At 39.6% G+C, this 65851-nt stretch overlaps 1 pseudogene; it reads right to left on the bottom strand.

Annotated features, from left to right (window-relative positions):
• Nucleotides 1-13523: 13523 nt before the first annotated feature.
• On the bottom strand, nt 13524-53671 carry LOC120765808 (coiled-coil domain-containing protein 171-like; annotated as a pseudogene).
• Between the last annotated feature and the right edge of the window lie 12180 nt (nt 53672-65851).

Genomic DNA, 65851 nt, shown 5'->3' with positions numbered 1-65851 from the left:
TGTGGCCAGCAGCCCTCCTCACCTCACACTGAGTAAACAGTGTGGTGGCACTTGCCTTTTGTGTACTTTGGGAGGGTTTATGAGAGGGTCCCTGAGAGGAATCAAGGACAGAAATTGAGAAGATGTGCAAACAAATGCCCAGTTGCTTCTCTTTCAGACAGAAACCTCACTGATATTTTCTCTATCAAAAATCTTTGCATGGAACAAAGAAAGGGGGAAAAAAGCCCAAACTAGTCTCTTTATTTCAGTTAGAGATTTTAAGGAGGATTCAGTTAATCACAGCTGCAGAAAATCCCTTTTCAGAATACAGCAAAGTGGTAAGGATATTTTTACTTCAGTTCTCTCCTCTGGTTCCTTAATGTTAAAGCTCCTTGGAGGCAGAAAGAGATAGAACTCTGCTGAGATAGCACTAATGCAGAGCTGGCCAGTTACAAGAATTTCTCATTCCTCATCCCATGCTGATTCTTTGATGCAGAAAAGCTGAGTTAACATGAAATTCAGTACCATACATGATGTTTATTTTGGGTTTGGTTCTTCTTTTATATTTTGGGTGTTCACAAAACAGTGTCTTCCTCACTGCTGGGTCTTTCAAAACGCACTGCACATGCTCCCATCAGTGATGAGTGGTTAAAATACGACAGCCTTAAATCATTGATTATTACTTTGCTGAAGAACAGGCATTATCAGAAGAAACATCAAAGAAAACTTGGCTTAATCCACTAAGTAAAGCTCATAATTTTGCCAGAATAGACAAGTTTAAAGACAACCTGCTGTCACATTCTATATGAGTACATAAGTTACTGTACTGAAGAGATTGTTAATAAAGAAATGTAAGTTGGAGTATTCAACATAATTTCTCCCAAGAATTTGTCTATGAAAGCCAGTGGAAGTAGAGCTACAGAAACTAGAAATCATCAAAGGATCTTGTGATGTGTTATTCAATTTATTTCTTGTGATTAAATTCAAACACTACTTACAAAAGTTCTCATTTAGGATATATTTAATAAATTGTTTACTATTTAAACCTATGAGATATTGAAAACACATAGTGTTAGGACTTAAGGCTGTGTTCTAAAGTTTTCTAGTACTTTCCAAGGTCCAGCCCTGTTCAGAGAAACGGCTTAAATCACGTAGCGAGACAACTTCCCTGGACATGCCTTGTAAAATAAAAGGTTTAATAACAAGGAAAACAATAAACATATACAGGTAAAGAAAAAGCAGGTCGAACATAGTGCAGAGACCATTCTGATGCTGTTACGGCAGTCCCAAAAAGCTCTGGTTTCTTTCTGTAGTCCCTTTAGTACTTAATAGTCAAGGTGGGTTCCACAGGCAAATTGCGAATACGGAAAGGTGCAGACTGTGAAGGACACTGACAAGTTCCAACAGGTGCTTCTCTCTTGGCATTGAGCCAATTACAAAGAGAAAGACACAGAGCTTTCTAGTTTGGTTTCCTTATATGCTTCAGGTAAGCTGAAATTCTTTTCCTTACACAGAAATACCCACTCGGGAGTGGGGGGGTGCATGACAACAGTGCTGGACCTAGTCACAGTTTTAAGCCCTCAAATAAAATGTTTATATTTTGTTCTATTATTTCCCTCTCTTGATTTCCATTTAATTTTTAAGTGTGAAATAAAACTAGGCATAACATGGCTATGAATTTCTGTATTTATTGTAATCAACAGAAAATTGGAAAAAGAAGTTTCTTTTAAAAACCTAAATTTGCCTTCCAACAAAGACTCAGACTATAAACCCATATTTCTATAGGGCTTACTGAAGGGCTTTTAAAGAGTAGGAAGGGTTGTCTTCTCAATTTGATGGAATGAGTGTGCATCAGATTTCACTGCAATACAAATAGCTGTACATTGCAGAGTTTGTTCTGAAAAGCTAAAAGCATCCAGAGGAAAAAGGAGGAAGAAAACAAGAAAAGGAAGCAAGAAACTAGAAACATCACTTGTCAGTGATGCAGGGGAAGAGAAGGAGAAAATAAGATTAATTGAGAAGAGAAAGGAGAGGTGCCCTTCCCTATGTCTTTACTTTTTGTAGTTCTAACAGCATAAAACACAGGAACTGCATTTTGTAGGAAAGCACTGGACAAAGGGCTGGGATCACCAAGCACAGAGAAGAATAGCTTGCCCAAATCAGGGTTGAATGCAGAGGGCTGTCTTGATCCTTGTCTAAGAATACTTTCAGTGAGTAATGCTTGCCCAAAAAAACATTTTTGCCACCCCCAAAATGCATTGTCTTCCCTGCAGACTTTTCAGGAAAGTGATTAGGCCAACATCTAGGAAGCAGTGATGGGAACAGGGATTATGTCAGAGGTAGACAGTGGTTTATTGCTGTTGCCAGAGGGACGTCTTGCAAAGGGTGTAAGGCCTTGGTGTGGTTGGGTGTGACTAATGGAAGTCTTTTTTCAAGCTTCATGCCAAGAATTATGGTCAGATTCCCTCACGATGCTTTGGGAACCAGGGCCAGACATCTGGTTAGGATTTGGGAGTACCAGGTTACTGGGATGCATGCAGCATTATACCAGTAGGTACCCAGAATGGATTTCTTAATAAATGGAAGCAGGTTCAGGCACAGGGACTTTGGGATTGGAGCTTTGGACATTAACAACTGTTGTTTGCTTCTGGTCTGGCCCTGAAAGACTCCACATTTTCCCCAAAACCCTGTCAGTCAGCCAAATTGGTTCTCACCACCACAAGGAAAGGGTGTGCAGATGGTGGAGTAGCAAGAGAATTGGGAGAAGGATTTAAGCTTGAGTAGGCAGCACTGATAGATGATTCATTTATTAACGGAGTCACACTCAAGCAAAGCTGCTGATTCAAGGGGCTCCGCATCAGTGTGACTCAGAAGTCCACAGCCTGGCCCCAAGTGCCTTGCAGCTGTCACAGCAAGCTGATTGCTCTTGGTAATTATGGACAGGTCCATGAAGGCATATCACAGCCACTGTAATATTACATGCTGCCCTTGTGGGGCATTGCAACCAAAAGGTTGTGTGCAGCTGGCCTTGAGACTGGGATTTGGCTTCAGATGGAGTTCCAGGCATCTCTCTGTTCATGCTTGATGTTCACCCCTTAGACCTGACCTCTGTATGTCATTTCCCTGCAGTGTAGGTCCATGCAGCCACTGATGAGCATCTTGCATCCCTGGAGCACAGGAACACCCTGTTGGTATGAGCAGAAAGCAGATGCCACCCCCATGCCAGGCAGCCACCCCTGTGCCTCTGTGAGATCTGAGTGCCTTGTCAGTGAGTGGGCAGGTGATGGTGAACCTCTCGGATGCTCCCTGCTGCAGGAATGGCGAGCTGGGAGAGCCCTCAGAAGCTGATGGGAAGGTTTCCAGTTGGCAGCAGTTTGGAAGGGTCTGGTGTACAGTGTTAGTGCTGGATAATTAACTTTTATCTGAAATGTTTTGTCCTGGGTGGCTGCAGGCTGTAGATGGGGGGTTGAGGAGTGGAGGAGTGGAGGAGTGGAGGTGGGCACAGGTGCACCAGCAGCTGTGAATTACAGTACTGTAATTACTGAACCACAGTAAATCGGGAAATTCAATTCTTATTATTATACAGGAAAATTCAAATGTTGGGGAGCTCAAAAGAAGCAGCCACCATTTTTTCCTCTTCTTTCTACAATATTTTTATTACTCTTCCTTCACCTGCTTTTATCTGTGATGATAAAAGCCTGCTTTACAATGTGACGAGTATTTGAGTGGATTATAAAAATCTACGAATGTTCAGCACAGGCATATTTTAAACTCTTAAGAATTTCCCTGAAGGCATGCTATTGCACTTCCAGCTTCTTTAAGACTGTGAAGGAAACAATTGCCCATGCTGTTCATACAACATTTTACAAGACTTTATAACTTGAGACAGAATTAAAAGACAAGACAGATCTCCAAGCATCAACTGAGATTTTATAAATGAAGTTTTGCATTTGTTGCAAAGAAAGAGCTATTAGGCATAGCAAATAATAATTAGAAAGAGCAGCTGAATTATGCACCAGCCTCTCCCAGTGACGCTACTGGTAAAGCAGTTGCATTACACTCATTTTAATAGTGTACTCACTCAAACTGGCTTAAAAAAATCTTTTAATTTTGCAAATCAAATGAAAAGTCAGTATCATTGAGTTCACAGTTAGATAATTTTCCCATGCTATTTTAGGTGAAAGCATAATTAATTATTGCTTTCTGAGGCTGTAGACTCCCTCATGTAACTGCTTTCTGTAAGACAGCAGTTGTTTTTAAGAATATTCTGTACTCAATATAAGTATCAAAAGTGGGAAAAACAGATCTGACCTTTACTTGAAGCTGCCCTCCTTTGGGAGTGTACTGAAAAAGTTTTAGGTGTGATTTACATTGTTATAGTGTGCTAACACCATAAGAGAGGATTTTACCTCTACCTTGGAAGGGCAACAAGATGAAGTTTGTGTGCCTGGGTTTCCTCTGCTTAAATTCTGTGTGTAATAGGTGATAAACTACAGAGCTCCGAGGCGACATACATACCCACTGACAGCCTTGAGGCAAACACAGGTAGTTACAGTGGAAAGCATTGGTATTTGTTGTTTTAACTTCAAAGCATGACAATTTCATATGTCTCATCTTCTGTCCCTGGGAGTGTTGAAGGCCACGTTGGATGGAGCTCTGAGCAACCTGGTCTGGTGGAAGGTGTCCCTGCCCATGGCAGAGGATTGGAATGCAATGGTCTTCAAGGTCACTTCCCACCCAGTTCATCCTGTGATTTTATGATCTGTGAAAAGTGTCTGCTGCTGAGCTCATTACCAGGGAAATGGTAAAACATGGCATAAGTGTTTCTTCCTCAGAGATAATGGGGAGAGAAAAAACACCCATTAATCACCTCTATACAAGTTCCTATCACAATGTATCAATATAGGAATATCCTGGGTAGGCTGGTATGGTTAAGAATACTCCTGTGGCATCTGATTAGGAATCTTGGATCAGCAGTCAACATGAGGAAGCCAAAATTATGATTATTCAGTCATTCTTATGATCATATTTTTATACACATGAATTATTTACATAGTACAGAGTGCTCACAAGCTTGTTAATTAAAACCTCCTTTTTCCCTTCAGTTATACCCCTAAGATTTCTTCAGAGCTGGTCATCCTTCTAATGACTTTTATTTCATGTTCATTAAGCCATATTTTGTTTAATGTTTTCTTCTGTTGTCTAAGTTGAAAATCCTTTAGTGTGGAATACTCTTGGGAAAGGGTTCCTTCACAACGGAGAGTTTGTTTTTAGAGAGAGAGGTGGATGGTGAGTCTGTTTTGGATATTCATGTCCAGAATCCCCAGGAATGATCAAATATTTTTTTCAGATGCTCTGTTGTCAATCTACTCTTGCATTTTCTGTGTGGCATGCTCATTTCATCCTCTCTTTATCCTGCCCACTGGTCTTTGTTCTGAGGTCCTGTCTTCCATTGTAGGATAGTACAGATCCTGAACTTACACTGCAGAAAAAGACTGCAAGGTTCTATTGTGATACAAATGATCTGCAACATAGATTGCTCATCACTCACTGTTCATCTGCACTGAGCACCAAAAATAAGGCACTTACTTATGAATAGCTCAGCCTGCTGGATTCCAGTGAAACATAGTTTTGTATCTTCCCACCATTTTGACAGTGCATATAAATATGCAACATGCAGTTATGTGGAAGTGAGCTGTGCCACGGTGTCCTCCTGGGGTGTTCACAACGCTTACAGGTTTGTAAGTGGCAAATTTAGACCCTTGGTGGGATGCAGCAGTGCCACATGATTAGCATAAGATGCTCTGTTTGACAGGGATTGGGAGCTGGTTGAGCCTCTCATACTGCCCTTGTATTCCTCCCTAGAACTGGACTTTAAGAGGAAAGTGAAGTGAGAATTCCAAGTGAATAATACATCTGATGATCACAGGCACTTTTTTTCTCTGCCTGAAAACCACCTGAAATTTATGGAGCGAGCGAGAACAAAGGAATTGCAGCATCCCATAGTCTTCAAAAACTTCTGTGGGAGTACTTCCTTTTACTTCACTGCTTTGAGTAAGGACCAGTCTGAGATACTGCTTTTGCTGGTTAACTAAGCTCATGATTCTTTTTTTTTTCCCCCCCAGTCAAATAAACACAGGAACTGGAGATATACAGGGTACCTGGAACTTGAAAATACTCCAAGTGTTTGGTTTTGCTGTGCATTTTCTATGAGCATTTGTCCTAATGTAATTTGATTACTGAAGTGCTCATGAAGAGGGGAGAATGTTCATGTGAGGAGAAAAAGAACAGCTGAAGTAAATCTTTTCAGTTGTATAAGTGCCTGCATGTTGTTTCTGATGCAACTGATATAATAATAATAATAAAAAAAATAATAATTCAGACTTCATTTAAGTGTGGTATTGTTTTGCTTTGAATGAGGAACTAGTCCAATAGGATCTGTGGTTTTTTGCTGTGATGCTAAAAATATATTCATAAGCAAATTTCAGACTTCCGTCAACTCTAACCTTTAATTTTACCTGAATTTGACTTATTTTCACCAGAGTGTTCCCACTTTGCCTAAAAACCTATAGAAAGCAATTCAATAACTGTGATTGAGAATAATTTAGGTAATTCATCTTTTTGTGGATCCATATTATGCCAGCACTATGAGAGCAAATGCGTGTCTTCTGAGAGTCATACAAAATTACTACAATTTCATTGGGAAGTAATGAGCAGCAAAATAGCTTATTATGATCAGTAAAAGCAGAAGAAACGAGTCTGCAGTCTGACCACTGAACAAGGGCCTCAAATGGGAAATTCAGTCCTCTTCAATACAGTTAAAATCACAGCAAAATACACTGGGCTGAGTACTGGAATAGTTGCTGGTCTACCAGTCCAGGCATGAGAAAGTCCAGATGTACTTTTGTGCTTTGTCAGAAGTCTCCTCTGGAAGATGAAAAGTTGTCAGGGGGTGTCAGAATTACCCATGACATATTGCCTGTCTGTAAACAATGACTGCCTGATGTGGCTGCCACTGAAAATGCGTGGTGCTGTGACATCCTTTAGCAGAAGCTTCTGGTTTCTTTGAGTCTCCTTTCTTGCTTTTCTTCTCACTGCTGCTGACTGTTTCCAGGTATACCTCAAAGAGCACTTCTGGGATATCAGAGCTTTATTGCAACAAAATTCAATCCAGCTTATAATTTTCCACCTTCTTTAGTTCCATCCCAGGTCACTGAAGTGTGTGGAACTATAATTCTGCACATTGTTGTAATAACTCTAATACATCCCCCATCCCTGGAAGTGTTCAAGGACAGGCTTGGATGGGCATTGTAGCAAGCTGGTGTAGTGGATGTACCCCTGCCCTTGGCAAGGGGGTAAGGTCCCTTCCAACCCAAACCATTCTAGGATTCTGTATCTTTGACCAAGACTTGCATTCAAGTGTTAACATCATGTAAACAATGAAAACTGAAAGGTGGAAAGAAATAAAATTCCAATATTCCTGTGTCTTCAGGGAATATACTTTCTTTTTGACTGTTTTTGCTGGAGGTTCTCTCTCCCTGAAGCAGTACAGCTTCCTGCAGAGAGAGACAGCAATTTGCATGCTCTTGCCAAACTCTTAGGAGCAGTGATCTATCATCCCTTCCTCTCAGGTTGTCTGGGGGAATTAGATACTCCTCTGCAACACTCCCCCTTGTTTGGAGTGTTAAAAAGAATTGCGGTGCCAGAAATAGTCAACGCAAATTCCTTGTCCCCAGGCTTTGGTTCACCAGACTCTGCAGAGTCATTGTGGATTATTTGCATGGGGATGGAGAGACACAAGCATCTTGCAGAAATTAGCGAGATGTGACGCTTGCGTATTTTATTGAAGGCACTTACCTGTGTTAAACTCCTAGGGCACGTCTCATTTTCATTGGTCCTTACCCTCTCCTTCAGGAGGATACAATCACCCGCTCAAAGAGCAGAAATAGTGCGTGATGAACTATGTCACAGAACAAATGATTAATGCTTAGTAGTTTGTGCAAGCTATTTGCAAACAATCCACGTGCCGACAATTACGCTGGAGCAATTTTGTGAATACCTAACTCAGTGTGTTTTGTACAACTCAAGACTTGCTCCCAGATCTTTAAATTCATAACTTCGGTCTCATTTGCTAAATTCATGAGTGTCATTATTTCTTCTAGCCTGGTAGTGTTAGACTTGACTGTGTTAATTAATCTCAGTTAACACTGGACTGGCGAAGCTGTCGGAGAGATGGCGGGTCTGATGACTGAAGAGCTGTTTAAGAGGAGTCACAGCTGCTTTGTTTTTAGACTTTCTATGTCACTTGCAAGGTAACTTACAAGTTTTTAAGTGCAGAGTGGGACAGGCTACACAGGCAGGTCCATTAATATATCTGATGCTCCCAGATTCTCAGCAATGCAAATAAAGACGCTGTTTGCCCCAGCTGCACCCAGAAGACCCACAGACTCAACCACTGGCTGCTCAAGTGCATCAAAACATTTTTAGGGTTCATGTCTGAGAGCTGAGAGCTGAGAGCCTCTTTGTCAGCTGGAATAGCTCATTAGCTGTCTTCAGGGTCAGAAAGCTGACCTGTAGAGAGCATAGCATCTGTAGGCATCATCCCATGGACCAGGGTGGGGAGAGCTGAGCCATGAGGAAGAAAGATCTTGTGCATCTGTAGGAAGCTCAAGCACAGACAAGAGTTTATTGATTCATTTGGTTAAGAATATTCAGGAGCCTTTTGACTAACAGAAATGTACAGCCCAAGCAGATGCTAAAGCTCTTAATAAATTAACTAAATGCGCAATGTGCTTCGGTAAATAGTGCTCTGCAATCAATGTAGTGGCTTTTCAAACCCTACATAATACTAAGGAGGAGGTTCATTAATTTTTAATAGAGATTATAAGATATTATTACATAATATGTGGATATGGAGGAAGAGGATATTTAAAGGAATTGCAACAGAGAAGATACAACCAGTATCAAAACTAGATTTTGTAGGTCTTTTTCATAATTGCCATGCTGCAAAGCATTCTTCCCAGCACTAACGTCCAGGCTATTAAATTGTTGCTGTTACTTTTATTATTTTCACGTAAACAAGGCCAGCCCTTATTGACCTGCCACAACGGATTTTTTTTCCCTTTCCTCTCAAGCAATGTAAGGTATCCGTACACATGAGATTTTACATAAACAGGTAGGATGAAGAACTTTGTTTACAAAGAAGTTAAATTGGTATTTAATTGTGTCTCAACAATTTGTCCATCTCCTTTTGACTATCTTTTTCCTACAAGTGTATTGAACTTCCCTACCATGAAAGATCTTTCCTGTTAAGAGCAGTATGCTGAGTTATTTATGGATGGACACATTGCATAAAGCCTCAGTTACCACTGCTCCACTGACTCTAAACATGATTCAAAGGAGGGATTAATATGTATGATTCATATTTCATTGTGACTTACAAATGTTGTGCAATCACTTCATTCTCAGTCTAAATGACTACGATAGGTGCAGAGTTAAACCACTGGTAGCAGTAGTCGTGCGAGTATTTGTGCGTAATAGGGAGATGAAGGGGTTGTGTATTTTCTGTCAGGCATTTAGATGAGTCCAGAAGACTGAGTTGTTGAGAGCTTATCAGAGCAGTGGCTCGCAGAAAAGGGACATGACATGATTAAACTAGTAAGAATTTAGGCCTCAAGGATATGCTATCCTTGAAGGAAGGCTTATGTGAAGAACAGGATGTAAGCCGGATGTGAAATTAGTCAAGTATGGGAAAACTAAAGATATGATGTACTGACTTTAGCTGTTTTGCAATTATTAAGGTCGATGCTAAGTAATGCTTGCGTTAATTAGTTATGTCCAATGATGAGCTTGGCTTTTGCAATATGTATGAGCTAATTATGAAAAGTATAAAAATGTAATGCAACCTTAATAAAGTGAGATCTGCTGACCATGACAGCATGAGGCATTTCTCCCGCGGCTCCGGTAACCCGACCCCGACACTGAGTCACAAGTAGAAGCTGTAAATGCTCGTTTGATGATCTTGTACATTATAAATCCAAGAGTGAGACAGGGATGGGTGATGATTTTTGACACATTCTCCCAAACCTCCCAATAATACTGACTGTGAACCACTTTCTGCCCTCTGAGATACCTCCTACAGCAAGGTCTTGTTTCATGGCTGTCTCCAGGACACTTTTGGAATACAGTGGACCATTAGCGACTTGCTCATTCTCTTAAAACTTATGAGGAAATCACAGTACCAAAATGCATCTAGACATGGGGTCATGATGAGGAGATTTTCAGTGGGATGTTGGAAGGACAAACCAGTGCACCAGAGCAGTGTAATGGTACAAATACAGAAATTATTTAACAACATATAAAACAAATGGCTGTCACTTTCCATGGTTTTTATATATTGAGGCAGTTGTGTCTAGCACAGTAAAGAAGTGGAGATTTGGGCTTTAGATTCTGCTTCTGGCAAAGGCTTGATGTATTACTTAATCCCTCCCCCCTTTTTTTTTCCTTTTTGTCCCTGATCCGTGCCTGTGTAAAAGGCTGTGAAGTATTTATCTTTCTGTAAGCCTTACGCTGGGTGAGAATCCTGGTGGTAATGCATCCCCCTGGGGCATTGTGGAGGGGGTTTCCCCATTTTGCAGTGGGGTTTGCACACTGAGATGAGGCAGGAATCTCAAATTGGATTGCTCAGTTTCTATATTCAACAGCCAGCTGGTGCCCCTTCTTTCTCCACCTCCTCTTCTCCTCCTCCTCCTCCTCCTCCTCTCTTGTGTGCCTGGTAACAGGCTCTGTGTAGTCACACTTTTTTGGGTTGTTGCTGTAACGCTTTATTGGAAACTTCTGCCTTTGGGGGTGGGGGGTGGGTGCCTCCTGATTATAAGGATCTTGCCTGATTTTGTAGTTTGCATGCTCAGAAAAAAGCAACTTCAAAGTACAGCCACAAAACTACACAGTGGCTCGTCTTTCAGGTTTTTGTTTGTGTGTTAATGGCAATGTTTTAAGACAGTATTGGGAATTAAAAGTAAGGAGCAGTGGTGAAAGCATTTGCAGTGGATAGAAGCCACTAGGCTTTGGTGCATTTTCAAAAGTTCAGATTCCTGCCTTGCGTTGAAAAGTAGTAAGTTGCAGTTGAGGACCTTACAAACCTTACAGCTCCCAGTTTATTTCGGTTTGCCCCGTGCTGAGGAAGGGAGCATCACTGTCTGATTAGTGAAAGGTACCCAGCGCGCTGAGGATGCCCATGCAAGATGAGACCCTCTGACCCTGGCCAGCATTGTGGGCTTCAGGTGAGCAGCAAGAGGCTTTTCAAATCCCCTCAGGACAGCACATTCCAGTGGCCCATCCCCTTTGTCACCTGCCTGCAGACTGTATTTGTTTGATTTTTTTTTCCCACTCATCCTGTGCCCTGAAAGCCAATTTTAACTATTTTTTCCCTAATTTCCCATCTTTCTAATTAAATCCTTGGTATATTAAATAAGATACCTGAAGCTGTATAAATTCTGATCGTGGTTTTCAGCCAAGCCACCCAAGTACACCCAAGAATTCACCTTAGACCCATGTTTTTAATACCTAGCCTCAGAAACATGAACTATTAACTACTAACTTTATCTACCCTGACCTCATTTAATAGAGTTAAAAGATCAGGATTTGCAAGCTTAATTCTCATCTTTCTTTCATACAACAAAATCAATATAGAGCAAAATGCCCTTGTAGCTAAAATTAATCTTGTGAAACATGCCTGGAGCAAGGCCCAGCTGAAGAGGATGCGATGATGAGCTGGTGCTGGCTTTCTGAGGAATGGGGCGTGGGTCAAGATTAATTTCCCCTGCTATATATTGCCATACACATCTATCATTTCAGGGGTGCCCTGCGGGTATTTCTTTGACAGGCAGAAGGAGAAGGAAACTGTAGAGAAGAAGAAGGAAACTTCTTCTTGGGGACAGAGCTGCTGAGGGTATGGGGAATGCAAATGCTCAGGAAGGTTAAAAACACTCTCAAGTCATGCTGTAATTGCACTGGTGAGTGAAAATAGTGCCGCATCATATTTTATTCCTTGCTGCAGGTGTTAATGGGGAATATAATATAATGGGATTAAGTGCTGTGTGCATACACCAGGTACATCTCAAAAAGGACAATAGCTGCTTTTGTAAAATGTGATCATACTCCTTTTACCAACACAGCATGAATCAGTCTTCTCCATACCCTCTCCTTTTATTCTACATTTCCTTCCAGAATTAATTTCTTCTTGTTCAGTCACTGTTTTGCTTGTGCCAAAAAAGTTAAATCATACAGAAAAAGTACTCACAGCCTGCCTTGCCTCTGAAAAAGCAGGATTTTCCAGCAATATGCTGCAGCATGTCCATCTTATTGATGGGAAGGTGGAAGCTGCTGAAACAGAACAAAGATGGGAGTGCTGTTTCAAGAACCCTTTATGCTGAGGAGCCTGGCAGGGTTGCCAAGGAGCCCTCAGTGTAGAGCAATGCTTGGCAATATATATAATTATCGCCCTGGTTGACAAAATCCCTGTCAGCTCTTGTGCTGTGTTAGCAGTGGTCCTCAAGAGCAAGGCATCTGAGCAAATATTGCACTCAGTTAATGTGAACTTTAGAAACCCTTTCTATGTGCAAATTCATTGTTAGCCTAATCGAGGTCTTAGCATTTTTAGAAAAATTATATTGTTGGTCCCAGTGATGCAGGGGAATTAAGCAAGTGCCACTGCTTGTTCTCAGTAACCCAGTTCAAAATGTAGTCAGAGTCCCTGGGATCGTCCTCTGGGTTCACAGATCTTTAGAGAGACAGAGCATGTGTGCCTGTGTGTTTTTGGGGGCTGGGGGTTGTGACTGGCAAGTAATCTGTGTTCCAGGATTTTTCAAGGCAGGAACATTATACTGATTTCGGGAGTTTCTCCCACTTTTGGTCTCTTCTATTTATTTGTTATTGCTGCCTGCATGCCTACTATATTTACTTGCCCATTCCTCATTTTTTTGCAGTTGTACCTTATGTCTGCATTTGTGCTGTGTGGTACGTTTTACACACTGGGTAGTTGTCCTTTGTTCTGTGTAAATCCTGTTATACTCAAGGTTGTACCTCCTGGTGACCAGTAGATGACCAATGGTGAGTGGTAATTTTTAGCCCTGGCACTTCCTGGTGCCATTCTGTGCTGGCAGAATTGTTTTTTGCTGTTATTATCTTGTGATGCCACTTCCAGGGATTTTCCATATAATCCTGTTTGGTGGATTTTTGGTGGGTTTTTATGTTTGTGGTTTTGTTGTTGTTTTGTTTTTTGATTTGTTTTGTTTTTTAAAATCAGCCTTCATATTCATATTTCTCAATGACCCAACTCACACTTTATTTCTGCAGCCCGGTCAGAACCAAACTTCTATCTTTGATCTGGGGTTGTTGGTAATCACTCTAAAAGGCTAATGAGAGTTATTCCATTAGCAGACACACACGGAGTGCCCTTGTATCTACATAAATAGTTTTCTTCAAGTTAAACTAGCCGCACTGGTGTGTTACCAAAATTTCTATACAACAACAGTCTTCCTCTATCACACCTCAGATGTGAGGAGGAAGGAGACAAATTTCAGCAAGCCCAGAGTACTTGTAATATCTGCTTCAATGTGCCGCTGCTGCTTTTTTGGCTCTGCTGCTGTCAAAATTTGAACTGCCTGAACCAAAAATTGGGGAGAAAAAGCTTCTCACCTGTGCATCACCTAAATAAAACTGGGTAAACTCAAGACTACCTGCTTCAGAACTCCCATGAAATGGATCCATTTGGACTGATAGTCAGGATGTGCAAAGCACTGGTGCTTGTGAGGTGCTTCTCTACAGAAAAACACTCAGAGATGTTGTTAAGGCAGACATGACACACATCTTCAGAAGGCTCAGAACACTCTTTATTATGGCCACATGCTGTCTTATATATAGTTTTTACAAACCTCAAGGGCAACATCTAATTGGTTAATAGCTTTCTTGTTAATTATTCTATTGGTTAATAAAAGGTATTTGTCCATGAAATCTATCTATTTTAGTATTGTTTACATATTTTCTCTGCTGATTCTCATGGGACAAATTCCTTGTTATTACAGGTGCACACACTTTTCACACTCAGAATAGATAGTTGTGTTAAAGGAACTGATTCTTAAATAGCTTCATAAGGTGACCTAGGTTACAATGTAAGATGTGCCCAAAGTAATCTCCATGAGCTGTTGAAGCTAGGTTGTGCACTGTTTCTCTTGCCCCCTCCCTCCAGACTGTCTTCTGTTAATGGCCCATCAATGCCCTGCTGCATGACTCACAGATAACTCCCTCCAGGAGCTATCTCTGTTTAATGGGCAATCAAGGACCCATTGCAAGACTGATAAAATGATATCAGCCCATTGTGAGATGCTCCACCCAGGGGGAGGAGCCAAGCACTCCCACCTGGATATAATCTGGGATTTGGGACAGCAGATGGAGCCTTCCCACTGGATTCACAGAGGACAAGAGCTACCAGACCTTTCTATGGGATCACTGCTTCAACAAGACCACTTCATCTGGACTGCTACCACCATGGTGTCAGGTTGTATTCTGACTGTGTCAGTGATCTTTTCTACTACTGCATGTGTTTTATTTCATTTTATTTTACCTTTTTTTTCCTCCTATTAAATTGTTTTTCTGACTTGGAGTCTCATGCTGGTTTTGCTTTCAAGCCAGCACAAAAGTAAATTTTAAAAAACAAGATTATGCACAGAATTGGAATTCTTGTAGTTGCAGGGGAAAGTTATTACAAAATGTAAATGGTTTAAAACAGAAAGAAAGGAAGAAGTCTACAGTTTAAACAAACAAACAAAAAAAAAAAAAAAAAAAAAAAGAAAGAAAGAAATTAAAAGAGGGAATAAAAGAAAAAAATCAAACATCCACCCATCCAACACTCCTACTCCCCAAAACCTAAACATCCAACCAAGCAACCAAATCCAAATTAAAATCAAAATCATTCAAGCAAATAGACACCTGTAGAAAAAAATTACAGTAGTAACTTTAATCCCTGGGTTAGCTTTCACCATCTTCTTTGTCTTCTAAAAAAAGTCTTGCCAAGTTTCTGTTAGCACTAGTTTTAACGCTCCATTGTCTTAATACGTACCTTCTTTTATATCTCCCGACAAGCTGTGCAGCACAAAGGGAGATGCTGGCTAGGAAGCCACATGCAAGTGACTACAATGGCTTGTAAAGGAGACTTACCAGCAGGAGCAGCAGCAAAAGCAGGAGGAGGAGGCGTAACAGCTGCTTCTGGTTCAAAGTGGCTGTGCAGAGATTCTGTTCAGAGAAAATAAATTGTAAAAAAGCAAGGAAATGCACAAAACTGGAATGGTTATTGTAGCAAGGTAAGCCTATTGCAAAATGTTAATGATTTATAACAGAAAGAGGAAAAGGAGGGAGGCGAGGAAAGAGGAAAAGGAGGAATTTTAAAGCAAGACAATAAACAAATCAAAACCCAATTACAAAGGCACAGCCAATACTCCTCAAAACCAAAAAAATACAATCAACCAAGATCCACACCCAAAAGAAAATAACAAAACCCCAAGCACATGGGGACCAATAGAAAAAAAAAATTAAAAATCCAGTAGTAATTTTAATCCCTGCGTTAGATATCAGTATCCCCTTTCTCGTCAAATAAAATTTTCAGAACATTTCTGTTAGCACTACTTTTATTGCTCCATTATGCTTAGACTTACATTATGCTAGACCTACAGAAGGTGTGCAGCATGAAGGGACATGCTGACTCTGGAACCCACATCCAAGTGACTAAAATTCCATGAAAAGCAGACTTACCAGCAGGAGCAGGAGGTGTAGTGGTTCCTTGGGTTGCCAAGTGAAGCCGAAAAGATTCTGTTCAGAGAAAGCAAATGTACTTCATGGAAGGTCAATTTTAAACAACATGGAAACATGATGAAACTGAAATGGTCACGGTTGCAAGGAAATGCTATTGCAGAATGTTAATGGTTTCTTGCAGAGGGAAAGAAAGATATCTTTGGAAATAAAAACAAAGCAAAAGAAACACACACACACAGAGGGGAAAAAAAAAAAAAAGGAAGCTAAAAAAAAAATTTAAAAAGTCAAAACCCAAACACCCAACCTACACTAAAACTCCACAAAACCAAGAAAAATACAACCAAGCAACCAAACCCAAACTAAAACCAAATGTATGCAAGCAAATAGGGAACAATTAAAAAAAAAATTAGAGTTGTAATTTTAATTCTTCTGTTACCTTTCATGATCCGTTTTGTCTTCTGAAAAATGTGTCAGAATGTTTCTCTTAGCACTAATTTTATTGCTCCATTATCTTTATACTTAACTATATTTATATTTGCCTACAGAATCTGTGTAGCATGAAGGGATATGCTAGCTAGGAACCCACATTCAATGGACTACAATTGCTTGAAAAGGACACTTACCAGCAGGAGCAGGAGTAGGAGTTGTACTGGCTGCTTCAGGTTCAAAGTGAACATGCAAAGGTTTTGTTCAGAGAAGGGAAATTTAAAAAACAAAACCAGGTAATGCTCAGAAGTGAAGTGGTTATGGTTGCAAGGAGAGGCTGTTACAAAATGTTAATGGTTCATGACAGAAATGTAAAAGACTTCATTAAAAAAAATAAGAAAAGAATGAAAGAAAGGAACTAAAAATAATAACAAAAATCAAAAACCATAAAAGAAAACACCCACCCACCCACCAGCACTTCTGCCCAATACCAATCATTCAGACTGCCAAGCAACTAAACCCAAACTAAAACCAAAAATATCTGAGCAAATGGGGACCAATAAGAAAAAAAAAATTACAGTAGTAATTTTAATCCCTGTGTTAGATTTCAGCATCCCCTTTCTCGTCATATAAAATTTTCAGAACGTTTCTGTTAGCACTACTTTTATTGCTCCATTATGTTTACACTTAAAACTATTGCTGTATTTCCCTACAGAAGCTATGCAGCATGAAGGGATATGCTGGCTAGGAGCCCATATCCAAGTGACTAAAATTCCTTGAAAAGCAGACTTACCAGCAGGAGCAGGAGTTGTATTCGCTGCTTCAGGTTTAAAGTGAACATGCAAAGATTCTGTTCAGAGAAAATAGATTTAAAAAACAAGTGAAGTGGTTGTGGTTGCAAGGAAGATTATTACAAAATGTTAATGGTTTATGACAGAAATGTAAAATACTTCATTTTAAAAAAAATAGAAAAGAACGAAAGAAAGGAATTAAAAATAATAATAACAAAAATAAAAAAACGTAAAAGAAAATACCCACCCAACCACCAGCACTTCTGCCCAATACCAGTGATCCAAACTGCCAAGCAACTAAACCCAAACTAAAACCAAAAATATCTGAGCAAATGGGGACCAATAGGAAAAAAAAAATTTACAGAAGTAATTTTAATCCCTGTGTAAGCTTTCACCATCCCCATTCTCTTCTGAAAAACATCTCAAAAACTTTCTGTTAGCACTAGTTTTAATGCTCCATTATGTTTACAATTAAGCATTATATTTGCCCACAGAACTTATGCAGCATGAAGACAGATGCTGGCTAGGAACCCGCATGCAAGAGACTACAATTACTGATAAAGGAGACTTACCAGCAGGACCAGGAGTGGGAGGTTTATCGCCTGCTTCAGGTTCAAAATGAGGGTGAAAAAATTCTGTTTGGAGAAAATAAATTTTAAAACAAGGAAATGCAAAGAACTGAAATGGTTATGCTTGAAGGGAATGGCTACTACAGAAATGTTAATGGTTTATAACATATTGAACAGAAAAATACTTTAGGGAAAAGGCAGGGAAAAAGCAGGGGTAATATTAAAGAAAAAATAAAAACCAAACACGAACCCACCGCTACTACTCCCAAAAACCAAAAATACTCAACCAACTAAGCAATGAAATCCAAACTAAAACTGAAAAATCCTGACTCAAATATGGAAAAAAAAATACAGTAGTAATTTTAATTCCTGTGCTAGCTTTCACCATCCTCTTTTTCTTCTGAAAAATATCTCCAAACATTTCTGTTTTCACTAATTCTATTGCTCCTTTTTTGTTTACAATTAAGTATTGTTGCACTTGCCTACAGAAACTGTGCAGCATGAAGGGAGGTGCTGGCTAGCAACTAACATCCAAGTGACTGTAATTGCTTGGAAAGTAGGCTTACCATCAGGAGCAGGAGCTGGAGCAGGAGGCGTAGCAGCTGCTTCAGGTTCAAAGTGAACCCGCAAAGATTCTCTTCCTGTTGTTAATGTTTCAGCTTTGGCAGCTGCCAGTGAGTAGAGAGCCATAAAATTTCTAAGCACATGCTTTAAATAAAAGTAAAAGGAATCATTAGTTCCAGACAAGCTACACTTAAATATCAAATATCATACATCCAAATTTGTTACAAAAGACACAGTATTTTTTAACAGAGAAATCAAATATTGTTTGTGAGCCAGGCAGAATTTCAGTCCCAGGACTTAAACAGCAAAAAGGTCTAACACAGTATTTCTTCTAAAAGCTTGAATATTAGTGTCATTGAGGAAAAGGAAATTACTCCACACCCTAGTTAGAAGATGCTTTGATGAGATGTTTTCAAGCATGCAGCAAAGCACTAAGCTGTTGCTACAATTTTTAAATTTTATTTCAATACAAGATTCAGTGCAGGTTCAGTTTCTGTTCACAAAAAACTACCACACATTTTCAGGCTAATGCTGACACGTTCAAGATGAGTCAATTTACTAGTCCTTCCTCTTCACAGCAAGAAAAAAATGACTTGACAGTAACAAAAGAAACCTTCAACCATCTGAAAACAAGTAATCTCATTGCAATAGAACTGCAAAAAGCAAACTGTTTCCGCTTATGTAGCAGAAGACTGTTCCAATTTTGTTATATTGATTAGACTGATCATAAAGTTAGCAGGACAAGAGAGCAGAAAAAATGTGGCAGTACAATAATTTTACATTTACTCCATGTAGTCTCAACTAACTGTTGAAACTATTGTGGTTTTTTTACAGTGGTTAATCACGTTTTGTTTGTTCTAAATTTTCCCTTCAAACAGTATGAAATTGGTCTTTTTGAATGCAAACCTGTGGTATAGACAAAAATCAGTACCACAAAAAAATCAGTACCACAAAGAGGGATTTACAAAGATTGTTTGCAGTTTTCCTTTCCTTGGTTTCACACTGCTGCTTTTCAGAATAGATGTTAACATAGCTAAAATCAAGTTATTTAATTGTGTTGCCTAGGAAAGAGCAGTTGCAAATTAACCCATATCACATCTTTTCTCATCAGAAAGAGTCTCCAAAATGTCTTGGTGCTGTGGTTCTGGTCCTAAAGGAGAATTCTTGCAGATTATAAGTCTTTAATTGAAATGTGCTAGCCACAGACTGACTAAGGCAATTCTAGAGGATGTGCCTGCAAACAACTCCACTGCTTTCGTGGAGTTGACACTTTTTGACAAGTGTCCCTAAAGTGATTCCTAATGGCTTACTTCACTCAAGACTGCAGGATTGCCCTTAATGACAGACTGTGAGCCATTGGTGCTCACAGTTTGTATATGTGCTGAGTTACCAAGTCTACCTGAAGCTGCCCAGTCAATGAGAATTTTACAATTCTGCCCCACCAGTGAGCTCTGCAGCATGTACTGTACTATGCTAGTTATACCACAAGCACTTCATGCAAATATGAAACGCAAATTTTTGTATTTGTGATTCTCTTCTGGAAAGAAAGAGGGAACAGGCTGCCCTGCAGATGCTTCAGCAACCATTTTGAGGTAAAAAAAGAATGGGAGTTGGGATGTGATTAAAAAAAGGAAAAGAGACAGCATCCACTACCAAATTAGAAAAGTAGGATTTAAAAGCTGATGGCCACAATGCCTCCTGTGAAAAGATGGGACCTTTTGTGCAGCTCTAAAATAAGTCATCACTGTACTGGGGAAGCATTTGTAATTATACCCTTTGATGGAAAAGTTCATCTCTGCTAATGAAGCTTCATGGGAATCTCAAGGCATTACATATTACATATTTTCATATTTTAGTGTTGAAACACAGTAATGCACACATAATTTATATCTTTCTTGTATTGAAATGCATGTATGCATGCACAAGAATTTCCAGCTTAGAATCTGCCTTTCTTGAATGCTTGATTTTGTGACCCCAGTCCTGCAATTATATACTGCATTAGAACAAAAAATCTACAATAAATTGGAAGGAATTACTGCAGAAACATACACACTATAAGCAATACTTAGCTTGTCTGAGTTCCTTGCACTTTACTTGATCACCTGCTCTCTCTCTAATTCAGACAGTGACTCACAATGAAAGAAATATTTACTCACTCTGCCTTTTGTTCTCTCATTGGGAAAAAATTTCTGTCTTAGCACTAATGTATTCTGCGTAACTATAAAGACTAAGGGATAGTTTCTGTAGAAGACATCAAACTTAAAACCAGTAAGGAGGCATTGCACTGAATCTATGTTCAGAGCTGAAAACATTGCACAACTTCAGTTAATTTCTCTTTTTTTCCACTCATTTTTTTGTCTTAACAAAATCAGTATTTTGAAATATGCAAGTTATTAAACCTACATGATCAAAATAGCTTCTATATTTAAGCATTTTAAATAGCAGTTTCTTTTAAATGAACAATGTTCAAAACCCCACAGTTAATTCTAGAACTGTGGGTTGAAAACTATCTGATACTAACCACGAAGGAGCATGAAAATCTTGTCATTTTGTTTGGTTGGTTTTGTTTGTTTCCGGGAATCTTACTTGATTTTGTTTATTTGTTTGTTTGAATTAGTCTTGTGTATATTAAGGGGGAAAAAGAGTGGAGGATAGAGGGATATTAATTTTAAGGTATATATACGTTTGTCCATGTTTGTATGCCCACCAGTTATTTAATGCTGTAACTGCAAAATTAAACATTGCCATCATCCCTGAAATACCATGTGCAAGAGTATACACGGAAATTGTCTTTCAGCTGTTGACTGCAATAGTTTTGAAGCATCTGCTCTCCACGTGCTCAGAGCAGTCTATCTGCCTGTTCTAGCTCAGATGCAAAAAATGAAAGAAAATTAAAAAGAAAAAATTAAACAGGATTGATTTTAGACTCTAACCTGGAATGCTATAGCCTCTGGCCTGTGCCTCATTGCTTCCTCTGGAAGGGTCTCCAGCTGCAGGCTGGGGAGCAGTGTGGCTGCTGCAGCACCTGATGCCATGGCCTGGTCTCTGACCTAAACAGAAAAAATCCCCAGCATCAGTGGTAATTCTCCTTCAGTCACACCTACTGGGATGAACTGGGTCCCCTTGAGCCTATTGAGTGGACTTACATTGATTGCTGGACCTAACATCCATGAATAAAGTAAGATTGAATTTTCATTGCAAATAAATCTCTAATTCACAGTGCTGGGAGAGAATGCTACAAAAAAACCCAAAAAACAAAACAACAAAACCAAACCAAACAAACAAAAAAAAATCACCTTTCCCTGGTCTGAAAAGACAATAGCCAAGGATATGGCATTATGTAGTACTGTAAAAACACAGCACTTGCTGCATGACATCCACTTGCAAAGTTTGAAAGAAGCCGGTATGAAGAACGGTGGTGGCACAAAGGAAATTTTCTATCAGCAGTTTGCTGCAGGTGGAACACACAGTTTAGGCTCTGTCACTTTCCGTGAACATTAAAGGAAAGAGACTTGAAAAAGATATCTGAAAATTAAAGTAACAAATTTTTGGGGAGTGCAGAAACTAAAATAAGGAAGAGATTCCCATGTTGCTAGGAATTAAAGATGTAGTAAGGGAAATTGACACTCCAAGGTAATGAAAACACCTTTTTTTTTTTTTTTTTTTTTTTTTTTTTTTTTTTTTTTCTTTTTTTTCTTTTTTTTTCCCCCTAACTCTGTGCTGCTCTGGATTAAAAACAGTTGTAAAACCATCTGCATTAGAGCAATAGTTGAAAATAGTCCTTTCTCCTAAATAATTAATATATACAGCTTTGTTGGACCTTCAAATACCCCTATACCAGGGCACAATTGTACAAGTCAGAGAGAAAACTTGGGATTATTATTAAATTTAAAATATGCTTTAAAAAAATACCATGGAAGTTTCTGACCACAGATTATGACTTCTTGCCTTTTCCTATTTATGATGTTCCAGATATTAAAGTAGCACACACAAAGCCAAATATTTTACAGCCACCAAGTATGACCTCTCCTTACCCACTAGAGGGTTAACTCCACAGCAATTGCCAATTTTTTTTGTGTGTTCCATTAGTCTTCGCTTGGCAATCAGAAACAACACTTAGTGAGGGAATGAAGGTGAATTTTGCCATAAGTTCTACATTTCAAACAAGTTGTTTCTGTACTACAAACTTGCATTTTATTTCACTGTGGTTTTTTAAGATGAAAGGAATTGAGGGGGGAATCTTCAGCTCTAAGGAAAGGAAGTTTCTTTGCAACAACTTCTCTCCTCCCCTGAGAATAAGCAGTTCTGGCAGGCTTTGGCCTGTTTGGAAACAAATATCAGAGGGAACACTGCAAATTCTTACCGCATTCAGTGTGGCGTCCACAGCTTTCATATGATTAATGATCAACTCTTTGTCTCTATTATAAAAGAAAAAAAAAAACCAAAACAAAACAAGAACAATGGAGTAACTTTATAGAACTAAAGCTCTACCAACATGGAAATTAATTTTCTGCTACTTAATGGCTGTCATGTCTTGTCATGTCTTATAATTGTTGATAACTCAATTAGGATTTTCTCTTTTTCATATCTCCGATGCAAACCCTAAAAATAGTTCATGTACCACTATTTAAGGCATTTCCGTATGAAAGATGTTTTCATTGAAGATGAGCAATTAAAATATATGTAATTATTGGCCTATCAATGAACAACTATCATGGTTTGGTTATAGAGGTCATAAAAAGACTCTAGCAGGATGGTATTATATTCTTGTACTGGAAAACACTGACAGATTCTGTTTATTTCATCTGCTTTGCTTATATGTTCCAAAGGGAGTAAAAAACCCTATTTGTTTTGAAGAACTGCTGGAAGAAGGAAGGGAAGGGTAGTTTTCTTTGTTGATATTTAGCTGCTATACACAGGCAAAAAATGCCAGTTTTAAAGCCACTTCACATTAAAATAACGTTTTCTGGATATATGTATGGCCACAAGGAATGTCCAAAATAGATTGGAGCAGGATGAAAAGGGCAAGCTTTCTAGAGCAAATCCTTCTGCAGGTCACACCTGCATTGATCAAATCATACCAAATAGCATTTAGCATTTTATTCAGCTTGTTAAACATTTCATTGAGGACTATACAAATTGTGTCATTTCCCCAGCGCTTAAAGCTTCTCTACCTGATCCCAGGTATGACGAGAAATTTTAATTAACTAAAATTTTTTCAGACCCTAGCCACGGAACAACAATATTCATAATACATACATCATACTATGATAAATATTAGAAAATAAAGTCTGCAAAGATTTATTTTTTTATCTGCTATATGACTGTAAGGATAGGCTAGCAATAAGCTCCTTCAAGTCAAGGGGGCTTCTTTTGACTACCAGTCTTTTCAAGACCAGTGCCTGAGCCTTTCCTTCCACTCCAGGTTATGATGTAAATGGTGTGGGGATTAGGTCTAAATCCAAAACTCTCTGAAATCAACTGGAAGATCGATCTTGCCCCAGAGGAAAGGCTAGGTCCAAAATGGGTTTCAGTCCCTTTGGCAGCTAAGACCTGTCCCCTAGCTGATGGTTCTGTATTTACTCTAAATTAATTGTATATGTCTATAAAGATGGTGTGGAAACACAGACAACAAACAAACATTTCTTGAATAAACAGAATATTGAGGATCTGCCAAAGAGATGTCAGATCAGTAAGAAAGCACAGGTATTTTGTTTGCCAGTTATTTCAGTGCCCAGAATTTGGAGCACTATTATGGAGTAACTGTATGTATAAAATGTATGACCTACTATTTTGAACTAACAATTTTGGTTTTAGAAGACTATCCCTGAATTTAAAAAAAAGAGACAGATGTGCTTTTCTCTTCTAGCCTTACACTGCCAGGTCTAAAACACTAACCATGGAAGTAGGAATTTAAATTTTTGTTCATTTTAATCGACATCCCCCAGGTCCCAGGGCTCACTTTGCTGCCTGTTGGAGGGCATGTTCTGCCTCCTGGAGAGTCTCCCTCAGCCACTGCTGGTCCTGCTCCATGTCTATCAACAGTCTCTTCTGGTGATTCAGAACTTCATCTCTTCTCCTCAGCTCCTCCTTTGCATTAGAGAGGCTCTGCCAGCAGACAGAGAACAGAGTTACTCATCAGCCCAAATAAACTCACTTTATGCATTGGGTACTGACCAGCGTGGAAGACAAATTGATTGTGAAGTAGATTTGGACCGCTGTATACAAAGGTTTGATGAATTTCCTAGCAAAAATATTACTGGCTCAGAACCCCCAAACCCCTCTCCCCCCTCCCCAGTTTTTAGTATATTTGCTATGTACAAATGTGTTTTAGAAAAAAAAATTGTTGTAGGCAAAAAAAATCCAAAACAAATCCTCATTGAAGACTTATTTTTTAAAAATAAAACAACCATAGCTTAAAAAAAAAAAAAAAGCCTTTGAAGCATTTTCTCAGTAGTCTAAAAATCCAGCACACTAAGTACTGTGTGTGTGTATTTACTCCTGTTATTTTATTCACACAAGGACTGCACTATTTGGCTTACTTAATGAAAGGTAAAATTTGGGAGACTGTTCCAGAAGAATAATCTTACCATTGGAGATACATTTGAGTCTTGGCTTCTGTATGTGTCTGCACCTGGATGCAATTCCAGTTTATTACTTAATTTCTAAAGCCATTTCTCGTATTCTTGTAAAAGCAATCTTGCCTCACGCTCACGCTGCAAAGCATTATCTAATTCCTCATTTATATTGTCTTGGGTGATTATTTTCTGGAAAGTGAAATAAGTTGTATCTGATTCAGTAACTATATCCTGTGGTTTCCCTACCTGGTTTTCTCAGTTCCACTTGCAAATATACCAAATTCTAAAACAAATGCATACTTAGGGTTAGTATTGAGGTTTTTTTGACACAATGATCATTGAACAATAAAAGGGCAGACCAATTAATTACTGTGTTACTTATAAAGAACATTAATGTAAAGTCTTGGCATTTATTATTCTATACAAATTAGCACCTTAGAATGCAAAACATCAATATTTAGAAGAAAAAATATGCAGATCCATGTTCAAAATTTTAGTGGATAACTTATTAACCCTTATAGACCCTTATTAACCGTTTTAGTGGATAAGTTATTAATGTTTGTGGACTGTTTTTCTCCTCCAAAAACTGTTCCAGAAAGAAGAAATAATTCTTCAAGGAAAGTCATCATGTATTTCAACCACAATCTAAAATGTGATAATTTTCACCTAACTGTTCCAAAACACTATGGGAATAAAACCTGTTAAGAACAAAACTGAAGACGATTAGATATTTTTGAGTTTAAAAAAAAACCAAACAAACCAGAACCAAAAAAACCCCAACAAAACCGAAACCATTTTACTAGCTAGGAAGAGGAAGGATGATGGGTGAGACATCATCTAGCAGATATTCTCTGCTTGGAAGTGTTTGGATTGGGACACACTGACAGGTTCTACCAACTAGGCTTCAGGTTAGGGAACCCACAGTGTTTCAGTAAGTCAGCCAGCAACAGCAAAAGACTCCAGGGAATTTTGTGCACTTGTACTAACAAGAATGTAGGAAAAGGCTTTTTTTCCCCCTGCCATAAAGTTACTTCTTCACAGACACAGAACCACTAAAATTTCTATTTTATTTATTATAACATTCATCTACATCCATACAGAGTTTAAACTGCTATATTTATATTTCATTAACATCTCATGGACTTTCCTACTGAACACTCTCATTACAGTTGACTTTACTCTCTTGCAGTGAAATCTTCTTTTAGGATACATAAATCACATTAACATTTCCAACAAATCTGAGAACCTGGATCGCTGAAGACCAAACTGTAATTTATACAGGATACCTCCTTCTACAGATCAAGAGGAGACTCCAGTTGAAAAGGGTTATTTCTAAATACGTCTGACTTCTAGCTTAGTGATATTTACAAGGCAAGTTTTCAGAAAAAAATCTGTTAAAAGTAAATAATTTTTAAGCATGTTTTCCAAAAGGACACAAATCAAAAAATGCATAGAAAAGTGAATCTTTTTCAAGCAAGAGAGTCTCCAAATCAAATAAACTTACATGCTGAAGTGCATTTAGTTGCTCTTGCAGTCTGTGGGCTTTTTCAGCATCTTTTTGCATCTCATTGAAAGTCCATTTGAACTCTGCAAGCTGCAGATGCATTGAGCAGCACTCTACCTCTGCTGTATGAAGCCTTCGTGATAATTCAAGCACTTCTTGCTGCAAGATTGCTATGGTTCTCTGTCAGCAAACAAAAGCAAGTTGATAGGCTATAAAATCTGCCATTTTAACAATAAAATAAATCATATTTAAGACCCAAGAAAATTAAGACAAAGCTATCATTTTTTCCTCCATCTCTGAAAGACATACAAAAGGGCAAAATTTTGAACCTGTGACATACCAAGGGTTACTGTAAATTCTGTTCACGAGGAAGTATTATTTTCTCTTAAATTCTACTGTAAAAGATTATGAGAGAAAGAGTTTATCTCTTCATTTTGGTTAAAGGTAAGAAGGTTATCTTTACAGAAAAAAAAAAAAAAAGGCATGGTAAACACGAGAAAATAGAAAACAATAATAAAAAGCAACCTTAACTTTTTCATCAAGCCAAAAGCAAATTTATTCTTATAAGCTAATACAGTTTTGATAGAACTTGAAAAAAAAAACCCAAAAAACTTTTACTTGGCTACACTAAACCTCCTCCAAAAATTCTTTGTCAATAAAAGAAAAGATCTATTCACACCCTAATGTGTGATTGATCAACTTCTCACTGTCTCTATAGTGGTACTTCATTGTCATGGACTCATCACTAGCCCGAAACAAAGGTGCTACCAAGGGAGCTTCACTGTTACTGTAAACCTTCTGTTTCCGTGCAGGAGGACTGTAAATCTGCTTACTGTGCTGGGCAGTTTGTCATAAAATCCAACTTCCAGGGCCTGGGCATTTATTCTGCAGAGTCCACAAGCCAGTCTCTGCATCAGGGAGTCCCTTTCCAGGTAAGCTCTGCACCCACAAGGATTCCCTCGAGCTGACTCCATCAGTACGCTTAGATTGTCCATCAGTTTTGCAAAGGAGTTCCTGGCTACACTGATAAGTGAGTGTCCAGAAAGCCAGGAGTTTGGATCTTTAAGAAAGAACAACAACAAAAAGGAAACATCAAGCAGGTTATTAGTTCTGGTTTCTGGTAATGTCCAGGTTTTTTAATTTATACGGGATGGAACATGTAAACATTCTGAAACACAGTTCAAACTTTGCTTTTTATGGATATGAATCCAAATTATTGAAAACAGCTTGATCAAAGAGAAAGTGCCTGAAGCTGAATCCATACACATTTGATTGAGTGGTGACTTTTATACCAATTTAGTTTTTATCCCTTTGGAAAATGCATCACCTTGTCTTTGTCCTGCTACTTCCCTTTGTTCATATAGATTATCCCTCTTCTAAAATCCTTTTTTCTGTGACAAAAATGTCTAAAACTCTAAAACTACTGGTTAATAAAGAACCAGGTTTGCCAGCAATGCAGATGAACCAAGGGAACTTGGATCAGTTCTCACTGCAAATGAACTCCAGAAACACTCCCCAGCCTTCTGCTTCCATGGCTCTATATACTGAAAGGATAAAATATCCTACCAGCCATTAAAGAAAATTAATCTGCTCCAACAGTACAGAGATGTGAGCATTCAGAGAATGTCAGATGAGGGTTATTATTTTACCCTGCAATAAAATTACTCCTTCAGGAAAACAGCCCCACTAAAATTTGTATTGACTAGCTCAGGATACAACCTCATCATAACGTTCAGAAATCTCTCTTCAGAGCTATGACCTAGAATAATTTAGATAAAATTGTAAAAATGGAAATTATGCAACCACCCTGACTTTTTTTTTTTTTTTTAATATATTTCTGCTGCAACAATATACTGTCAAAATTACCTGGTTTGCTGAGAACATCTTGCAGCTCAGAGACTGAAGTGATTATTGCAGTGTAGAGGTTAAAGCTAGTCAACCAGTCAAGTGCTTCAACACAGTCAACTCCTTCTTCTTCAAAAGCTGTGAAGCAGAATTGCAGCTAGCAAAATAACTGAATCACACTGCTATCTCCAGCTGTTTCAGAAATTAACCAAAAATAAGCACATAAGCCAGAAATTAATCAGGACAATTTAGACCATATTAAGCATGCTTCCAGAACTACTAAAAAACCAAAACAAAGTGGATGAATCTTCTAATTTGATTTTTGATACCCTTTATCCTTGAAGGGGGAAGCATAAACTGATCTGGCAACAGAAAGGAACAAATAGACATAATCTCTAAAGGAAATCTTGAAATTCTATGCTAATATTACCCCTTAATCTGAAAGAAATATTTGTGGGTTTTAGTAGGAAATAAATATTAAAAATTATTAAAAAGAAGAGGAAATACTTAAAAAAAAAAAAAAAAAAAAAAAAAAAAGGTGTGTCCTGGGGTGACTGTGTATCCCCCAATTGTCTGTTGGGTGCAAAGGGGAGGGAAGTGCTGTTTGTTTTTCCCCAGGAAAACTCTGCTCCTTGGAGTGACCTTGAAGTGGGGGAGTTGAAACACTGCAAGACGAAAGATCTGTTGTTTTTTTTCCCTGGCAGTAGTTAGTTAGTTTAGTGCTAGCGTAGTTAGACGCTGTAGAATAGCTGAAGCTTTTTTTGCTTTTTTTTTGCTCTTCTTTTTTTCCCTTCTTTTTTTGCTTTTTTTGCCCTCTCCTCGGAACTGTTCCAACCTCTCCAGACTAAGGACCTGGGGGAAGCACCGGGGGCCTCCACAGGGGACCCACCCCACCAAGACCAGCCCTGCACATCTCCTTTTCTCCCAGCGCCAGCAGAGACGGAGCGGCGGAGCACAGTGATGACCCTCAAGAGGAGACTTTCTTTAAGTTTGTTATCCCTCCGTAAGCAGCACAAAGCTCTTGTCATCGGGTATCGTGCTGGGAGTGCTTTGCCTGTTTAATAGACAGGTTTTTTCCACTTCACTCTGAGGAAGTCTTTTCCTGAACCGGTTGGAGGAGGGGAGGGGGGCCCCGTAGGAGGGTTTCTCCCAAAATCTGCCTGAAACCACCACAAGGTGATGGTTAATCGTTTAGGAACATTGTGAGACTTTTACCACAGAGAAAACGCTGTAGCACCTAGTTCAGAAATCTGTAACACAAATGTCGAGGAAATCAGACAGTGTTGAGTTCATGTGTAAAATTGCAATTTTATTTGCAATGCTTAGCAGACTATGCTTGTCCTCTTAAGAGTGAAATATGTTTGTCAAGAAACAGAAAAACATTTAAATCCATAAATAATATTTGTCAAAAAATGTGTCTTTATGTCTCAACAATAAAAATAATATTGCTCTGTGTTATTCCCTAACCATGTAATTTGACATAACACTTTAAAAACATTTCACTTACGTGACCCATGATGCCTGCCTTTGGATTCTCCCACACAAACTTGAATTCCAGTGCTTCCTCTTGAGCCATCTGTCCAGACGAAGAGGGAACAAGTTTTTTGAGCCAGAGCTCTAAGCCTGTTAGCAGCCAGAACTGCAATCACAGCCCTTTGAAACACATAAGCCAGGTGTTTGGCTGTTCTCTGCCTCAGCCTTGCTTATCTTGATTGTTTTCCACATTAGTAGGGAGAGCATAAAGCAGGCTTCTGATCTACTGGTTCAGTAGTGCATGGAGGTTCACCTGGTCCTGGAGAAGGTCTCTTTGGAAAGTCATAGCACACACACGGCCATAGAGAGGACACAGGGCCCCTGACAGCAGTGCACAGGCTGCCAGCAGAGATGAGCGCGCCTTGTGAACATCCGATAATGTATTTCTCATAGAATTGTTCTTGTGGGTCAGTTTCTCGCAGATTTGTTCAAGGCCATACAGTTTTTGCCTGGTTTTCTGTACCATTTCTTCACATTCCTATGACAGAAACAAACCAAACAAAAATGGAAGAAATATTAACTAGATGGTTTTTACCTAGACAAGAGCTAAAAGAAAATTGTTAGTTTTGTCGTTCAAATGATGCATTAAAGGAGCAAAAATGGATGGTAATGATGGTGTGAAAGTATCTCTTCTATTAGAGAGAAGAGCTACAATTACAGAATCAGATCTACCACACAAAATCAGTCATATGAGGGAAATTTGCATGATCATCAACTTGAAATGGATTCCTGATTTCTGACAACAATCCACCAATACCATGAGAGCTCACAGAAGGTCCAACACCACTTCCCTGCCTACAATACTGTTTTATGAATTGACTTAGCAATAGCAATAACATCCTCCAATTTCAGAGAGAAACTTGGCTACCAAGCACAGAGCCAGTGTGAGAGGAAAAAAGCAAGGAAGTCTGGAACATGAAACTGGACAGATCAAATTTTTCAGCATGCAAAGACTTCCAGTCCTGAAATCTGCATAAAATACACCATTATTCTGATGAAGTAAGTTGCAGTAACAAGGGACATCTATTTCCTTTAGTCATAATGCTTTTAATTGAAACAGGTGTGATAGTAAAGACAGTAAATGGTGGTTGTGGAATAACAGGGAACATTTTGGATTGCAAATACTTCATCTAACAAGCAGTGACAATTTTACACTTTTAAACCACTTCTCACTGCAGTATCAGGAAAACAGATTGACTTAACACTGTTGAAATCTACCACTTCTTAGAGTCAGTACTTACATGAATGAATTAATCCCCAGATGGCACCATATTATTGTTGCTGTATACAGTCTTTGCAAATGATGATGCTGAAAAAGTAGCTGCTGCCCCCAATAATTTTTAAAATAGGTAAATTTGATCTTACAGCTTTAACATTCTCAGGAAAAAAAAATACGACCAACTGTTGATGAAATCAAGCTTCTGAACTGGGGCTGTAGACCAAATTCTCTTCAGAATTCTTCAACAAAGTAATTTATTTCTTATTTTAAGTGATGGTAATACTAGCACAGTGATGGGTTAGTTTGTTGTCTTTTTTTTTTTTTTTTACTTCAAAAATATAATAGAATTCCCAAATACCTAGAACTGCTAAGGGGCTTAAACTACTGAAATAATCTATTAAATATAAGAAAAAAAAATATTAGAAGTTCATGACACCATACCTGTGCTCTTGTACGAAATTCTGCAAGGAGATTTGAGTACTGCAGCTCAAAGTATTGCTTTTCTTTCTGCGAGCAATGCTCCTGTGCTTTTAACTGTTAATACATTTTCTCTAAAGCATCCTCCTGGTTCCGCTGAAGGTCGTTCACAGTGTCAGTCTTGTGCTTGCAAATATATTCTAGGTGAGATATCTGTGTGACAAGCATTTAAGAAGAAAGTATTGTTCACCTTTTCATTTTAAGTTAAGCACAGACTATTCTAGCATAAAATCTAAACTGTAATTTCTTCAATATTTTTATTAAAATTAAGTAAAAGGCTTTCATAGGAGATTAATTATTTGGTCCTCAAAACAAAACTGAAATATATTTTGAAACAAAGTATTTTATTTTGTTTTGTTTTTCCATCCTTATACCACCTTAGAGATATTTGCCATCTTCTTTGTAGGAAACCTGGGCCAAACACTTCATATATATTCTTTTAAACAACTGTATTAAATGTTAGTAAAATAGTAAGTTAGTAATCCAGGTATATCCTTTAGAAGTTTGTGATGATTGCAAACAATAATTTTAAAACAGCCTTTAATTTTTGTTTGTTTTGTGTTTCATGATTTGTTTGGTTTTGGGTTGTTGGGTTTTTTTGGTTTTTTTTTAAAGCCAAGACATTCCAGATTATTATTAAGTTTTGAAACAATTTCAGGGAATTCTAGCATAGAGAATGTTTCCTTGCAAGTATCTCATAAGTTTATAATGTGTTTTCAACAAGCATAAAGGGATTCACTCTTGTGTTTAACACTGCAGCTCCCATGCAAACTAAATGGAGGGATGAACCAAGTCAACAATAATCTCCAAATGCAAACATCTGCACTTTATTACTAGAAAATATCAGCAAGATACTTCCAGATAGTTTACACAGAAAATGTAGGAAAAAAAGTTTCGTGGAACACAGTCTAAAATCCCAGACAAGCTGCTAAGTACGTGAGAAGAGCCCTAGAGACCTCACAGTCAGTCTCAATAACAATTCTTAATTAAAAAACAAGCAACAACAAGCAACAAGCCCCACAAACATTGCCAACAATATTCACCTCCTTCCCCTTCCCTTTCCCCTTCCACTTCCTTTCCTTCTCTACAACTTCAAAAGAGAAATAAGCCAGAACACAAAGTGAAACCCTAAAGAGCGGCATATCTTAGTCTCTGGAACCAGTTGACTTATTTCAGAAGGGTTTTTTTCCTTCCTAAAACCACAAGATTTTCTGGGGAGAAAGGCCACCTAAGCTCACTTGCATTAAAATCACTCAGAAAAGTACAGCTCTTCCTTCACACAAATACTGACATATTTTATAACAGGTATTTTTATTGTATTTCTGGAAAAAAGTGTCATGATCCAAAAGTTACAATTAAACAAAAAAACCCCACACTGGCATTCTTTCAAATAGTACATCTGAATCATAAACACATAATTTAAAGGTGGTACTCCTGGAGAAAATGTATTTTGCCTCTGGATTGTGGTAAAATAAAGACTTGCTTTATGACTGCAAATTACTACATTCTGTGAATTTCTTAGTCAGTAAGATGAATTTATTATCTCTTAATTAGGTCCCTATGGCTAGTATCAGGTAGTCCTTTCAGAATGTCCTGCACAGAAAGAGAAGCTGAAGACTTGACGCACACTCCAGTCACATCTAAATGCCCATGGTCACGGCATCAAACTGAGCAGTGGACAAGCGACAGTTAATGCTATTCATTTGTTAACTTCCAAATCCTTTCAAGGGGGGATGAATATCAATCCTTTTTATGAGACTGCAGTATAACAGATGTCACTGAGCTCAGCAGAGGCAGCTGGTGCGTGCGGACACTCACCTTCTCGTTAGCCTTGTGGAAGTTCATGGTCAGGGCTTCAACATTCTCACTCAAGAGTACACAAAAGTCTGCCCAACGTAACCCTTCCACGGGAATATCTGGCCGTTTGGCAAGCACATGGCTGTCTGCCATTCTCTGGTATAAGTCTAGAAGGACTCCCTCTGGAACACAGAGAAAAATTAATTGCTGTATCTGGGCAATGTTAAAATCAAAGGAGATGTATTGTATGTTTAGTAGCAGTGCTGCACACAGCTGAAAACAAGCCCACAAAGTTCATTCACACAGCTTTACAAAATTCCTCAATTCATTTCTAATGATTGCAGTCATAATATTACAGCAGAATAAGAAAACAGATTTCATAAAATTTGCCTAATTAGACAGAGTATGTAAATAAAATAAGTGAATAAATCTCAGTCTTGTAGGGGCCATAACCATGACCTGGCTCATTTAAAAATTTCCATGGTCTTAGTGGATGCAATTCATTCACCCATGTTAATACTTTCAAGTGCATTCAAGCTGTGACCCAACAGCTGCACAGCACAAGGAAAATTGTCCCGTTGGTTTGGCAGCAAAACACACTCTAAATTATTTTAAAAATTTGTCTTGTGTGGATTATATATGATTAAATAACTGCCCAAAATAGGTCTTCAGCTCCATCAGTCAAACTCCACAAGCCATGCCTTATTCATTTGCAGTGAATTTAAACAGTGGCACAATAAATTGATTCAGGCTGTAAATAAATTTTGGCAACAGCAGCATGCAATCTTGTCCTGCATTCTTGTCATATATAACATATATTTTACTAAGGCATACAAATAAAAAGGAAAACTCTTACCGCAGCAACAGCTAGCAAGCACTTAAGGTTTCTAGTAGAATATTTCCAACCTGTCATTTTGTTTTGTAGTTATAAATAGCAATCATTACTATCTGTAGTTAGGGCAGACAGTTCCTTTTCTTTATTTTTTTCAGGCTAACTAAAAATGTCTTTTAATACATTAATGCTTGCCTGGAAGAAGCTGTTATTCTCCCAGACAGAAAAAAGAAGGTTCTCATTTTATTTTTCTGAAGCTTATTAATTACAGATCTGCTCAATTACTCACTGGGTAGTGAGTAACACTAAGATGAATTGTAGAATAACTTCATCAACTGAACAAGAAACACTCACAAATCTGAAGACCTTCTGATGCAGGTCTCTGCTTCTGTCAGCAGGGAACAGACCATATTTACTTTCCATGCTCAGAGCGCTGAGAGAGAGGAGAAGTTTCCCAGCCACTACCAAAAAATGTTTATACTGCTGGAGGTAGAAATAGAGCAAATGTTAACACACAATGATAGGATAGATTTTCTAGATATACTAAGATCTTTCCTTTGTGCCTGCTGCTATTTAAAAAAAAAAAAAAAAAGGACAAAATTGTTATTCAAAGTGTAGTTGGGTAAAGACAGTAGAAAGGCCCAAAGTGGTCATATAAGAGGAGAAAGACTTCAGAAAAAAATCCAGTGAAATATATCCAATGTGCCAAATCCACAGCAAAACAAGAAAAACCCAAAGCAACAAAAACCCCCCTTTGATTTGCCACTTTCAAACAAACAATTTTCAAGCAATTTTTACTGACAAGTATTTGCATTTAAACTAAAATGGTGTATGAAATAGAAATAAACATTTCTAAAATAGTACCTGATGAAACTTGACAAAAAATTTGGGTGGAAAGACAGAACATTCTTCACATGAAATCATACTCCATAGCTACAAAATGCCTTCTTGATTGGGAATGACAGATCACCCTATCCATGCTTTTTAAATTACAGTTTTCTGGAAACAACTCTTCCATTAAATAGGTGTGTATCACTTAAAAAACATTTTCAAATTAGCTTCTCCAAGGCACAGATTACATTTATTAATGTTTTAAATTTTTGAAAAAGTAACATAATAACAAATAGGGTAGGAAAATGGCAGAGTTCTTCCACACCTCAGCACAGCAAATGTAGGAAATCCTCAGCAGTGTAAATATTTTGCCAGTATGTTCAAAAAGCCTAAACAATGTGCACCACGGGCTTTTTTTCCTTACCACTGGGCCTTCATGCAGGCTGAAGCTGGTTGCAGCACTCATTAATCTCCCAGAGGGTCCTTCAGTTTCCTTCCTTTCCTCATCCCCCTCTCTTCGTTGCACATTTGAGAATGAAGGCTGTCTTAGTAAACTGGAATATTTCCACAATAAGATACTTTAACCCAAATTACTTTTGTCAAATGCACTGTATTCTTTTAAAGTGTAATCAATGAATATGGCCGATACCACATTAGCACATCACAGGGTTTCTGAAGTTGCTTGCCTTTTTAAAGTGAATGAAGAAATTTATACTCTTTCTAAGAAAGACTTTTCAAGTTGTTATGTTTTCAGTTATCAAGCCTTGTGCCATGAAATTCAACTGTTTATTTGGATATAGCCTCAAAATTACATATAAGAAACCGAATTCTTCATATTTTAAGAAACACCGTGAATCTCCTTAGAGAGACCATGTCACATCTTGCATCATCAACCCTGATTTTGAGTATAATTCTTGCTCCTAAGATTTCCACATGCCTGACTCTACTCTGGCATGACTTCTAAAGCAGGCTACCCAGAATTTTAATCTGTTCTTTTTCCGCAGTCAGGAAAACAGATATATCAAGAATCTGGCATGACTAAACAGGTGGCTGATGAGAAAATTACAAGGCCAAACCACAGTATAAAGGAGACAGAAGCAGAGACAGGAATCCAAGGAAGATTTTAAAAAGATTTCCTGAGTATTTAGGCATAGTGCCAGGAAAGCCAAAAGCTTGCTTAAATTGATGTTTGCAAAGGATTACAAAGGTTTTTAAAGCTCAAGTTTTAAGTATCTTACTAAAAGCATCTCCATAACCATGAATCTTGAATGAGTTTCTCAGGCCACAGGCTTTCTTTCTTATAGGAAAACCAGTTTCTTTCATTCTCCACTACTCCTTGTGTAAGTCAACATAAACACCTGTGCATACAGACCCATAGAGTTCTAGGCTGAAAGAGAGGATGCCCAATTTCTGTTACCACAGACACAGCAGACTGTGCTGGGCAGGGAACATATCCCAAGTGATTTCCTCTGCTTTCACATATTTCAATATTTTTTAATTGATTAAATCTTTCTACAGCCATTTGAAAGTTGAGAACAAAGATTAACCACTATAAATGGTAGACAACTTCTTGATAGGAGTCTTAGAGATTCAGCTGGCTCACTGAAGTAGAAAACAATGTTTTCATAATCATATAAGTGTATATTGAAAAGACAACTTTCCTAGACTGGCTGGATATGTTTTCCTATACTCACTCAAACCACTGCTGGAGACTGGACCCTACTACAACTATGATTTTCAAAATTTTTGGTTTAGCAAATAATCTGTAACAGACCAGTTGCCCATTCATAGTACCTTTGGTTACAGATATGGGCCTCTTATTAATGGACTGACAGGTTCTGAACCTTTGGTTTGGTTTGGTACATTGCACTAGATTTTCTGCTGACTGAAAATTGCAGACAATGTAAACTATGAGTTGCACTTAAGCTGTCTACTGCTATTTTACAATGGCTTTAAAAGGAAACTTACACTTGTTTTCCTCTCTCAGGTGCATTATCTGACTCTTTGAAATCTTTCTGTACTACTACTGAAAAAGCTTCTCTCCTGCCACCTTGCTCTTCATTCAAGGATCTTCAAGTTCTTGAGTTCTTAACTACCAAGTGATAAGAAAGCAGTTAAAGGAAGTTAGGAAAGACTACCATGGTCTTTAATGCTGTTCACTGTTCTGTTCTGCTTTTTACAGGTGAATATATTCTATTAATTTTGTATGGAATTAGAAAGCATTGAACACATAAAAAAATGTATTAACACATAGAGTTCCAAACAGAGAGAAATAGATATGCTGACCAAAACCCACATTTTGATGTCCTTTCATGATGTTTGGATTTTCCTGTTTTCAATTATTTATATTACTGAAGTTTTCCAGGGGAATTCTATTTTTTTTTAAGTATACTCATAAAAGGGTGGGATTAACAGTAAAAGCTACACTTGCACTCAGAGCAAACCTCATGTGGAGCTTGTCCATGTGCACAAACAAGGAAGAAAACCTCATCAGTTCTCCACCCATAAAAAATAAACTAACTTCTCTAACTTCTCTAACTTCAAGTAATTTTACCCTTCCAGTTCCCCTGTATGTTGTAAAAGTAGAGAAGGGATCAAGAAAACTGAATCATCACGACTTATTTAGTCATCACTCCAGAAATCTAAGTGCCTGCGCTTAGGGAAGATCATAAAGAAACAACTGACTGAAGAAGTGGCAATGCTTATTTGTGTTCCTCAGAAAACAAGAAAAAAAAGATGATATTCCTGTTTGTTTTCTCATTTCATTTTTCAAAAATACAGTGTGAAGTTAGTCAGTATGAGATCTTACAGGTTTTTCACACTTGTTTTTTAAAATAAACCCTAATGGCTTTAATGGATCAAACCCTGTGTGATACAGTTTAATAACACAAAAATTTAATATTCAAATATACATTTTACATTTTTTTGTATATTCAAACTTCTCTGGTAACTGCAGGTATAATAGCTTTGAAGCTGAAATGAATATGAATAATTATGTTTGGAACTGCAGTCTCGGGATGCATTAATATCTCACACCTAGAGAAGCTGGCTGTATGCACTGTATCTGCAAAATCATCCCAGTGCCCATTCCAAAAATATAGGACAGGATATTTTAACAGTTTAACTATTGTGAAACATTTCCTTCCCCCTCACTGGTTCAATGGTACTTTGAATTCTCAAACATAAGAATGTGACATTTTATTCTAATATTTATTCTATTAACTTGATAGTTCCCTCAAGAAAAGGAGATATTCTCTATTACCTTTTACAGTTTTGACACTCATTGCAAAAAATCTACTCAATAGTTTCTCTAAAGCAAGGAAGTCTTTAACATTTTTGGAAGATTGTACCTTTACAAGTTCATCTTCTGCTTTACTATAAACTTCTACCAAATATTTAATAAAAAGTTTACCTGCACGATTTCGGTCGTGTGTTTACATTCCATATGTGCTAGTCTTGCTGCTTTGGCGTTTTCCTCCAGTTTCTTTATTTTCACTCTAGCTGCCTAAAAGTACATTTTAAAAATATTTGAGTCCAGAAAGATGATAATATCATGTAAAGGCAACTTTATTTGTTCAATTTATTAGGCCATAAACCATAAACCAACCTGAGATATCTGAACTACTTGCATTTTGGAACTGTGAAAACTCATATCAGTAAATAAGGACAAGAAAAAACCTATCCAGAATATTAATATAATATTTTCTGTTTCATTCAAGAAATTGATGTAGGATTATGTTCTTGCTGCATGTTTTATAATCACAGATATCCATCTCCATATAGAGGCCTGGACATGGAATTTCAATTGGAAAAAATGCTTTTAGCAAAAGCAGTAACTACTGAGCTGCTATAACAGAAATTCACATCCAATTTTAACTCCACTGTTTAAAAAAAAAAAAAATTCTTTTCACTTAGTCTGATGACTGATTTTGAAAAGAACAATACACCCCAAAATGTAAGAACAATACACCCCTGCCTTCAAGTGACACGACAAAGATCAAGAAAAAAACATTAATATTAGAAGTCACTTAAGGTTACATAGATACAAGTGAACTCATCGATTTTGAACAGCTGAAGCAAAGTAGCAAGTATATGAGACTGAATCCTGACTCTAAGCACTTCAGTTAGGGAAACATTAACAGAAAAATAAATAAATAAACAAAACATTTAAAATATGAGCTGTTGGCAATAAATTCAAACTCTGTGTAATCTTCACACACTCACAAAACAAAATAATTGAGAAACAGAGATCCATGGAAAGCCTATTAAAGAGAAAGTCGGCACCAGCACAGATCTTACCAAACCCACTCCACAATAACACCAGCCAAAGGGCTTAAGCTTTGCCTCCTCCCACAAGATTTATCTGCTTAACATGCTTAAAAAAAAAAAAAAAAATCTCACAAATCCTACACAAATACTCCCCCTATACCTCCATATAGCTACAAGTATTTTCCCAGTGACATAAACCTCTCCCATCTGCTGTTCAAACACCAGGCCCAGGTGAGGCTTACAGCATTTACCTGTGACTCCACCTTTACTGTGAAACTGATGCCCCACATTTTTGTTAATCAAACACAAAGCACTCAGAGCCTAAATCAGAGGTTCCATCCCTCAGAAATTAAACTGCTCTGTGCTTGCTGAGACTCTCAGAAGCATGCAGAAAGTTTTACCTCCAGTTCCGCAGTGAGGCTCTCCTGTCGTTTAGCCTCGTAATCCAGACGGACATCCTGGAGCCTCAACATCTCGCTGCAGCTATGATGCTCTGTCTCCATATCCTTCAAGTTCCTGAGCATGTTTTCCAGGGCAGCACTTGTTTCCTAAAGATAAATAGGTAAATGAATAAATAAATACATCAAGAGATACTTTTTCTAAGATAAAATATTGCAGTAGAGAGTTCAACAGAGGAGTGAAGACTGCTTCAGAAGACATTAGAATTTTAAAATGTCAGACGCCAACACATGTCAACAGAATTGTCTACCCAACAGCAGGCACGTTTTGAATTCACCACCAAGAATTCTGTGTTGGCTCAAAAATCACTATGAGCACGACCTTCTGTGGCAACACTAAAATCAAAGTCAGGTCTCCATGTGGAAATATTTCCCTAAAAGAGTACAGCCCTTCCAATCTCTTCTGTCTGGGAGACAGCTCAGCATCAATGGTAGAAACAGGGTGCATTTGGTGAAATGATGCATAGGGACAAAAGTTCATTTTTGTTCTGAACTGCTAAAACTTCAAATCAGATGCTTTTAGAAACAGCTAATCCCACAGACTAAAGATTTTTAATTTCTGCTGTTCTGAAAAGGATTTTTTTCTTTTATCTAGAAACTGAATTACTTAAAAAACTTATGAAATATGAAGCCCTCAGTAGAATAAAATAAGTTGGTCCCCACTTCAATTTCTGCATACAGAAACTGAACTAAACTACAGGTTGGGAGAATTACTGACATTATTGGACTCTGCAGCTCTGTGAAGCAGTGAAGTCACTGCTAAAAAATCCCCATAGTCCATATGAATTTGACTAAACTTAAACTAATCCTCTAGCTTTGCATGTCCAGCAAGACAGGTTTCTTCCCTTTGGAATGCAAAATAAATAAACAGATAAATAAAACAAATTTTACCATTGCTACAGAAATATATGCCTGGAAAGATACAGAAATATTTATTTCTTCACGTTTATCTTCCAGATATTAACAAAACTGAACCGAGAAATGTGAAATAAGTAATAGATAGTTTGCTGTAAAATACTACAAAACATTTTTTAAAAATTTATACTGGAAATGTAATTAACATTAGCAAACTAAAATTGTTGTGAATATATCAAGCTCATTAAACAAGTCAGCATGAGCTGCAGAATTGCAGAGTTTTGAAGAATTTATGAACTTTTTGGATGTGGTAAGTCTGTTTAATACTGTCCCTTTAGCAATCTGCAAATATTTGCTCAAGAAAAAAATGGCTTTTTTTTTTTTTTTTTTTTTTTTTTTTTTAGATCCGGTGTAAACTACACATCCAACAGGTACTCTAAGGGAAAAAAACGTGAAGGTATATGATCCCCGGCGTAACCACGAGGTGATGCTATTGCCCTTCCTATAAAAACCCAACACCTCCTATCCCAGACCAGGAGATGCCCAACAGAGCTCACCAGGAACCTGTCACAAAGCAGAGAGGGTGGATTTTCCTGCGTGTCCCCAGAGACAAATTTCAATACTCTGTGACTCCACTCCCATGCCTACCTCAGCATTTTCTACAGCCAAGTTCAGAATTACGGTTCATGAAGTGCAGTTTTTCCAGCCAGGATTTGCCTATATGCTCAGAATCCCACTTCTCTGCATGTATTGAGACCACAATTGAATCTCCTTAACTTTCATTTTATAACTCTGAATAACTAAGGAAGATTTAAACTAGGTCTGTAAATACACAACACAAAAGACTGCAACACACTCAAAGCCATCATCTATAAACCCAGATATTTCTGATGTTCAGCTGACAAGTTTAAATGAATTAAGCTTACAAGCAATAACTAATGCAGTCAAGCCCAGATTTAACTTTTTTTAAAAATTATTTATTTCCTGGAATTTTATAACTATACATAACTGTAGGGTGATGAGCAGGGGAACAGCTTCAAAAGCAAAGTGGGAAAACTGAACACTTTTACTACTGAAGGCAGATTAGGGTTTGCCACCCAGTAGTCTTTTTGGAGTTTCGAAAGTTCTGAGAGATTCCTACATTCAGAAGCGCCAAGATTCTGAAACCCTACAATGAGCTTGATGTATCAAGCAATCTGTGTCTACTCTTGTTAATTACATTTCCTGCAATTTTGTAGCTTTAACACATTCACCAACAAACCTCCTTCCCCTACAACCACTGGCAGAGAACACTGACAGGGAACTGACAGAGAGCACAATGTCTCAAGCCATCCACTGCTCCTTTTGCCCTTTTTTGAGGACAAACATAATTTGACAGAGCATAGCATACTTTTTCAATGCTGATCTTTTGATGCAGCATTAAACTCTCTGAAGGCAGCTTCTACAAATCACTGTACACAACAGAAGGCAATACTCTTCCAGAGCCTCCTAAGACTACCTCAGCCACTTAACAGTTAGCCAGAACTCAGAGCTTACCCTGCTGTAGCTGGCAACTTAAAACAGAAAAATCTATCTAAAATTAGGTTTCTTCACAGCCTATATCCTGCCCTACCCTTATAAGAATCAGCTTTGAATGAAAACTGACTCATGTTTCTGCTTGTTTTGAGAAGGACCTTAGGTCCTGTATAAAATCTCCTTAGTTTTTCACTACCACTGTGTACTGATAACTTGGGTTAGGTGTTTACCATAACAAACAGCCACAGCACATTCCATCAAAACCCCAAATCAGCATTACACACTGTGTGTGTAAAGCTGTAATCTTCAGAACTATTCTTCAATATTTAGCTATTTGGGGCATTTTTTTTTCCCTTAAACCAAAAAAACCCAACCCACCACACACTTTGCACCAAAACAACTTTCAGCCAGCATTTCATGGAACATCTATTAATACATCATACCTGACAAGCCCTTTCTGTTTTCTTTTTTTTCTTTAAAAAGGTATTCCATTTCAGCAAGGTGTTCTCTGCAAATATTATCCCTCTCCACTGCAAATCTTTGTTGTTCCTCTTCCCCCTGCCCCTGAGCACTTTGAAACATTTTCTGAGTCTCTGCTGCTTTCCGCTGAAGTTTGTCGTTGAGTACTGTTGTTTACAAATGTTGAGGGTTAAGTTTCCTGTAGAATTTCCACACCCCCCCCACCCCCCCGTAAGTTCCTAGGAGACTAAATACTGATAGTTAAAGGGTGCTCAACCCGGACAAAGGAAGTTGATCACTTAGTTTTGGGGGAGGGAAAAGGCTCCCGTGAGTTGAGGGTGGTGGACTCATCTGCTCTCGGTTTTCCGGGGAGGATGGTCGGGTGACTCGTAGCTGCCTGGAGTCCACGGTTAATAGAGGAGTTTGGTCCTGGGAATTCTATCATCTGTTGGAGAACCCAGGAATTTGCAGTTTCTTTGCTGCCCTGATGGATTTTGGGTCAGCCCAGGTCCAGCCGCTGTGGGTTCTCCGGCATTGCCCACTTCACCTGCCAGGACACCCCCTGCCTGCGGAGGACAATCCACCGCTTCCAGCCATCAGCGCCGGAGCTTCCACTGTTTGCCCTCAGGGTTCTTGGTTCTGTTTTACTGTTATTATAATTGCTGTTGTTGTTTGTCTGTCCTGTTATAGTTACTAGTAAAGGACTGTTATGCCTTTCCCCATAGCTCTGACTGAAAAGTTTTTTTTTTAATCTTCCAAATTATAATAACAAGGAAGGAAGGATTTGAATTCCTCATTCCTAGAGAGGCCTGCCTCTCCCTAGCAGATACCTGTCTTTTCAAACCGGGACAACAAAAAAAAGAGAAAAAGAAAAATAGCACTGCAAATAAGCATGTTTGGGAAAAAAAAAAAAGTGTAATGAACATAATTTCTTCTGTGTATTGTGATATCCTGTGAAACACTGGAACACTAACACTTCCAGTTTCACTACAGAGAAACAATCACATTTTGTGTTCTTGTAGCATCTTTCACACAAGGACATAGAAACGCTTCGGAGATTTTTATAAATCAAAGCTCTTCTCCGTTTGGAAAGGAATAAAAATTCAACTCTTTCAAGTGAGGCCTCTATAGTATGGAGAACTTGATTACAATTTTCTGCAACACTTGGCAAGCTAATTTCCAAATATCTATGTAATACTTTAGTTTTAATTAATTTCAAGTTTGGTTTAAGTATCAACAAAATCTTAGATAAAAAAGACTCTAGGAAAACCTAAGGCAGGTTGGGCTAATGGGCAAAGACTTAGCTTTTCAGGGGAAATTTACTGCTGCTCAAGATATTTAAATCTTCAGCCCAGCAACTGCCCCAAGATAGGAAATACTGCATATACTTCTCTGTGAAAGCTTAAATGCCAAGGAGAAGCTATTCTCCTATAAACAGTTTTACTTGAAATTTTGCTTCCTTTCACAAGCTGGCTTTTGGGTCAAAATATTTTCTATTAGCTTTTTATGTTGCTGAGTACAATGTTGGCGTTTATGTGATCACCACTTTCCAATAGATTTTACTTCAAATTCATCCCATTCTTCTGAAATTTCTTCCTAGCTGGAGAAGGGTGAAACAACCAGAAAAGACATGGTGAGAAAACACAGAGAATTAGTGGACACAATGATGGAGAGGACCTGTCAGATTTCAGGGAGTCAGTCCTCAAGAAGAACAGCAGAAAAACAGTCTGGAGAAAATACTAAAGACAGGGCACAAGTGAGGTGCTCTGTCCAAGGAGTTAAGTTTGGATCGTATCAAAAGCAGCACAGGAGGTAAGCAAGGCTCCAAGAGATCAGGAAAAAGAAGTAAGTTAAAAACTGAAAAAGAAATGAGAAGCAACATCAGGACTATTTGGCTTCTTTGTCATTTTGAAACATGATTTTAAAGAGTTAAGATTTTAGCTAAGGGTTAGAAGCAATTTATATTGATCAAGATGTAAGTTAGATTAGTAAATGGTAGGTTAATGATTATTAGATGCCCAAGCTAGAGCTAACTGTTATATTATGAGCTTGTTTATAGAAAAAGTGGAGTAAGTGAACCGTCATAAGAACAGATTGAAACCACTAAGAACAATGGCCAGCACCTGGACTTGGTATCAATCAATCACGAAGCAGGGGACCTTGGATCGTGCCAGAGGGTCACAGAGACCTGATGAAGACTCTCCTGACTTCATCCTTTGAGACCACTGACCCAATTCGAGACCACCAACCCAATTCAAGAGAAGAATTGCGCACGCGTGAAGGACTAATAGCCTCATTTTAATACAGAGCGGGGATGGGAGGTGCTGGGGTTATGTATATGTATTGTATGTAAGATCTTGGAAAATAAATAGAGGGCAAAGAACCTTGCTCAGGGCGGCCACGCCTTTCGGAGATGACTCCCATGCTGCCCACCGGTGAATAAACATACCACTTTCTAACTTTAATTGGTTAGAGGGTCTTTGTCCGTGATTATATCAGTTTTCAATGACTCAATTTGTCATAATAATTTCAATTAAAAAAAAAAAAAAACAAAACCTGAACAGAAAAAAAAAACCCAAAAAAACCTCAGACTAAACCAACCAACCAAAAAAAACACCCACAAGCAAAACAAAACAAAATACTGCCAACCAAGCAAAAAAAAAGAGAGAAATTTAAACCAACCATAAGATTTTTATAATTTGTGTGTTTTTCAAATGAGTGAAAGTGCAGATTTCTTACTATCTTTAAAAAAAAATTTGGCAGTATAAGGGCACTTGCAAGTTTCAGAGTCTCCTTCCATCCTTATAAGATTACAAACTCCAGGAGTGCTCCAGTCCTTTCAGTGAACACCAAAGGTTCACATATACATCTCCCGTACAAAGTTGAAAGAGTATTATACTTACTCAGGTAACTAAAAATTGATCTCCCCGGCTTTTAAGTGTGAGAAATCTCTCTCTGTTTGAGAATGATTAAGAAAATTTGAATTTCTGAATGCAAAATTAAGAGGGGAAAAAATGTCTAGGTAAAAACCTTCCTTTCCACATACTACTGTAATAATATACGTTATTTATATAAAAAGAAAACCAAACACGATATGAAGAGGCCAGATATGAGCAATGAATATCTAGAAATATTTGAAAAGCTGAAATAAAAAAGCAATAAGATGAGAACACCTAGAGGGGAAGACAAAAAAAAAAAAAAATTGGAATGAGTGTAAACAAAAAGAACAGGCCTAGATTTTATTTTTCCCCCCCTGAAATGTAAAAGGAGGAACTGCTGGGCATAGTGATAAGCAGAATATGGAAAGGGATACCTTAATTTTAATTCTGCACACACTGAGGGGAGGAATAAAGGAAGGTAAGGAACCAGAGAAAAAAAAGGGATTGATAGGATTAGCAGGTTATATTTAATTCCTATGAGACAGCAAGGGTTTTGTAAACTCTTACCAGGTTATAAAAAGCACGAGTATGACATCAGAAAATAAGACACTTGCTATAAGTATATATATAAACATATATAAAATATACTTGTATCTCAATAACTGAAAAAAATTGGTGCAATCTCTGCTTCTTTTAATGATTTGGGGCTGATGTCGCCTCTGGTCCTTTTTTTTTTTTTTTTTTTTTAAAATTACCTTGCTGTTCCTTAAGTTGGATTTTTACGTCATGTAGCTCATCCTCTACAGAATGCATCTGCATGCAAGCCTCTTTTTTAGCAAATGACATGTCACTCTCCAGACCTCGACAAAGAGCTTCTCCTCTCTCAAGTTCCAACCTTAATTTCATTACTTCTTTTTCATAGTGAAACATCTAGAAAATAAATATTTCAGAAATTGCATTCACAGCTGCCATATTTTCCTGTCTGAATCGGAAATACATTCTCAAAACTGTACACTTTAGATACTTTTTTTTTTTTTTTTTTAATGCAAACTGATCTTATTCCTAGATTATTTTCATGTACCTTAAACAAACCCCTCTCTTTTTCTAAACATACTCTGCCTTAAGAAATTAAAAGTCATAATTATATTCCACAGGATATTTTCTGGTATTTCTGGTATTTAACAACTAGAAAAACAGTTGCGTTGGGATACTACATTATCAAGCAACTAGTAACTCACTATGTAAACACGAACTTCAGTCCAATAATGTTCCGCAATCAGGCAGAATGCTATTAAACACCACAAACAAAACAAAGAAAATACTTCAAAAAGGGTTCTTATCCAGCGTAAGACAGTCTAGTCACTGCTGCCAAAAACTGGATCCAGGAAACCACCTTCAAGCCAGTTGAACACAAGGAGGTGGAAAGTAAAACATGCATTTCTTCAGAACATCTACAAAGTAGCAGCATCCTTATTAACAGGACCTCCACTTATGGGAAATCATTCAACCTCATTACAAAAGTTTTCCCCGACACTCTTGTGGCCAAGTAGTACCTAAATGAAGTAGCAGTAAGAAAAAAGTCATTAAAATTTTCTTTAGTTTGAATTATTATTACTGCCCTAAGTAGCTTAGCAGTTTGTTAGGGAGCTGGTGTGGGGGGTCCTTCATCTGTTTTTAATTACAACCAGCAAATAAACCAAGTTTGTTGTTCCATATACATTGATTTAGAGATTCCTGCTACTTACACAGTGACTTGCTCTTGTTGTGTTCTCATTGCTCCATCGATGGTGGGATGATCATGTAAAATGGGTCCCTGGAATTACTGGGATTAAAACACTCAAACAAACAAAACACACCTTACATTGAGAATTCCAAAGCTGCGGGCGCAAAATATTCTTCTGCATGACCTTGCTGTTGTGTAGTGCTCAAGTTTCTCACACACACCTTCAGCTATTAGCAATGACACTAAAAGTGGTATCAGTTCCTATGGACTATGAGAGGTCCACACAGCGCTACTTATTTGTTATTTTCCAACTAGTGACTGTGATTTTGATTCACCTGATGAGAGGATTATTTCAAGGAAACAAATGACATTTAAGGAAGCAAATTGCATTTATTCCAACCGTAAAATAAAGCAAACAAATAACATCCTTACTTCTCAGTTGTGTTGATTGGTTAATTCCAAATTTTTTTTCTCAAGCATATGGAGTTTCCTTCTCAAATCTTCAACAGTGTCCATTTCTGATGGATTTCTATCCTGAGGTAAGGGTGCCTCTTGTATATTATTACCTGAGCTGAAAAATGTGTTTTCAAAAAGCATGAGTATTCCTTTGAAGTTCTAATGCTTCTTTACTTCAATTACCCTGTCATGGGCCCAGAGTTTTAAACATTCACATAAGTAAAATTACTTTGTGAAGTTTTCATCTTACTATTGCTCTTTGGAGAAAGGATTATATAGAATTGCTTATTCTGAAAGATACAAGAGATGTGGCAGCAGGAACTTAAAAGAGAGATGCACTTTGGATCAACAAAGTTGATTTAAGCATAACATATTCATTATTACTTTTCAGGATCTTTATTTTCAATAATGAACTTCCATAATTCTTGATAATTAACTTCCAGGAGACTTTAAAACATCATTCCAATAATTTAAGTTAAAACAACTAACAAGCTTTTTGTCTCCGCAGTAAGTCTCATTTTTAACATGAGTTACCATGTAAAACCCATCTCTGTCATGAAACAAATGCACAGATGTGGAAGAAAACTCTCTTTTACACACTTTGTGTTCATAGATACGTACATTCAAACTACAGACATGCAACTGTTCATAAACACAACACAAATTAGAGGTTTAGCCCTCTAAACTACCCTGTTTTATCCTAATTTCCACTGCTATTTCAGTTAAAACAGAATCTACTTGTCAATTAGCAGAAACAGCCCTCAAGCATCACAAGCAATAATAAGAGTCAAAACAAGGTTTCTATATATAAAGTGAAAAAATTATACGTAGAATATACAAATGTTTTATAAATACACACATTAAAAAATATATATACATACATGTATGTGTCTGGTTCCGTCCCGCACCAGGCGGGAGATGACCTCTGGCTAGCTCGAGTCAACACAGCCACAGAATGGTCCCGGTTCGTTTCGGCTTCTCGGCTTAGCAGCTGGACCCCAAAAGTGTCGTGACAGCCAACAGCAGCAGAAGAGAAAAGGCTGGCTCTCAGCTTAGCAGGTTAAAAGATGTTTATTAGCTCAAGAGCTGAGGAGCTGAGCGGCTCCGAGCTGAGAGCTCCGAGGCTGAGACGCTGAGAGAGAGATGCTGAGAGTTTTTTCCTCCCTCCTACTCCCTATAAGCGGGGCAGGGGTTCCAGGGAGGATACTACAAGACAACAAATCTGAGAATTCACGAGGTAACAAGGTGTGCCCACCCCCAAGCCTTGGACCACTAAAATCCAAAGCTAAAGGAATTCCCCCCAGGGGACCTATCACCTGAAGCCCTCTCCCTGAGATTTCACAACCTGGGAGGGCTCCTCAAAGTGATAGACAAGCTGCCCCAGAGAAGGGGGTGGGAGGACAGACACAAAACACCTTGTTATACAGACAACACAAAAAGGGTTACAACATTGGGGATACAGTGAAATGAACCATAACATAAACTTCTTATAAAAACCTAATAAAACAGTTCTGCACCACCACACATGTATATAGACATACACCTACAAATATGTATATAAAAATACATATTTATTAACTAGTTAAATAGTTTTAAGTGAAATTATTATAACTTCAAACTGGACAACTTTTAAGTTATTTCATTACTTAAAAATCAATGTTCACATTATTTAATATAGATTGGTTTTCACATTTTGTTAAGTATGTGAGACTGCAATAATTATTTTCTCCACACAAATTTCAAGAGTTTATGGGCAATAAACGTGAAATATCCCGATAAAAGAAACATTATTAAATTAAGCACTAAATTGACATCCTATAATACAGGAATGTAAATACTAAAATACCGTACCTTTTTCTGCACAAAATATTTTTTACTGAAATGACACCATACTGGCATTTAATTACTAAATCTTTTTAAATAAATAAGAAGTGACCAATTTACCCCTATATTTGTATAGGCACAATTAACACTCTTCATGACCAAAAATTTACCTGATGACATATATTTTCTCACGTACTTTTTTTTGACTGGCAAAAAAGACACAAATGCCATCAACAAGGGGATTGGTAACTCAGATTAAATCTTGTGTTTAAAGACAGTACTACTATTAAAGGATGAAATTCCAGTTTTTTAGCTACAGACTATAAATACTTTATAATTTAATAAGTACTAAGTATATTCCTATTTAAAAAGAAGACAGACTTCATTTGTGAGGTCAGAATAGCTGTATGTCCATCAGAAATTGTTCCACCAGGTGCCGTGTTCTCAACACATTTTATGTATTTAATAAATGTAGGAGGTAAGAATTATTAAAACCAACATGCACTGCAAGAAAACCACAAACTCATTATCAGTTTGCAGTACTTACTACCAGAGCCGTAACTAGAGGAAACAACATGACTCAGAGAACAAGAGATTAGCGACAATTAAAATCACTTGATTTAATGCAACTCAGCTCCTGCAATCAGAAGATTTGGAAATAAGTAGAACCTGAACAGCCAGAGTATCAGTAAGCTGAATAAAATCTTGTTTGTAGTTTGAGAGACCCTTTTTTCTCCCTCTCTGGGGAAAACACAGAAGAAATAAAGGCAAATAATTTTATTCAGAGAAGATGAATGAAATATCTCAGCTGAAGATAGCTAAAAGCCAGACAGCACCAAGGGGGAAAAATGAAACCCAAACTGAAAACTCGGAAAGACTTAGTCCAAGAAACGAGGGTTATGGAAAGGGTTAAATATTATTTATTTGGTCTGTAGGCAGCCGGGGAGTTATTTGGCTTCTTTAAACCTGGTGAGATTTAGTATTATTTTCATGGAGACCACATGGAATGCAAGCAAGAGAAAAACCACTTTTGTAAAAAAGACTTTAATCAAATTACATTGGTTTGTATGGCAGTCAGAGTTAAAAAAAAATCTATTTCTTCCAGCTCTCCTATTAAATATCCATCATCAAAAAAACCCCATAATGGAAATGCCTACACAATAAAACTTACTCAGAAGAGAAACTAACTATGCAATTAACTATTCTGCCTAACTGAATCGGGGCGGGGCAGGGGGCAGGAGAGGGTGGGAAATAAAAAAAAACGAAAACAAAACCATACCATGCACAAGTTATATAACACCACAAGTATTAGCAAATTAAGGATGTTATGGAAATGGAAAATGTGTATTAGAGCATTAAAACAGAGAACATAATATTAAGTACTGGCAAAAATGCATTAGATACTTTTTTGAAATGGCATTTTATGCACAGCTTCTTAGCTCACAATGCAACTGGTGGAAGCTTAAAAATATACATCAGAAAAACACTATTTTTTTCTTAGTATAGAACCAAAACCACTCAAACCAACAAAAACAAATACACAAATGAAAAAAAAAACCCCAGCCAACCAGTGACAGAACTACTGAACTATTACTGTGTTAACCACTTCATTTTGGTTGTCTACTCAAACATTTTCAAATAAAATAGAAACTAGCCTTAAGAATTTTTGTTTCTCTGACACTCTCCTTACTTGTCACAGCATGGCCAGCAAAAGCAGTACTTTGTGAAAGCTTCCTATTACCACTTACAGGAGATTTTTCCTTCCATCTTCACGTAATATCTAGAAGTGCTACAGCCATAAAGCTCTCAGAAGATTCAATCAAATACAAAACCATCCAAAGTCCTTGGAAAGTTTGAAAGTGTGCACAATTTGCGGTCTAACAAAATTCAGAGAATGTTTTCTACTTCCATTTTCATATATTACTAGTCCATCAACCCTTGGTTTTGAACTAAAATAATGTTTACCATCTACAGCTTTTATCTAAGACCCCATCTTTAGGGGACTTTAAGAATCTTCAAGAAAGCGTATGAGCACGTGAAATAGCTCTTGAATTCTACATTGCAGAAGGTATTTTTTAGCTCAAACCTTAAATTCTGTGTTCACAAGTCTGCTGGTTACAGTCAACACTGACCATTGCAGAAAAGCAGCTTTTCACTAGCTTCAATTCCACAGCTGACAGAAAATGCAGAGTAATTTTGCAACAGAGAGAAATGTTCTTTCACTTACTACTTAGCAGCGTAATTTTTCAAAACTTGTGTAAACTTGTGCAGCTGAAGGAGCAGACTGCAGTCTGATTTTCTAAGACCCCTGTACAGGGGTCATGGCAAGACTTAAAGCCAACCTCTGCCACCTCAGTTAATGTGGAAAACCCTCCTGTGCCTCCTGGGCAGTGTTCCTACTTGCTGGCAGAAAGTATCTCTACTTCTTGTTGACTCTATGACAGCTTACAATGTACCACACCATGTCTGGTTCTTCCTCAGCCTCATTGCTGAGGAATGCATTCCTCAGCCTCATTTCTGAATTGCATCATTTCAGGCATTTAGAAAATAAATAAGTCACAAAAGCAGGAAATAAACTGCTAGACTTTGTTGCCATATTATGTGAGCTTTTGTGCGATGTTTATACCTCTGACTGAATTTTCCCACAGCTTTCTGATGTAAGCATCTTGTTTTTCCACATTCCTTTCTGATGATAGTCAACTGATGGACTTCTAGCCTGGCCAGTGGGATGGAGAGGTGGTAGCCTTGTTCTCCAATCCCTGGTCATTCTTCAGAACCTATAAAAGCAAGGTCTTTGTAAACAATGAAGTCTTTTCTTCTTCAGCCTTCATTTTGTGGAGTCAAATCTGTGAGTGTCCTCTAGTGACAAGACTTAAAAATCCAGAACTGGACCTCACCGGTTAGCTTCCCTGGAAGAGATGTTGTCTGAAGCGGGTGAACTCATGGTGGCCAAAACGCAGTTTTTTAAGTCTATAAACTGTAGAGAATTAAGAACATAGTTAAGCATATATACTTCTACTTGATGAACTTCAAAGATTAGTCTCTTCTAGGTCATAAAATCATTAAGGCTTCTAGCAGAGACATGCTTCACTTTATTTTCAACCTACTGACATACTAATTTTTTGACCACTTCTAAGCAGCTATACAAGAGTGTTACTACCATGTCACGTGTACAATTACAACTGCAATTTGACGTTGGCTTTAGAAAACAAAATTGTACTGCTAATCCTCTAAGCCTGATTATTGTAGAGAAATAAATATACATAGCAGAATATTTATAGTAGAATATCCACTTTCAGAATACCAATTAAAAAAATGTTAAGTTTGCATGGATTGAGCTACATTCTCCTAAGCAGACTGTAAACTCCATTTCTCTTCCAAACAATTCTAAGGGAGATAAATGAAGGTACTATGAATTATTAAGTAGATCAGATACACTTGCTATGTTAAAGGCTGCTGAGCCTTTCACAAATTGCACAGAATTTTTGCATTAAGATGTAGCCTTGAGAACTAAGAAATTAGTTTTTCATAACACCATTCTTTTTATTGTTGCAACTTACACTACAATCTCATAATGAACAGGGAAAAACAAAAAAAAAAAAAAAAACCAAACCCCAAAAATTGCAGTCTCAGAATCAAAATGTTTTCTTTCAGATCAACATCATTCTGAAGTTGTAAAACTTCTTTAAATTACTCTAAAGTCACACAGAGGAAAAGAAAACAGTAAATCTGTTTCGAAGAGTGTCACTTGTGAATGCTAAAGATTTTGACTATGCAATATTCCTCTGTTAAAACGCGTATCCATAGCTTACTAGCACACAAAAGGGATAAATTCAAAAAGCATGCTATTTCACACCATGGAGCAGCTTGTGGGAGCTCCATAATTAAACAAAACAGCAGAGTAAGTTTTTTGCTTGGGGAATTATATTTGATATGCCATTAAAAACTTGTGTCAGTTTCTTCTTGCAAACTTCTGAATATATGCTCACTGCTTCAGAGCAGGCCACCGATTCAGATATGAGGAAGAAATTCTCCTCAGTGAGGGTGGTGAGGCCCTGGCACAGGCTGTCCAGAGCAGCTGTGGCTGCTCTAGCCTGGAAGGGTCCAACATCAGGCTGGACAGCCTTAGGAGAGTTAGCGGAAGGTACCCCTGCCCATGGCAGGGGGTGGAACAAGATGACATTTGAAGGTCCCACGACATCTGAAGGCGATAGAGACCACTCAAACATAAATCTAACCGTGATCTTAAGGCGCGCTAACTTAAAACAGGCAAAGCCTGGAACAAGTAACAGCTCTGCGGTGAAACTACAGCAACTCACCGGACAGTCTACCGCCGACGCCGGGAGCTGTCGCGACGGTGCTCCTCCTCCAGCACGAGGAGCGGGACCGTCGGAGAGCAGCGGCTTCCGGCACCGCAGGAATCCGAGTTCCGGGACCGGCGGGGGCGAACGCTGAGGCCGTGGGGATTCCGCGGTTCTCATGGACGGGTATCGTGATGGCACAATGCCCCGAACCGAGCACGGGGATCTGCCGGGGCTCCCGCCGCTCTCTCCGGCCTCCCAGACATGTTTTAAGGCTTAAGGTCTCCCGACAGTAAAATATAGGTGCGAGAAGTTAAAACGACCGACTGATAGGAAAGCCAGACTGAGCTGTGCATATCCTCAGGGCAGCGCACTCTTCGCCCAGGTTATAGAGAGGAACAAACAGCTAGAAAGTTTTGAATGTCTGTGAACAGAATTCAAAGCAGGGGGCTCTCTGGACCACAGGAGCACATTTCCCTCCATGAGGAGAGAGGCTGGGTTAGGGGAAAGGTTCTTGTGAAACTTCTTAAGCCGAGAGATTTTGAGCCCCAGATATGGGGCATGGGGATTTCGAGCATGTATGTCAAAAAACAACTGAATAAGACCCACCCTACAATATTCTGGAAAAGCATTTTCTCCTTCTCTGAGCACTGCTGTACTTTCTGTAGCTCCGGTTTTAAAGTTCCTGTGAAATTCTGTCTGCACATTTAGCGTGCAGAGGATTTAACTGGGTTGGCATCAGCCACAGTATCCTGAGCTTCTTCCAGGTTCTGTCTTACAGCACACATCCATCAGGGTACCCGGGGTATATCCTTCAAGACTGAAAGTTTTAATTGCAAGAGATAAAAGCTCCATAACATTTTACACTCTCTGGGAGAAGTCACAAATCTTCATTTCTTGTTTGTGACCTTATCTCTGTAAATGACTTTCAACCGTGGTTTTGTTAATTCTGTGTCTTGTAGTTATTTGAAATATATTGTGCCAAATGAAATAGGGAGAGTGGAGGGTGTGTTGTGTGGTTTCATTTTGTCATTACTTCCAAGAGATTTTAATGCACAGGGTTGTGATTTTATAACAAAATAATAAAGCAGAGAGGAAGACAACAAACTATCTCCATGGACAAATCAAAGTAAAGGGAGGTGTAAGTTTGGATATCTGAAATAAAGATTGAGTTATAAAATGCAGACTTTGTTGTCTTCTCTTTCTTTTTGTGAAGAGAAGTTGTCGGATCCCATCCATGGCCAGGTGCTCTCTATGTGCTCTCTCTTCTTTTAGAGTATCGTGTAAGACTTGGTGTTTATCTGCTTCTTCACTGGAGTGCAATTCTAGTTTTTTGTTTGACTCCTGTAAATCTTCCTCTTGTTTGTTCAAAATTGATTGTGCCTGATGCTTCCAATGTAATGCATTATTTAATCCTTCTACACTGTCATGGGTGATGAATTTTTGCTGAAGCTCTTTTAATTTCTCTCACAGGCTCTGGGCTTTGTCAGCTTCTTTTTTTCATCTTACTGAAATTCTGTTTGGATTCTGCAAGTTGTAGGTGCAGTGAGTGGTGTTCCATCTGTGCGGCGTGAAGCCCCCCTGTAAATTCAAATATTGGCTTCTGCAAGGATGCTTTATCTTTCATAGTGGACAGTCTGTCACGCAATCCACACTCCAGACAAGGAGTCTTTCTCCAAATCAGTGGTGCACTTGCTGTGGACTAGTGGAACTCTCTCCCTGATTACATTCAGCTTGTCTATAATTTCTGAAAAGGAATTTCTGGCTGTGCCTACTTGTAGAGGGTGCACAAAATCAGGACTTTGGTTTGTTAACAACATTCTGCATTTTTGTGTTGGAACTGATTATTGCAGCATGGAAATTAACTAGGAAATCAGCTGAGTGCTTCAAAGCAGTCGATTTCTTCCTTTTAACAAACTAGCAGAATATGCCTGTGTCTGGATTTTCCTACACAAATTCGAAATCCAGTGCCTCCTTCTGAGCCCTTTGTCCAGGTGAAAAGAGAACAAGAAGACTGGGCTAAGGCTTTAAGCCTTTTATCTGCCAAAACTGCAATCACATCTCCTCTGAGCACATAAATCAGGCCTTTGGTTCTTCTTTTCCTCTTGCTTCCTCTTGATTGTTTTCCTCGTCAGCAGAGAGAGCATTAATTAGGCTCCTTATTTTCTGTTTCACTAATTCGTGGATGTTGACCTGGTCCTGGGGACAGTCTCTTTAGGAAGACATAAGCCCACATCTGGCTGCAGAGAGGACACAGCCATACCACGCTCCTTTTTGCCTGCTCCTAAATGTTGCATTCTCTAAATCCTTTTTTAAACCACTAATATCCTGGAGATTGCCTCAGATTCATAAGTAAGAAGAATTAGAAGCTTTTATAAGTTTTCTATATGTAGAGAGAAGTTAAAAATGCCACCATTAAGCACAGGTGCAAATAAGGAAGAATAAAATAAAGAGCAACTGCACAGCCACTGTTGCATATAAAATATGTGTGATTTTGTTTCCACAGCAAGAGCCAGCTACTGAGGATTTGGAAGTCAGCAGATCTGTTTGCGGCAGCTCACCATTACTCTGGAGACCAGCAATCACATGCCCTGACTATCACGCTGAGTATATCCTTCAGAAAGAAAACATGCCAGAAAAAATCATCTTCTTCCAGAGGCCACTCTGAATTCTGCAGGAATAACAATAATTTGTTTTGTTCTGAGCCAGTTAGCTAGTAGGAAAAGAAATCCTCATGAAAGCATGGTAGTTATAAATTGGAAAAATTAGGACTGATTCTAGGAAGCAGGGTGTTAAAGCATTCAGCAGTTTACTCTCCATTCATCAGCTCCTGAGGCATGGACAGTGAAAAATTAGAGACAGGAGGAGAATTGGGACACAGAGGTTGGAGATTTCAGGGTTATTACACCAAGCAGAAAATGCTGGAAAGGTTTTAGCGTTAAATCCTGCTGCTGTGAGCAAAACCTCCTCCTTAATAAACCCATTATTATCTGTTGCATTTGGGGATTAAACTTCTGTTGCAGTAAAGGATTTTAGAGATATTTAACCCTGACTTCAAGTTCCCTGGTGCAGGTGGGGAAAGGACCTGTTTTCCTTGCTAAAAACATGCCCTGCCTGCTAGCCTGCTGTCATCACTATCACACGTGCTGGTATGGGAGAACATGCCTGGGAGTTTGATGTCATCAGCCAGATTTTCAGCTGCAAAAATGCAGCTTAAATATCACTGCTGAAATTCAAGATGTCTCTCCTTTTTTTTTTTTTTTTTTTTAAGATGTCAGCCATGGTATGAAGTTTTTTGTTAGAAAATAATTCATCTCTCTCTGACTTGAGATATGTATCTCCTGTGGGATAAAATATAGCCCTAAGAAACATGAGTGTTTCTAAAATATAATCTTCTGCTTTCTTGCCTTCCTTGTCTAGGGTCCCACGCAGCTGATTTTATTTTGGATTTTCCATCTCTTTCCTTAGCCTTGGAGTTGTGCTCTTAGCATCTCTGAGGAATAAGAGGCTCCACTTTGTTCCCCAAAATGTTCCACCTGGTCCTGCACATCTACAGGTGAGCCTGCTTTGGGCTGATGCCAGAACTCTTCCCACCAAGACAATCCAGGTCCATCAGAAACTTTGTACAACAAAAGCTAGTCCCCAGCAGTGCCTGAATCAGGTCCCTGAGGACCAGCTCTACTGATTCCAAAGATCAGTGATCTGGAAGTACAGATTGCCCTGTTGAAAGCTGTGGAAGGCAGGGATTATTGGTGGACTCAGATGGTTGATAATGACAATGAATGGGAATTGACTCAGGCAGAACCATGGCCAAGAATTTCCAGGGGTTTGCTGAAGATGTTGCGGTAATTCTACCATTCTCCAGTTTCTGTAATTGTGGCAGGATGTTCAATGTCCTCCCTGCAGCCCCTGCACAGACAGCTCCCAATATACTCAGAGGCCTGGAGACCAAAAGAATCATCAGAGTCATCTTGCCCACCTTTGCAAGGGATCACTTGTTCAGGAAAGTTTTTCATTATTTTTCTGCTCAGGTAGAGGGCAGCAGTGCTGATGTCGTGCCAATAACATGGTGAATAGTCATATTTTAATTAGGATTGAAATATGTGGCCTAGACCTGCTGAAGAAAAAGGTGAAGAGCTTTTCCTACAAGAGAGCGGTTCCTTCCGAAGGTCCCAAGGCAATATGAAAATTACAAAACAGCTTTTCAGCTCTTCACAGTAATATCGGGTTTTCCCTCCATTTAACTGATTGCAAAATCATGATTACTATTTTAACTTGTATGCTGCAATTGCTGCACGAATAGATAAGATGATTTGGTAAATACAAAGAGCAAGAGATTTTCATGCCGATAATGCATTATTATTGACAATTTGATGCTTTTATCAAGTAATGGTAATCAACCTTTACTTACTTGATAAATTCCTAGCTCAGAGTGTTGATTTTATCAGAATTACCTTTGCTGTTAAGGGTGTAATTTTCCACTGGTAAAATGAAGGATGTTCTCAGTAATCCGTAATTGTACAATTGCTTGGTATAACTTTTATGTTTTAACATGTTCCGTGAGTTTCAAGGTAGCTGGAGTGCTCTACATGGTGTGTCAGCATGCTGAAGAGGAAGGCACCTGTCAGTGTTTTTACCACACACAGTCTTCTTGCTAACTAGGAAAATAAAACCTGAGGGTGTTTTTTATTGCTGACTGTGAAAAGCACATCACATTTTCTCACACCAGAACACAAAACAAACATTATCCAATCCCCTTCCACTTCAAAAGCTGTTATTTTTTAGTGCCTACCAGGGCACAAAATGATGCCCAGCTATAAGTTTTGTGTCACTCAGTGGGGACAGCTGCCACCAAAAATGTGATGATTCTGGGTACAGTATTAAATCTGGTACCACTGATGCGCTGCATACATGTCTATCCAGAAATTAAAGACTCTGCTGATTAAGATTGCAACCCCTGGGCTGGTGCTTCCCCAGGGCAGAAGGAGGAATTTGCTCACAGCATGGGCACTCCCATCAGAGGAGCTGCTGGCAAGTTCAGCAGCAGCAGAATAAGAAAGGAGCTGGCTTGCTACAGCCAGCTGCAATGCACAAGGCAACAAGTATCACCAGCAGGACCAGGAAACCCTTCAACCAAACCTGAGTTGTGAGCTGAAAAGAGAAAGCCTTTCTTAATTTACCTCTATTTACCAGCTTCCTTCGCTTAGCAGCCACTTTCCAGCCTGCCTTTCTCAACTTCTAACCCAGTTTTTCTTGCATTGTTAACTGAAACAGCAAGGAACATGTCTAAGGGTTTACAGCTGAACAAGATGAAAACCAAACAACTGTCTGAAATCCATGTTTTCCTCTGCTCCCATGCATCTTTGAAAATATTACTCCTGCAGCAGGTTTTGCTTAAGAAACAATACCCTATACCTGATACTTGTAGCAGATGAACTTTGCACTGAAAAGATTGTCTGGGTCTTAGCAGAGAAGTGAAATACAGATAACAGTGTTTTGTGCCACCAGGAATTCAGAAGGCCAAAAGCCCCTGAGCAGTGAGCAACGAGTGTTGCCTGGCAATATTACTGACGTTTTTATTCTGAAAGAATCCAAGCCAAAGAAAACGCTAGAGGGCACAGTTGCAGGAGAGCAAAACCAATCTGGTTCAGACTGCAGTGAAACACTTAACACACTGATGAAATTCCTCTCTGGTAAATTAATGTAAATTCAGGCTTGGAAGGAACATTGTCACTTCAAAGTTGGCTGAAGGACTGGAACAAAATGATAGGTGACAATATAGAAAACTGGGGAGTGTTTGTATAACGCGATGGCATAGGGATAGGTGTCAGGAATTGTTCTATTTAACACCCTCATTAATGATTCAGAACAAGAAGCAAGCAGAAAGTAATGAGATTTGGTACTTGGGAGGATTAGTTAGCTGCAAATTAATGCAAAGAAACAGACACCAGAATCACAGGTAGAGAAAAGCAAAAGGCACAAAGCACACGGGTAGAAAGCAAAATTTAATAAAGAAAACCTTTGGGAATTGCACACTGAGTAAACATCAATCCAGCAAGAGGAAACCTAGGAAAGGGTAACGTGGAAAGTGATCTCAGCAGGAGAGCTGACAAGTTATCCCAGGCCAAATTGTGAAGATGCTTCAGTGACATCTGGGGACACGTACAGCTGCATTGCCCAGTGAGGAGCTCCAACACCTCCTGGCACCTCACTGGGAATTAATTCCCACTGTCATACTCAGCTGCCCTGCCCTGGACGTCGCTGCTGCAGCTGGAATTCAGATGAGAGCACTAAGAGTAATGGGAAAGGACCTGGGTAGCTTGATCTCCAGGAAAACTTGGAAATGCTGCAGCTTCACTGAAGTAGCACAGATTGGGAAAGGCATGGCTTGGAAAAGGCGGTGGGGAGGCACATGCATCACCAGCATAGGAAGGAGGCATAGGAAAGCAAAAGGCAGCTGAGAACACTAGAACCAGAGCTTTGCCTGTTGAGCAAGGAAGATGGGACCCTTTCCAAAGTATTTGGGCCATGGTGTACGTGGAAATTCCAACATTTCAGAATATAAGAGCATTCTAACTAAATTGTAATAACAGAGAAAACCTATAAAATCCCCTCAGTGGAGGGACCTGTCTATTCAAAACTGCAAACTGTTGTTGTAGAGGAGCAGCAAAGGCAGTGAGGATTATTTTATGCCTGGACAGCAGTGGGATGTGGGTTTCTCTGCCTGTCCTGAGCAGAAAGCAAGATCATGTCAAGGAAGTTGCTGAGCAGCATCTAGGGAGAAGGAGCTCTGGAAGGTGGCAGCTCCCAGCAAATCTGGCAGCCTTTCTCTTTACAGTAGAAAAAAGCAAGTCATTCACAGAATCCCAGAATCTCAGGATGGGTCAGGTTGGAAGGGACCACAATGAGTCATCTGGTCCCACCTCCCTGCTCCAGCAGGGTCATCTCAGAGCACGCGGCACAGGATCGTGTCCAGGTTCTGGAATATCTCCAGTGAGGGAGACTCCTCTGCCTCTCTGGGCAATCTTTTCAGTGCTCAGTCACTGCACAGGGAAGAAGTTCTTCCTCATGTTTGGGTGGAACTTCCTGGGCATCAGCTCCTGCCCGTTGCTCTGGTGCCATTGCTGTGCCCCAGAGCAGAGCCAGGGCCTTGCTCTGAGCCCTCCCTGCAGACAGGGACACACAGGGATGAGGGCCCCTCTCAGCTGGGGCTCCTCTTGAGGCTGAACAGCCCCAGCTCCCTCAGCCTTTCTTCATGAGGGAGATGGTCCAGACCCTTCCTCACCTCCACATCCTTTGCTGGACCCACTCTGGGAGCTCTGTGTCCCTCCTGCCCTGAGGAGCCTGGAGCTGGACCCAGCACTCCAGAGGTGCCTCCCAGGGCTGGGCAGAAGGGTGGGATCACTCCCTGACCTGCTGGCAGTGCCCTTCCAGGTGCACTCCAGGGTCCCATTGGCCTCCTTGTCCCCAGGACACTCTGCTGGCTCAGGGACAGCTGTTTGTCCCCCAGCACCTCCAGGTCCTTCTCTGCAGAGCTGTTTGCCAGCAGATCACCCTGGCCTGTGCTGATGATTCGTGTTAGGTTATTGGGTTATTGAGTTATTCCTGTCCAGGTACAGGACCCTGCATTTTCTTTGCTGAATTTTGCCGTGTTCCTGACATCCTCGGATGGATTTAATTCCAGATGGGCCTTGGCTTTCCTTGTCTGATTTCTACTTCCTCTGACAACTTCTTTATGTTCATTCCAAGTGGCCTGACCCTGCTTCCATCTCCTGTATATTTCTTGCTTGCTCTTGCATAATGACAGGAGTTTCTTGTTCATCCATGCATGTCTCTTGCACCCTTTTTACTCTTCTTCTTACTTCATTCTGCTCCTGCTCTGGTCTGCTTGGTGCAGGGACTGTCATACAAACCCTGTCTGCCAGCTGTCTCCTGCAGCCAGCTTCATCTTGTTCTGGGAGTGTCTATCAGGTTAAAGCCAGAATTTTGTCTAGCAGAGAAAAGCAGTGCTGGGAATTCACGTATTACCTGAAGCCAGAAAAATCATAAATAACATTTTGATCTGGCTGAGGGGTTTCTGGGCAACCCTATTTGTCAGCAGCAGTACTGAGGATAAGCCAAGCATTAGCCCAGTTCAGAAGGTTTTTGAACACCAGTCACATAGATGGCACAACAAGCTATGAAACCCGAGATGTATAGGAAAGTGACTCAGCCTTCCCCTCTTCAGAGCAAACAAAAGGTGATCCTGCCCCACCTATGTTATTTTTTCTGGTTAGCTGAAGTGCTAGCGCTCGTCTAACAAGAGTTTTTTCCAATATATTAATGACAAAAGTCAATGTAGAAATAATATTGCCCCATCCTAGGATGGGATGTCACAAAACAGGGACACTGTCCCTATTTGAAAAGACAGATGTCTGCTAGGGAGAGACAGGCCTCTCTAGGAATGAGGAATTCAAATCCTTCCTTCCTTGTTATTATAATTTGGAAGATTAAAAAAAAAAAACTTTTCAGTCAGAGCTATGGGGAAAGGAATAACAGTCCTTTACTAGTAACTATAACAGGACAAACAAACAACAACAGCAATTATAATAATAATAAAACAGAACCAAGAACCCCGAGGGCAAACGGTGGAAGCTCTGGCGCTGATGGCTGGAAGCAGTGGATTTGTCCTCGGCAGGCAGGGGGTGTCCTGGCAGGCAAAGTGGGCAGTGCTGGAGAACCCGCAGCGGCTGGACCCCGGGCTGACCCAAAATCCATCAGGGCAGTGAAAAAACTCCGAATTCCTGGGCGCTCCAACAGATGATAGAATTCCCAGGACCAAAGTCCTCTATTAACCGTGGACTCCAGGTAGCTACCAGTCGCCTGACCGTCCTCCCCAGGAAACCAGCAGCTACCAGTCACCCGACCGTCCTCCTCGGGAAACCGAGAGCAGATGAGTCCACCACCCTCAGCTCACAGGAGCCTTTTCCCTCCCCCAAAACTAAGTGATCAACTTCCTTTGTCTGGGTTGAGCACCCTTTAACTATCAGTATTTAGTCTCCTAGCAACTTATGGGGGGTGGGGGGGGAAATTTCCTCCCGAAAACTTAACCCCTAACATTATCCACCCTGAATTTTTTCCCATACCAACATTTTATATTGAATTTAAACCTTTAAATAATATACATATATATATATATATGTGAATATAAATACAGACATTTATATTCACATATATATGTCACAGTGTCACCGAAAAACAAGGTCCCCTTGAGGTATGCAACGGGTCTCTCCATCCTTTTGCATCACCCACCATGTGCAACCAGGTCCCTGAGTAAAGACAACCCCAGGAGCGGGATTGTATTTGCTGGAGGCAGAATTAATCCAAACAGTTTTTCCCAGCATTCCTCTCATGTGTACCACTGGAACCTTATCTCCATCTCTTGTTCTCAGGGGCTCAGATTGGGCAGGGCCTGCTCGGTTGGTGGAACCTCAAGTGTTCACTAACCAGGTGGCCTTTGCTAAATTAATCTCCCAGTTCTTGAAAGTCCCCCCACCCAGTGCCTTCAAGGTGGTTTTAAGCAGGCCATTACAGCACTCAACTTTCCCGGCTGCTGGCACATGATAAGGAATATGGTACACCCACACAATGCCATGTTCTCTAGCCCAGGTGTTTATAAGGCTGTTCTTGAAATGAGTCCCGTTGTCAGACTCAGTTCCCTCAGGGGTACCATGTCTCCACAGGATTTGCTTTTCAAGGCCCAGGATGGTGTTCCAAGCAGCAGTGTGGGGCACAGGGTAGGTCTCCAACCATCCAGTGGTGGCTTCCACCACGGTCAGCACATAGCGCTTGCCTTGGCGGATTTGGGGAAGGGTGATGTAGTCAATCTGCCAGGCTTCCCCATACTTACACTTGGACCATCGCCCATACCATAGGGGCTTCACCCGTTTGGCCTGCTTGATGGCAGCACACGTCTCACAGTCACGGATAACCTGAGAAATACTGTGCATGTTAGATCCACCCCTTGGTCTCGGGCACACTTATAGGTGGCATCTCTGCCCTGATGGCCTGAGGCATCATGGGCCCATCGAGCTAGGAACAACTCTCCCTTGTGTTGCCAAGCTAAGTCTATCTTTGACACCTCTATCTTTGCAGCCTGATCTACCTGCTCGTTATTTTGGTGCTCCTCATTAGCCCGACTCTTGGGGACATGGGCATCTACATGACGGACTTTGACAGGTAGCCTCTCTACCCGAGTGGCAATGTCCTTCCACTCATCTGCAGCCCAGATTGGCTTTCCCCTACGCTGCCAGTTGGCCTTTTTCCACTTCTCCAGCCAACCCCACAGAGCATTGGCCACCATCCATGAATCAGTGTAGAGGTAGAGCTTTGGCCACTTCTCTTTTTCAGCAGTGTCCAGGGCCAATTGAACAGCTTTGAGTTCAGCAAGTTGGCTTGACCCACCTTCTCCTTCAGTGGCTTGCGCAACCTGTCGTGTGGGGCTCCATACGGCTGCTTTCCACTTCCGGTTCATCCCTACGATGCGGCAGGAACCGTCAGTGAAAAGAGCATAGTGTGTTTCTTCTGCTGGCAGTTGGTTGTGTGGTGGACCCTCTTTGGCACGTGTCACTTGTTCCTGCTCCTCTTCATCTGTGAGACCAAAGTTCTCACCTTCCAGCCAGTTTGTAATTATCTCCAAAATCCCAAGGCGATTTGGGTTTCCAATGTGGGCGCGCTGAGTGGTGAGGGCAATCCATTTGCTCCATGTGGCGTCGGTGGTATGATGGGTGGAGGGAACCTTTCCTTTAAACATCCATCCCAGCACTGGTAGTCGGGGTGCCAGGAGGAGTTGTGCTTCTGTGCCAATCACCTCTGAGGCAGCTTGAACTCCTTCATTGGTGGCCAAGATTTCCTTCTCTGTTGGAGTGTAGTTGGCTTCAGACCCTCTGTAGCTTCAGCTCCAGAATCCCAGTGGTCAGCCCCGAGTCTCCCCAGGCACCTTCTGCCAAAGGCTCCAGGACAGGCCATTGTTCCCGGCTGCTGAGTAGAGCACATTCTTCACATCTGGTCCTGTCCTGACTGGGCCAAGGGCGATCTCCTGCTTGATCTGGGCAAAGGCTTGTTGCTGTTCAGGGCCCCAGTGGAAATCGTTTTTCTTGCGGGTGACCAGGTAAAGAGGGCTCACAATCTGGCTGTACTCAGGAATGTGCATCCTCCAGAATCCTATAGCACCTAGAAAAGCTTGTGTTTCCTTCTTGCTGGTCGGTGGAGACATTGCGGTGATCTTATTGATGACCTCAGTGGGAATCTGCCGCCGTCAATCTTGCCACTTTACTCCCAGGAACTGGATCTCTCGGGCAGGTCCCTTGACCTTGCTCTGCTCGATGGCAAAACCAGCCTTCAGGAGAATTTGGATGATCTTCTCTCCTTTCTCAAACACTTCCATTGCCGTGTTCCCCCACACAATGATGTCATCGATATACTGTAGGTGCTCCGGAGCCTCACCCTTTTCCAGTGCAGCCTGGATCAGTCCATGGCAGATGGTGGGGCTGTGTTTCCACCCCTGGGTTCAGTCGGTTCCAGGTGTACTGCACGCCCCTCCAGGTGAAAGCAAACTGAGGCCTGCATTCTGCAGCCAGAGGAATGGAGAAAAATGCATTAGCAATGTCAATTGTGGCGTACCATTTTGCTGCCTTGGACTCCAGCTCATACTGGAGTTCCAGCATGTCCGGCACAGCAGCGCTCAACGGTGGAGTCACTTCGTTCAAGGCACAGTAGTCCACAGTCAATCTCCATTCTCCGTCAGACTTGCGCACGTGCTAGACGGGGCTGTTGAAGGGTGAGTGGGTTTTGCTGACCACCCCTTGGCTCTCCAGCTCACGGATCACCTTGTGGATGGGAATCAGAGCATCTCGATTTGTCCGATACTGTCGGCGGTGCACCGTCGAGGTGACAACTGGAACTCGTTGCTCTTCTACCTTTAAGAGTCCGACTGCAGATGGGTTCTCCGACAGTTCAGGCAAGATATTCCATTTCTTAATGCCCTCTGCCTCCACAGCTGCTATTCCAAAAGCCCACCTGAGTCCTTTAGAGTCTTTGTAATAACCATTCCGGAGGAAGTCTATGCCCAAAATACACGGGGCCCCTGAGCCAGTCACAATTGGATGTTTCTGCCACTCCTTCCCAGTCAGGCTCACCTCAGCTTCCAACAGAGTCAATTCCTGTGATCCCCTCGTCACCCCGGCAATGGAAATAGGTTCTGTCCCCACATATTCCGATGGTATCAGGGTACACTCTGAACCAGTATCAAACAAAGCTTCATATTTCTGTGGCTCTGATGTGCCAGGCCATCGGATCTACACCGCCCAATAGACCCGGTTT

Source organism: Hirundo rustica, chromosome Z, assembly GCF_015227805.2.
Source record: "Hirundo rustica isolate bHirRus1 chromosome Z, bHirRus1.pri.v3, whole genome shotgun sequence".
Lineage (NCBI taxonomy): Eukaryota > Metazoa > Chordata > Aves > Passeriformes > Hirundinidae > Hirundo > Hirundo rustica.
Note: the sequence above shows the minus strand (reverse complement) of the source record. Positions and strands in the feature narration are given on the sequence as shown.